This window comes from Salmo salar, chromosome 13, assembly GCF_965601325.2.
Source record: "Salmo salar chromosome 13, fSalSal1, whole genome shotgun sequence".
NCBI classification, from domain to species: domain Eukaryota; kingdom Metazoa; phylum Chordata; class Actinopteri; order Salmoniformes; family Salmonidae; genus Salmo; species Salmo salar.
In genome coordinates, this window is record NC_138303.1 from 38081278 (window position 1) to 38152510 (window position 71233).

General features: G+C 43.0%; 4 protein-coding genes and 1 non-coding gene across 9 annotated transcripts in view; 3 read left to right on the forward strand and 2 right to left on the reverse strand.

The window, feature by feature from the left end:
- Window positions 1–6443: 6443 nt before the first annotated feature.
- On the forward strand, window positions 6444–14485 carry LOC106567344 (dnaJ homolog subfamily C member 5). 4 transcript variants are annotated; one of them, XM_082960052.1, is made up of 6 exons: window positions 6446–6586; window positions 8150–8217; window positions 8412–8549; window positions 10093–10306; window positions 10507–10699; window positions 10939–14485. In XM_082960052.1, coding segments are annotated over exons 3-6 (525 nt in total). In that variant the 5' UTR covers window positions 6446–6586; window positions 8150–8217; window positions 8412–8433; the 3' UTR covers window positions 10941–14485. The 4 variants fall into 4 exon arrangements, with proteins under 4 accessions (XP_013991955.1, XP_082816178.1, XP_013991953.1 ...); XM_014136478.3 differs by having other exon boundaries at window positions 10507–10678; XM_014136479.3 differs by having other exon boundaries at window positions 8150–8206; window positions 10507–10678.
- Window positions 14486–14889: 404 nt separating this feature from the next.
- Window positions 14890–34162, forward strand: LOC106567218 (tumor protein D54). 2 transcript variants are annotated; one of them, XR_001320018.3, is made up of 10 exons: window positions 14890–15204; window positions 16463–16581; window positions 16806–16954; window positions 25114–25161; window positions 25785–25886; window positions 31920–31946; window positions 33247–33291; window positions 33402–33470; window positions 33575–33624; window positions 33739–34162. XR_001320018.3 is itself a non-coding variant. In XM_014136245.3 (9 exons), exons 1-8 carry the CDS (start codon window positions 15177–15179, stop codon window positions 33600–33602), a joined length of 546 nt encoding a protein of 181 aa, XP_013991720.2. In that variant the 5' UTR covers window positions 14890–15176; the 3' UTR covers window positions 33603–33624; window positions 33739–34162. The 2 variants fall into 2 exon arrangements, 1 of the variants encoding a protein (XP_013991720.2); XM_014136245.3 differs by lacking the exon at window positions 33402–33470.
- A 324-nt stretch (window positions 34163–34486) lies between these two features.
- trnae-cuc (transfer RNA glutamic acid (anticodon CUC)) lies at window positions 34487–34558 on the reverse strand. The gene has a single exon. It is a non-coding gene; the product is annotated as a tRNA-Glu (tRNA).
- Window positions 34559–35666: 1108 nt separating this feature from the next.
- On the forward strand, window positions 35667–38076 carry ppdpf (c20orf149 protein). Its single transcript, NM_001139699.1, has 4 exons — window positions 35667–35797; window positions 37244–37406; window positions 37501–37594; window positions 37749–38076. Exons 2-4 carry the CDS (start codon window positions 37274–37276, stop codon window positions 37885–37887), a joined length of 366 nt encoding a protein of 121 aa, NP_001133171.1. The 5' UTR covers window positions 35667–35797; window positions 37244–37273; the 3' UTR covers window positions 37888–38076.
- A 4481-nt stretch (window positions 38077–42557) lies between these two features.
- Window positions 42558–71233, reverse strand: part of LOC106567217 (nucleolar protein 4-like) — a 29386-nt gene continuing 710 nt past the window's right edge. The window contains exons 1-11 of the mRNA XM_045693222.2: window positions 71005–71233; window positions 59484–59639; window positions 56691–56802; window positions 55786–55895; window positions 52061–52202; window positions 50403–50698; window positions 50077–50262; window positions 49236–49424; window positions 48924–49043; window positions 47914–48121; window positions 42558–47686 (exon numbers count right to left, since the gene is read on the reverse strand). The exon at window positions 71005–71233 is cut by the window's right edge and continues 710 nt beyond it. Of these exons, the coding sequence (XP_045549178.2) occupies window positions 47463–47686; window positions 47914–48121; window positions 48924–49043; window positions 49236–49424; window positions 50077–50262; window positions 50403–50698; window positions 52061–52202; window positions 55786–55895; window positions 56691–56802; window positions 59484–59639; window positions 71005–71233 (1972 nt within the window). The 3' untranslated portion in view covers window positions 42558–47462. The remainder of the gene's footprint in view (window positions 47687–47913; window positions 48122–48923; window positions 49044–49235; window positions 49425–50076; window positions 50263–50402; window positions 50699–52060; window positions 52203–55785; window positions 55896–56690; window positions 56803–59483; window positions 59640–71004) is intronic.

Here is a 71233-nt window from a genome sequence, read left to right on the forward strand (position 1 = left end):
TTTTGTAGAACAGATGTTCCGTCTTGTAGAATTGGGCTGCAAGGTTGTAAAAGTTTCACCTCATTGAATATTTAAGTGATAATGCTCTCGAAGCCGGTGTTAGAAGGATATATGGCATGGGTGTTGTTCATTTAGGGATTAGACCCACTCGTTGGCAAACCGTGCCAATATATCCTCCAAGCACCGGCTTCGAGGGCAAAAAGTGCAGCCAGAATAACAGCAAAGTAACTGCATTTCCATTTGTTTAAACTGTGTTCTAGTGACATTTATTTGGACACATCCATAACAATAAGCTGAAGAAGCGCGATTTCGCTTGGCATAGAAAATGTGCTCACTCGTCAGGACACTGTTGTTCCGAGGAGCTAGGCAATAACACAGCTACAGTAACACAATCACTTCAAACTGAAGCTGGAAAGACTGCAAATTAGCTGCGTTTCGATTTGCCTTTTTCAATTGACATTGTTTTGTATATATCCATAAAAATGATGCCAGATGAATCATGATTTCGACTGGCTGAGAAACGCTGCCTGCCTGTATATGAACTTTGGGACAGCAGGAGATCGAATTTGAATATTGAAACAATGTCGGAGAGACAGACAGCAAGGTTTATACAAATCTTGTTCATTCAGGATTAGACCCACCAGTTGTATAAAAGTGTTTATAACTGAATGCCGATTGGTTAAAACTGCATTCCAGCCGTGTCTATTCCACAAGTTGCCACCGGCTAAATCTAATGCCTATTTACACTGTTCCATCTGACTGCGCAATCCACTGTCTCATCAGCCCAGCCAAGCAATTTATAAACGGGATCTCCACTATAAAAAGCAACTAGACATTATCTCACATTTCTTTTAGACTAACATTTAGTTTTCAACAGTGGAGATTTAAGACCCCTGACAAAATATCTTCCAAACACCAGCTTCTCTGGCATTATCATTTAAGTGTAACTCAAAAGTCTATTCTGTGGATTAAGGCAAAGTGAAAATTACATAAAGTAATGTATTGGGTTTTAGGGTTTACCCCTCTTTTGAGTAATGTAGAAATAATCATGCCTTTTTGAAAATAAAATTACACATTTTAATGCCGGTGTTAAACATTTATGTTGTCTTTGCTGATGTAATTTTCAATTTGATAGTTTTATCCCTCCTTTTCCAGTGACCCTCTAGAGGAAAACTCTCTGAGGAGGTCTCTGGTTGAGAATCACATAGGCTGTATTACTTACTACACTGAACAAAAATATAAATACAACATGCAACAATTTTAAAGATTTTAATGAGTTACAGTTCATATAAGGAAATCAGTTAATTGAAATAAATTCATTAGGCCCTAATCTATGGATTTCACATGACTGGGAATACAGATATGAATCTGTTGGTTACAGACACCTGTAGAGGCGTGGATCAGAAAACCAGTCAGTATCTGGTGTGACCACCATTTGGCTCATGCAGCGCAACACATATCCTTCACTTAGAGTTAATCAGGCTGTTGATTGTGGCCTGTGGAATGTTCTCACACTCCTCTTCAATGCCGGTGCAAAATTGCTGGACATTTGTGGGAACTGGAACACACCAGTGGCGATTTTAGCATGTAAATCTTGGTGGGATTTTTTTTTTTTTTAAGTGGGATGCATGCCAGCAAAGCCACTACACGACACACCACTAAACAATATATGAATTGCACTATAATAGTGACAAATGGTGCCCACAAACTGTTAGGGCCTACATAAAGCTGTCCCAACAGTAGTCCCAACATCTTACCATGAATACACCTGGCTATCAGCGGAGCCTTGTCTGGCAGCGAAACTGTTCATTCAGCCTCATTTACTGCCTTTAAAAAAAACATTGCTGTTATGGCTGACTTGCTTAAAAAAATGTGGTTTCTAATGACAATTGAGATGTACAAACTATGGCATAAGGGGATGACAAGCAGATAAGAGGCAATCCATAATTTCGATTAAGACATTAATGAGCGAGCTAGGACGGATGTAGTCAATATAACTACTTGTATAGCACTTTTGAAATGTACAGCAACAGAATTCAGAACATGGGCCGTTCCTACAGTGTTCTCCTTGTACACCAAGTCAGAACCGTAGGATAAATTAAGAGGGCATATAAGCAGACAATGAAAGCTCTTACAATATTCAATGATTGTTCTGACTTGGTGGTGCAATGTGCAAAATTAAGAGGGGTAAATAGACCAAATTATTAGGGTGAGGCACATGGGCTACTAACATCTTACTACACAACATGCACTTAGTATTACTTTCTTAGCTACAGTATACATATCTCCCTGGCATACTACATAATTTATGCAGCATACAATACATCTTTAAACTCACCTTGTTGTGCTGTGCTCACTTGAACAGGAAGGTGGCGTGACGGTCCTTGATGGGTAAATTTGATCATCAAAGTCTGGCTTTCTCTGGATATATGATGCTTTTAAAACAACTGGGAACTCTGAAATAAATACAGTCGAATCATGATGACGTCATTGATCTTCAGGTCTAGCTCTAGAAAGCGGCCAGATTTACAATTCCGAGTTGGATGAGCGTTCAAAAAGTATTTTCCCAGTCAAAGCTTGTTTATTCCCGACTTCCCAGTTGTCTTGAGCTCACTGAAGTCTAGTTTTCGCAGTTCCGAGTTAACAGTTGTTTTGAGCACGGCACAAATCATGCTTGATTTGGCCAATGTTGAATGTTTATCATTTTAAACTTGGAAAAGAGCCCCTTAATCCCAGATTTGGGACCACACAGCCACTCCACCTAATAGCAGGCTAGTGATTGCTTTGCAATGCTTGCAGTTAGCCACTGTCACTGATTTCTTCCAACTTGTGTAATGTTTATGTCCAATGGCCAATGGCCAATGAGCACCGATACATTTTATCTATAATTTATCTTCCTTATTTCTCTTCATATGACAAGGATTAAAAAGGATTTACCAGTATATTGTCGGCTTGATTCATGATGATGACTGCTAGTTAAGATTTTGAAAGTATGATGTTGACATGATTAGTCCAATCAAAGCTACTGAACATATAATGCGATTTGACATCATTTTATCTGTGGCCAATCACCTTGAGCCTTCTTGGATGGGCACTTCTAATGTAACTCTATGGCAGTAGCCAAGGGGCTAGAATTTTCTAGCTCTACCCTTAGACTTGGCGGTGATGTAGTGTCCCCATGAGTGACAGAACACTGAGCCAATCACAGTGCAATGCTCCTTATTTTCTGCTGGCTTGCCCCACCACCACAGAAAGCACTGAGCTAGGCTGAAACACCTGCATTTTGGAGCTACCTTACTCAAGAAACAAAAAAGAGGCCACGTTTGTATGTGGCTTTATTAACTCTAACTTATTTTACATTGTTTTCAAACTGATATGTGACACGTACTAATGCCAAAATAATATCCAAAACAGGCAAAAAATGTGGGCCCCACCTTCCCTGAATGACAGGTCACCACTGGAACACACTGTCGTACATGTCGGTCCAGAACATCCCAACAAGCTTGATGGGTGACATGTCTGGTGAGTATGCAGGCCATGGAAGAACTGGGACATTTTCATCTTCCAGAAATTGTGTACAGATCCTTGTGACATAGAGCCGTGCATTATCATGCTGAAACATAAGGTGATGGCGGTGGATGAATGGCACGACAATGCGCCTCAGGATCTCGTCACAGTATCTCTGTGTATTCAAATGGCCATCGATCAAATGCAATTGAGTTCATTGTCCATAGCTTATGCCGGCACATACCATAACCCCATCGCCACCATGGGGAGCTTTGTTCACAACATTGAAATCAGCAAATCTCTCACCCACACGACGCCATACATACTGTCTGTACAGTTCAAACCGAGATTAATCCGTGAAGAGCACAGTTCTCCAGTGTGCCAGTGGCCTTCGAAGGTGAGCATTTGCCCACTGAAGTCGGTTACGACGCCGAAATGCAGTCAGGTCAAGACACTGGTGAGAACAACGAGCACGCAGATGAGCTTCCCTGAGATGGTTTCTGACAGTTTATGCAGACATTCTTCGGTTGTGCAAACCCACACTTTCATCAGCTGTCTGGTTGGCTGATCTCAGACGATCCTGCAAGTGACGAAGCCGGATGTAGTTACACGTGGTCTGCAGTTATTCTTATTTATTTATTTCACCTTTATTTAACCAGGTAGGCAAATAGAGAACAAGTTCTCATTTACAATTGCGACCTGGCCAAGATAAAGCAAAGCAGTTCGACAACATACAACAACACAGAGTTACACATGGAGTAAAACAAACATACAGTCAATAATACAGTAGAAAAATAAGTCTATATACAATGTGAGCAAATGAGGTGAGATAAGGGAGGTAAATGCAAAAAAGGCCATGGTGGCAAAGTAAATACAATATAGCAAGTAAAACACTGGAATGGTAGATTTGTAGTAGAGGAAAGTGCAAAGTAGAAATAAATAATGGGGTGCAAAGGAGCAAAATAAATAAAATAAATAAATACAGTAGGGGACGAGGTAGTTGTTTGGGCTAAATTACAGATGGGCTATGTACAGGTGCAGTGATCTGTGAGCTGCTCTGACAGCTGGTGCTTAAAGCTAGTGAGGGAGATAAGTGTTTCCAGTTTCAGAGATTTTTGTAGTTCGTTCCAGTCATTGGCAGCAGAGAACTGGAAGGAGAGACGGCCAAAGGAGGAATTGGCTTTGGGGGTGACTAGAGAGATATATCTGCTGGAGCGCGTGCTACAGGTGGGTGCTGCTATGGTGACCAGTGAGCGGAGATAAGGGGGGACTTTACCTAGCAAGGTCTTGTAGATGACCTGGAGCCAGTGGGTTTGGCGACGATTATGAAGCGAAGGCCAGCCAACGAGAGCGTACAGGTCGCAGTGGTGGGTAGTATATGGGGCTTTGGTGACAAAACGGATGGCACTGTGATAGACTGCATCCAGTTTGTTGAGTAGGGTATTGAAGGATATTTTGTAAATGACATCGCCGAAGTCGAGGATCGGTAGGATGGTCAGTTTTACGAGGGTATGTTTGTCAGCATGAGTGAAGGATGCTTTGTTGCGAAATAGGAAGCCAATTCTAGATTTAACTTTGGATTGGAGATGTTTAATGTGAGTCTGGAAGGAGAGTTTACAGTCTAACCAGACACCTAGGTATTTGTAGTTGTCCACATATTCTAAGTCAGAACCGTCCAGAGTAGTGATGCTGGACAGGCGGGCAGGTGCAGGCAGCGATCGGTTGAAGAGCATGCACTTAGTTTTACTTGTATTTAGGAGCAGTTGGAGGCCACGGAAGGAGAGTTGTATGGCATTGAAGCTCGTCTGGAGGTTTGTTAACACAGTGTCCAAAGAAGGGCCAGAAGTATACAGAATGGTGTCGTCTGCGTAGAGGTGGATCAGAGACTCACCAGCAGCAAGAGCGACATCATTGATGTATACAGAGAAAAGAGTTGGCCCAAGAATTGAACCCTGTGGCACCCCCATAGAGACTGCCAGAGGTACGGACAACAGGCCCTCCGATTTGACACACTGAACTCTATCAGAGAAGTAGTTGGTGAACCAGGCGATGCAATCATTTGAGAAACCAAGGCTATTGAGTCTGCCGATGAGAATGTGGTGATTGACAGAGTCGAAAGCTTTGGCCAGGTCAATGAATATGGCAGCACAGTATTGTTTCTTCTCGATGGCGGTTACAATATTGTTTAGGACCTTGAGCGTGGCTGATGTGCAGTTATGAGGCCGGTTTGACATACTGCCAAATTCTTTTAAATGATTTTGGAGGCGACTTATGGTCGAGAAATTAACATTCAATTCTCTAGCAACAGCTCTGGTGGACATTCCTGCAGTCAGCATGCCAGTTGCCCGCTCCCTCAAAACTTAAGACATCTGTGGCATTGTGTTGTGTGACAAAACTGCACATTTTCGAAATGCCTTTTATTGTCCCCAGCACAAGTTGCACCTGTGTAATGATCATGCTGTTTAATCATCTTCTTGATATGCCACACCTGACAGGTGGATGGATTATCTTGGCAAAGGAGAAATGCTCACAAACAGGGATGTAAACAAATTTGTGCAAAAATTTAGAGAAATACGTTTTTTGTGTTTATGGAACATTTCTGGTATATTTTATATCAGCTCATGAAACATGGGACCAACACTTTACATGTTCCGTTTATATTTTTCTTCAAAATGACTTCAAGATCAAAATACTTTTTCACGTTGTAGTTAGTTATGTTTATTTCCTATTACTGAACAGCAGGACGAGGGGCACCCAAATATGTCGTTCTGCCCCTGAACAAGGCAGTTAACACACTGTTGCTAGGCCGTCATTGTAAATAAGAATTTGTTCTTAACTGACTTGCCTAGTTAAATAAAGGTTAAATAAAAAAAATAAAAAAGACACTTCAGTCCCAATCAATGAGTATGCGCACGTCGATTGGGGGTTTGGTCGGGGGGCGGGGACAATATACTGCAGCTGTCCATGGTTGGGTTTGGTGGGTGCGCGCGGTTCTCTGGGATGCGACCATAATCACATACCGTTATTATATCTCTCTGGATCATTTCCCTATACAGTGCATCAAAACCAACGACAAGAGGTAAGCATTCTCATGGATGTGGATTGTTTATTTTTTTTGTACCCATTTTCCCTTTGCCCTTGAAAATTACTGCTGATTTGAGCGAGTTCAATCTTACATCTAGAGAAGGCCAGCAAGCAAACCAACATGGATGCTGCGCAGTCCTGCTGGTGATGCAGCTACAGAGATTAACTGCACCAAGCATCGCATTTACAGATTCAAAATAATCCTGAATATGTATTATATTCTTTCTTTGTCCTTATGGCAAACGGACATTCCATGAATGATGGTCATGTATTCAATTCATTTAACCAGCGTCAAAGCGTACGGGTTTTTACATTTTGCAAACGTCGATTTTTGTGAAAATGAGTCATTTGATCAGTCGTTGTGACATGGCCTATGAATGGTACCAGCTAGTTCGGCTGGAGGTTGAAGATACAGTAGTTTATTTCGGTTGAGGGTTGAAGATTATTTTACGACTAGTCCGCCATCTCAATAAATCTAGTCTATGTGCCGGCTGCTTCCTCAATAAACCTAGTCTATGTGGCCGTCTGCTTCCTCAATAAACCTAGTCTATGTGGCCGGCTGCTTCCTCAATAAACCTAGTCTATGTGGCCGGCTGCTTCCTCAATAAACCTAGTCTATGTGGCCGGCTGCTTCCTCAATAAACCTAGTCTATGTGGCCGGCTGCTTCCTCAATAAACCTAGTCTATGTGGCCGGCTGCTTCCTCAATAAACCTAGTCTATGTGGCCGGCTGCTTCCTCAATAAACCTAGTCTATGTGGCCGGCTGCTTCCTCAATAAACCTAGTCTATGTGGCCGGCTGCTTCCTCAATAAACCTAGTCTATGTGGCCGGCTGCTTCCTCAATAAACCTAGTCTATGTGGCCGGCTGCTTCCTCAATAAACCTAGTCTATGTGGCCGGCTGCATCCTTGGATGTAAATAATGATTCTCACTCCCCAGGACCACCTCACATTAAGTCTCAACATTTCCGATATTACTTTCAATTGAGCATCCGATTGAGTACATTATTTGAACTGACTTAGTTTTTTATTCAGGGATAGGCCTATGATGGAAAATGCTCAAGATGAAGCATTTTGGCCTTACCCTCAAGGGCCTTCTGCAGTGATGGTTTCTTAATGCTATAGGCCCTTGAGATCCTCTGGATACTATATGCCCTTGTGCTGTCTGAAGCTATTAGTATCTTCGTGTTTGAAACATCATGCTGTAGCTTCTGACTGCGCAAGGTGATTTGTTAACTTCTTACTGATTTCCTATTGCAACAATTGACAATGACAGAGTAGCTAGTTTGAAAAAAGACCCCTAGAGTACACATTGCAATTAAAGATAGTTATTTGCGTGAGACCTCAGCTCCAAATTTTACAACAGAGTGACTGAAAATGACAACAAGCGAATTTGTTATTGACTTAGTAATAGCTACAGGATTCTGGCATTTGTAGACCTATTCTAAATACAAACCCAAGTTAATTTAACAGTATGTGACTAAATTGTCTAATCTGTTGTTGGAGGGAGATGGCATCTAGTGTTACAGGCAGATTATTTACTCTGCTCTCCTTTTACAGGGTAGGCCTACTGGAGTCAGGGAAACCCTGCTGACAGTGCACCAATTTGGAGTGGCGGTAGGGATAAGGTGTCCAATAGATTCCTGGAGTGTGGGAGTATTTAGTGAATTTGGAGCAGAATTGCACATGCACTGTATTTGCGAGAATGGAAGAAAAAAACACTGCTTTAGTCAACACACAGGGTGCTATAGGCTGAATAATAGAATAGCCATGACTCATTTATAAATAAACAGGTGCATTGCTTCCTTTTCTCTGTTTTCAGATTGTGAAGGACGTGAGGCATCATGGCAGCTCATGAACAGGCAAGGCAGCGCTCACTCTCCACCTCTGGTGAATCACTCTACATTGTGCTTGGCATTGACAAGCTAGCCACTCCTGATGACATCAAGAAATCCTACAGGTCAGTCAGAGAGGCACAGACACTTACTGTAGTAGTCATACTAATACTCATAAGTAACAAAAAAAAGACAAATTAAATTTAGAGTTGTGCCACGTATAAATATAGCCTTACAGTATTCAGACCCCTTGACTTTTTCCAAATGTTCTTACATTACAGCCTTATTCTAAAATTGATTAAATTGTTCCCCCCTCATCAATCTACACCCAATACCGCATAATGACAAAGCAAAAGCAGGTTTTTAGAAATGTATGCACATTTATAAAAAACTGAAAAATCACATTTACGTAAGTATTCAGACCCTTTACTCTGTACATTGTTGAAGCACCTTTGGCGGCAATTACAGCCTAGAGTCTTCTTGGGTATGACGCTACAAGCTTGGCACACCTGTATTTGGGGAGTATCTACCGTTCTTCTCTGCAGATCCTCTCAAGCTCTGTCAGGTTGGATGGGGAGCATCGCTGCACAGCTATTTTCAGGTCTCTCCAGAGATGTTCTATCGGGTTCAAGTCTGGGCTCTGGCTGGGCCACTCGAGGACATTCAAATACTTGTCTTGAAGCCACTCCTGCGTTGTCTTGGCTGTGTGTTTAGGGCTGTTGTCCTGTTGGAAGGTGAACCTTCGCATCAGTCTAAGGTCCTGAGCGCTCTGGAGCAGGTTTTCTTCGGGGATCTCTCTGTACTTTGAATCTTGTTTCTCATGGTCAGAGTCCTTTAGGTTCCTCTTGGCAAACTCCAAGCGGGCTGTCGTGCCTTTTACTGAGGAGTGGCTTCCGTCTGGTCACTCTACCAGAAAGACCTGATTGGTGGAGTGCTGCAGAGATGGTTCCCCTTCTAGAAGGTTCTCCCATTTACACAGAGGAACTCTGGAGCTCTGTCAGAGTGACCATCGGGTTCTTGGTTACCTCCCTGACCAAGACCTTTTCCCCTGATTGCTCAGTTTGGCCGGGTGGTCTGTTCTAGGACGAGTCTTGGTGGTTCCAAGCTTCTTCCATTTAAGAATGATGGAGGCGCTGTGTTCTTGGGGACCTTCAATGCTGCATACATTTTTTTGGTACCCTTCCCTAGATCTGTGCCTCGACACAATCCTGTCTCGGAGTTCTATGGACAATTCCTTCAACCTCATGGCTTGGTTTTTGCTCTGACATGCACTGTCAACTGTGGGACCTTATATAGAGAGGTGTGTGCCTTTCCAAATCATGTCCAATCAATTGAATTTACCACAGGTGGAATCCAATCAAGTTGTAGAAACGATGATCAATGGAAACAGGATGCACTTGTGCTCAATTTCGAGTCTCATAGCAAAGGGTCTGAATACTTATGTAAATATGTTTTTGTTTTGCAAAAATTTATAAAAACATGTTTTTGCTTTGTCATTATGGGGTATTGTGTGTAGATTGATGAGGAAAATGTTTTATTTAATACATTTTAGAATAGGGCTTTGATGTAGCAAAATTTGGAAAAAGTCAAGAGGTCTGAATACTTTCCGAATGCACTGTATGTTGTCTTTATTGGTAGGTTTTAATTCTCACTCTTTTGTGTTCTTAGGAAACTTGCATTGAAATTCCACCCTGATAAGAACCCAGATAACCCAGAAGCTTCTGACAAGTTTAAGGAGATCAACAATGCCCATGCCATTCTGAACGACCCCACAAAGCGGAACATCTATGACAAGTACGGCTCCCTGGGACTGTACGTGGCTGAGCAGTTTGGCGAGGAGAATGTGAACACCTACTTTGTTCTGTCCAGCTGGTGGGCTAAGGTGAGACTGTGAGGGGCCATGGGGAGGTGGGGACGTGAAGGGTCCACATGTAGAGTGGACTTAGGGTCAAATATAAAACACTATTTTATAACACAAACCCTATAAAAAGAAAGCCTCTCTAACACTGTTGGCTATTGTTATTGTTTTTTCTTCTTGATATCTCTGTCTCTCTCACACACCGCCTTGTTTTCCCTCTGCAGGCGCTGTTTGTGTTCTGTGGCCTGGCCACTGGCTGCTACTTCTGCTGTTGTCTGTGTTGTTGCTGTAACTGCTGCTGTGGGAAGTGTAAACCACGGCCCCCAGAGGGCCAGGAGCCCGACTTCTATGTGTCCCCTGAGGACCTGGAGGCCCAGATGCAGTCTGACGAGAGAGGTGAGATCGACTGCTTATTGTGTAAGAAACATGTTTCTGCATGAACACAAATCACATAACTTTACCAGAAGTTTGCAACCCTGTCACTAACACTTGATTTGTCTCAATTGCATTGTAATTTACTATGGAGTTCCATCATCACTGACCTTTTATATCTTACCCTGTGTGTGTGTTTGTGTTTGTGTGTGTGTGTGTGTGTGTGTGTGTGTGTGTGTGTGTGTGTGTGTGTGTGTGTGTGTGTAACGCTCTCTCTCTGACAGAGGGTGGCGGTGAAGCCATCTTGGTGCAGCCATCAGCGACAGAGACCACCCAGCTGACGTCAGATGGTCACCATTCCTCTTACCAGACCGACATGGGCTTCAACTAAACCCTGTCAGGCCTGTGGCCCTGCCTGCTACCCTGCTCCACCTTAAAAGGATGATAGGGGCAATCTGTTTCAACTTCACTAAGAGCGCCATGTCCTGGAGAGGAGATGGAGGAGCGAGCTTGGCCTACATACAAAACTCTTGAAGACCCCCCCCCCCCCCCCATTTCCACCCTCTCCAGAGTGGTCCACTCCCGCCTCTATGTAGGAAGAAAGAGAAAGAAATTGTTTGCTTCCTTCCCTTTTGTTCTTTTGTATTCTTTGGCCTTTGACCTCACAATCCTCCATCCCCACAGTCCCCTTTCCATATTCAGTGTGATGGTGTAGCATGCACTGATAAAAAAAAATCATTGTTTTCATTTGTTTTATTTTGTTGAATGTGACATTTGTTGTGCTTTCAGAATTCTATTGGTGCATAGGTATGTGCAATACGTGCAGTACCATTCTAAAGTTTGGACACACCTACTTATTCAAGGGTTTTTCTTTATTTTGACTATTCTCTGCATTGTGGGATAATAGTGAAGACATTAAAACTATGAAATAACACATATGGAATCATGTAGTAACCAAAAAGGTGTTAAACAAATCAAAATCAATTTTATATTTGAGATTCTTCAAAGTAGCCACCCTTTGCCTTTATGACAGCTTTGCACACTCTTGGCATTCTCTAAACTGTCACAGGAAAGGAAGACCCAGAGTTCCCTCTGCTGCAGAGGAGAAGTTCATTAGAGTAACTGCACCTCAGATTGCAGCCCAAAAGAATTCTTCACAGAGTTCAAGTAACAGACACATCTTAACATCAACTGTTTAGAGTGGACTGTGTGAATCAGGCTTTCGTGGTCCAATTGCTGCAAAGAAACTACTACTAAAGGACACCAATAATAATAAGAGACTTGCTTGGGCCAAGACACATGAGCAATGGACATTAGACCGGTGGAAATCTGTTCTTTGGTCTGATAAGTCCAAATTTTAGGTTTTTGTTCCAACCGCCGTGTCTTTTTGAGACGCAGGCAAGGTGAATGGATGATCTCGGCATGTGTGGTTCCCACCGTGAAGCATGGAGGAGGAGGTGTGGGGGTGCTTTTCTGGTGACACTGATTTATTTATAATTCAAGACATACTTAACCAGCATGGCTACCACAGCATCCTGCAGCGATATGCCATCCCATTTGGTTTGCGCTTAGTGGGACTATCATTTGTTTTTCAACAGGACAATGACCCAACACACCTACAGGCTGTGTAAGGGATATTTGACCAAGAAGGAGAGTGATGGAGTGCTGCATCAGATGACTTGTATCAGATGACCTGGCCTCCACAATCACCCGACCTCAACCCAGTTGAGATGGTCTGGGATGAGATGAACTGCAGAGTGAAGGAAAAGCAGCCAACAAGTGCTCGGCATATGTGGGAACTTCTTCAAGACTGTTGGAAAAGCATTAATCATGAAGCTGGTTGAGAGAATGCCAAGAGTATGCAAAGCTGTCATCAAGGCAAAGGGTGGCTACTTTGAAGAATCTCAAATATAACATATTTTGATTTGTTTAACACTTTTTTGGTTACTACATGATTCCATATGTGTTATTTCATAGTTTTGATGTCTTCACTATTATTCTACACTGTTGAAAATAGTAAAAATAAAAACCCTTGAATGAGTAGGTGTGTCCAAACTTTTGGCTAGTACTGTATTTGTGAGTGTGATTCCTTTGGGGTACAGTTTACTTGATGTTTTTTGCTCACTGATAAGAGGCTCGGCTCAGGGAGTTCTGGATAGTGAGGTGTTTTGCTGTTCATTGTCTTTGCTTCATGCTGGAGTAATCATTAAACATCCAAGGTTTGAGCTACACAGTGCTCAGTTTGGAATTGCCATCAGCTGATGCCAGCTATAAACATATAGCTCCTTTCCTTCATCCACTTTTAAACCCATCGATTTGGACTCCTGTTTACCTGTGTTTGTGCCCTTCCAATTGCATTGTGGTTATGTTGCCCTGAGACCTGTGCATGTAGAAGGGGGGTAGGGATTTACGACGGCAAGCAATATCATGAAATGCTGATGATGACGTCATTGTTTTCTTAACATTTGGTGGATCTTGGCTTTTCTGTTATCTGACTTGGCTTACTTTGGTCTCTTGTTTTGTGTAGGAAGTATTGTTTTGTCCTGCCCCTGAAACCTGAATTGAATGCTTGTAATCTTGCCTCTAACTTCCCTGCATTGAAGAACTGACTAACACCAGAAGATAAATATGATACATATAGGTTTGTTTACACGTATATATTTTGTGTAGTTTTACTTGCCACTGTGCCACCCACAGTCCCGTTGGATTGCTTGGACGCGTGCGTCCCAGACATCTCTGAGCAACACTTCTCTGCACATTTGAATGGATGTTCTCGATATCCAGTTATTTAACACGTTTTACCAGTGCTTTCTGTTCTTGTGGTTCCAAGTGGTACCCCACACTGTCTAAGCCAAGGACCTTGACCTGATCCATATTTAGAGTGCGATGTCCATTTTATTCCGAGCACTATTCATCTATGTTTAGATGTGACGAAAAAGATCATGTGTAGGAAAAACTTGTGAGCATTTGAAGAATATTATCATCATCGTGTTTTTATAGTTGTGTTGAAGGGAATTCTAAAGAGTTTTGTAATTGTCCAATGCTGTTAATTTGTGTTTACCATCATTGAATTCTGAGTGTCGATATTGAGTGGGCTAGCACTACTACAGGCAGCTCTTATCCTATAACCAGAATATACTAATGTTTTTAATAGAAATATATAGACCGGAAAATACGTCCAGTGTAACTAATACATAACTTGCCATAAACAGCCATTATCGTCATCGTTTTTTTTTCTTCATTAATGCCAATTATGTGTTTCAATGGTTTACAATGATGGGTTTCTGAGCTCCTCTTGCCTGCCCTCTGCTTTTGATGGTACGGTTATTTGACCTGTGTGATCCTTTTACAATGTTTGCTGTGCCCTCCTGAGAAAAAAATACCATAGATATACCTACATATTATCGCTTCTTCATTGACATGTTGGAAAATGCTAATTGTTAAATGAGTTGAACGCAATGTGTGTTAAAAATAACTAAAGACTACTGGATCAATGATCAGGAAATGGTGACATGACATGTTCTTGATACAGAGGACATATAGTGTAATGATAGTGATATAGTAATTTGATGCAATTTTATTTAAGGTATCATATTTTATCATGGTTTTGATGATGAGCGGCTATAGTTATAAATGGTATGTTGTTTTGATGTGGCCATTAAATTTTGCAACGCATGGTTTAATGGTTAAGGTCTCTTGTACATACACTTAAATATGTAGTATAAATCTTGACCTTTATGTTGTAGCATGGTAATACTTGTGTGTCTGAAAGAAAACAAAGTGGGTCATTGATCTGATTTGCTGTTGGTAAAATAAATGTTCTTGAACATTTACCTTTGTTTTGTTTATCATTTCAATTCTCATGCTATGCTGCAATTACGATATTCAAGTATCATTAAGTGTCGTGCTATTACAGTAGACTGAAAACATAATATTCTACATTCAATAGGCCTATGAAATACTGTAGGCGTACACTAGAATATGGGGTAGATGGAGACAGAGCCCGTGCTGTGGAATCCTGTCTTCAGCGCTCACTCATTTTACCACTTGATGGATATTTTACCAACGCTGAAAGATCCAGCACAGCCTGCACAGGTGGCTATTTGTATTTCCCGCAGCAGCAGCAACGTTCGTTCTAAATGAATTAGGATAGCCTATACTTTATAAAATAACATCGACGAACAATATGGACAATCTGTATAAAAATACATCGAATTTGTTTCCTCGACACGGGTACGCCCCATCATCTCACACACTCACGTGCGGGATTAACTCCCATTCTTAAAACACATAGGTGTTGAATAAACAACGCAAAATAACGTTATTATTCCAATAAGACTACCTTATGCTCTTGATTTCCTGTATATAGCTTTGGCATGTAAACCATAGCGTGATACTGAATGTGAGTATAGAGAAGCATTTGAGACATCTATTATTGAGCGGTAGGGATTGGACACCATTTAGCAAAAGCTAACGATAGCACGAACACGGAAAAGAAGTGCTGGGTGAAACGGAGTTGTTCATGCCTCTGCTGATCATGAATAGGCAAGGTAAGTTACTATGGCTAGATTGTTGAATTGTTCAATGACCGACTGACATCCTACTCTGTATCACACAGTGAGATAAAGAATAAAGAATACTTGCCTATATAGCCTTTCCTGCTATGCGTGATTAGCCACACGCAATGCTATTGCTAGCGCTACAGGTAGGCATGGAATTCAGCACCATGGACTGCGCACTGGGCGAAATTGAGAACAACAAATGGGAGTCCTCTTGACAGCGGAGATAAAAAAACATTATACGTTTTAGAGTTCAATTCTACATATTTTGCCATGGTTTGTAGAGAAAATGTTGCTGTTTAAAAATACGTTTGCTGCAGTTCTACACTATTTGCTATGGGACGGAGAGAAGATTTAGCAAATTTTTTACAAATTTCATGCAATTCTACTCATTTTGCCATTGTGTGGAGAGAAACATTAGCAGTTCTAGAGCTAATTTTCTGCAATTTTACAGATTTTGCCATAGGGACTAGAGAAATGTTTGCATTGCATGTTTAATATGATATAACAAAATCAATGGGTGCCCTCCGGTCTATACCCGTGATTACTACAAGTTTAGATAGCTGGCCGCTAGACTATCTTACCCATCGAAAAAAAGTGAGCTGACATGGGCTAGTTGAGTGACTGATATTACAAGACCAGGTTTGCTGTTTATTTGAGCAATATGAGATGGAAGGAAGTTCTATGCAATAAGGGCTCTGTGTAATACGGTACGCTTTCTTGAATTTGTTTTGGATTTTTGGACTGTGAAAAGACCCCTGGTGGCACGTCTGGTGGGATAAGTGTGTGTGTCAGAGCTGTGTGTAAGTTGACTATGCAAACAATTTGGGATTTTCAACACATTAATGTTACTTATTAAAAGAAGAATTGATGCAGTCAGTCTCTCCTCAACTCTTAGCCAAGAGAGACTGGCATGCATAGTATTTATATCAGCCCTCTGATTACAATCAAGAGCAAAGTGTGCCGCTCTGTTCTGGGCCAGCTGCAGCTTAACTAGGTCTTTCTTTGCAGCACTGGACCATACGACTGGAAAATAATCAAGATTAGACAAAACTAGAGCCTGCAGAACTTGCATTTTGGAGTGTGGTGTCAAAAAAGCAGATCATCTCTTTAGTTGAGACTAGACTAAAGGAAGGCGAACTGCCAGTAGAGCAGTAATTTATGTCAACAACTGATTGAACATTTATGAAGTCAGTTCGATCATTGATATGGGTATGCATTGTAGACAGTAACATCTATCTTTTCAAAGGTTACAGTGGGGAAAATGTTTCACCAAGGAACATTTCCATTGGAATATCAGGAATTGGAAGTCCGACTAACAGTCTATCAGAGGAGGATGAGTTGGATTTAAAGATGGAGCTGGCAAAGGTATTATTCTCTCAGTATCTGTCCAACTTTGCCCTTTTGTCCCAATCTTCATGTTGTCAAACATTGTCATATTCGTTTATGTTGAATGTGTCTCTTAGCATAATAGTTTGTTCAGATTTTGATTTGCACCAAAGTTAATGGAAAAAGACAAGTCATAGAAAATCCACAATTTATTATTTTTAGTCTGAACATTGTAAACTTTTCTGTCATTTTTTTCTGCTCAGACGGAGGATGAAATACAGACTTTGCGGCAGGTACTCTTGGCCAAAGAGAAATATGCAATGGACATCAAGAGGCAGCTGGGTATGGGCCCCTTCAGTGAGATTAAACAGAACCTGTTCAAAGGCTGGCAGGAAGTCCAGACCTCCAATGCGTAAGTACTTCCTCCTGTGAGATGACCTCATGATATCACACAACACTCCTGCTTCTTCAACCGCCTATACAACATCACCACCAGAAATGTATTAAAGTAACCAGAGGCATTATAAAGACTAAATTACCCATCTAAAAAAAGTTAGCTGACATGGGTTGATTGAATGACTGTCAGTGAATTACATAACAAGCTTGACCATAATACATCATAGTTAGTATCAGAATAGTAGTAGTAATAATAAAAAGAAGAATAGTAATAATAGTAATAATTTGGTGGGTACTGACAAAGACCATAGCCGGCAGGAGTACCGTTGAGGACAGTTGTGTCTCTCTATCACATGTGAAGGATCTTTTAAACAAACAAAAAGAGACCTACAAGCAGTTGTTACAACAACAAGAAAATAGCTTCAAGTGTTTTGTCCAAATACTCGTGGATTCTACTAATAAAATAATGGACGACCTGACCAGAGAGGTCCAGGACCTGAAGAACATTTTGCAGTTCTCCCAGGGTCAGCTCGATGAGTTGATGACAGCAATCTGTAAGTCATTGAGAGAGGACATCAGTTCAAGGCGGAATAACATGGTTGTAGACGGAATTGCAGAATCTCCACATGAGACCTGGACGGAGTCTGAGGACAAAGTGAGGGAAATGATCTCTGAGAACTTGAAGATGAACCACAGGAAGATTGAGGTGGAGCGCGCCCATGGGACTGGAAAACCCGGCCCAGGTGATAGGCCCAGGCCGATAGTGGTCAAGTTCCTGAGGTTCAAGGACAAGGTAGCTGTTCTGGAAAGAGCCAAGAACTTGAGAGGAATGTATATCTTCCTCAATGAGGACTATCCTGAAGCTGTGCACCAGAATAGGAATGAACTGATCCCAGCCATGAAAGCTGCCAGAGCGCGTGGGGACATTGCTTACATCCGCTATGACAGGCTCATTGTCCACCCTCCCTCCCTCCCTACCAGAAGCCTGGAAGGGATGAGAGAGCCGAGCCTATGGGTTCGTAGCTTCAACCCCACAACACACACTCACACCAATTGATTAATGGACTGCTGAATGTATATTTTGTTCTCTTGCTTTGTCTGCTCTTTTCAGTATTATGTCTATCTCTGATAAGCTACCCAGGAAAGGGCTGAAAATGGCCCATATTAATATATGTAGCCTTAGAAATAAGGTTCATGAAATCCATAACTTGCTGACATCAGATAACATTCATATATTAGCCATTTCCGAGACTCACTTAGATAATTAATTTAATGATACATCAGTAGCAATACAAGGATATAACATCTATAGAAGAGACAGAAATGCTTATGGGGGAGGTGTTGCTGTATATATTCAAAGCCATATCCCTGTCATGCTTAGAGAAGATCTTATGTCAAGTGTTATTGAAGTGTTGTGGTTGCAGGTTCATTTGGCACATCTAAAGCCTTTTCTTTTGGGGTGTTGCTATAGGCCACCAAGTGCTAACAGTCAGTATCTAAATAATATGTATGAAATGCTTGATAGTGTATGTGATGTAAACAGAGAGGTCTACTTTCTTGGGCACCTGAATATTGACTGGTTTTCATAAAGCTGTCTGCTCAAGAGGAAGCTTCTTACTGTAACCAGGGCCTGTAATCTGGTTCAGTTTATTAATCAACCTACCAGGGTGTTTACAAACACTACAGGAACAAGATCATCCACATGTATCGATCACATTTTTACTAATACTGTAGAACTTTGTTCGAAAGCTGTATCCGTGCCCATTGGATGCAGTGATCACAATATAGTGGCTATATCCAGGAAAGCCAAAGTTCCAACAGCTGGGCCTAAAATAGTGTATAAGAGATTATACAAAAGATTTTGCTGTGACTCTTATGTGGATGATGTTAAAAATATTTGTTGGTCTGATGTGATTAATGAGGAGCATCCAGACACTGCACTTGATGCATTTATGAAATTGCTTCTTCCAAATATTGATAAACATGCACCTGTTAAGAAACTGACTGTTAGAACTGTTAAGGCTCCATGGATTGATGAGGAATTGAAAAACTGTATGGTTGAAAGAGATGGGGCAAAAGGAGTGGCTAATAAATCTGGCTGCACATCTGACTGGCTTACTTACTGCAAATTGAGAAATTATGTGACTAAACTCAACAAAAAGAAGAAGAAACTCTATTATGAAGCCAAGATCAATAATATAACATTTACATCATTTAGCAGACACTCTTATCCAGAGCGACTTACAAATGTAAAAAATGTGGGAAAACAACTTTGGAGTACTTTAAATGAAATTATGGGCAGAAAGACAAATTCAGCTCCATCTCTCATTGAATCAGATGGCTTATTCATCACAAAACCATTTGATGTTGCCAATTATTTGTATTATTATTTAATTGGCGAAGTGGGCAAACTTAGGCAGGAAATGCCAACATCGAACAGTGAGCAATTGTATTCATGCATAAAAAAACAAATAATGAAAGAAAAGCATTGCACGTTTGAATTTTGTAAAGTTAGTGTGGGAGAGGTGGAAAAATGATTGCTATCGATCAATAATGACAAACCTTCTGGCATTGACAACTTAGATGGAAAGCTACTGAGGATGGCAGCTGACTCTGTAGCCACTCCTATCTGTCATACTTTTAATCTGAGCCTAGAGGAAAGTCTTTGTCCTCAGCCCTGGAGGGAAGCCAAGGTAAGTCCGCTACCAAAGAGTGGGTAAGCAGCCTTTACTGGTTCTAACAGCAGACCTAAAAGCATGCTGTTAGCATGCTTAGCAAACTGTTGGAAAAAATGGTGTTTGACTAAATACAATGCTATTTCTCTGTAAACAAATTAACAACAGACTTTCAGCATGCTTATAGAGAAGGGCACTCAACATGTACTGCACTGACACAAATGACTGAAGATTGGTTGAAATAAAATGATAATAATAAGATTGTGGGAGCTGTACTGTTAGATTTCAGTGCAACCTTTGATATTATTGACCCTAACCTGTTGTTGAAAAAAACGTATGTGTTATGGCTTTTTAACCTCAGCTCTGACTCCACGATATGGCAATCTATCTAATAGAACTCAGAGGGTTTTCTTCAATGGAAGCTTCTCTAATGTCAAACATGTAAGGTGTGGTGTACCGCAGGGCAGCTCTCTAGGCCCTCTACTCTTTTATATTTTTACCAATGACCTGCCACTGGCATTAAACAAAGCATGTGTGTCCATGTATGCTGATGATTCAACCTTATACGCATCACAGCTAATGAAGTCACTGAAACTCTTAACAAAGAGTTGCAGTCTGTTTTGGAATGGGTGGCCAGTAATAAACTGGTCCTGGACATCTCTACTTGTCACGTCCTGACCATAGAGAGCTCTTATTTTCTATGGTAGAGTAGGTCAGGGCGTGACTGGGGGGGGTTATCTAGTGTATTTAGTTCTATGTTGTTTGGTTCTAGTTTCTGTTTTTCTATGCTGGGGTTTTTGGATGATCCCCAATTAGAGGCAGCTGGTCATCGTCTCTAATTGGGGATCATATTTAAGTAGTTGTTTTTCCCACCTGTGTTTGTGGGAGATTATTTTTGAGTTAGTGCATGTTGCACCTCTGTCGTCACAGTTTGTGTTTTGTTTATAGTTTATTGTTTGTTTGGCTAAGTTTCACTATATCATAAAGATGTGGAACGATACGCACGCTGCGCCCTGGTCCGTTCCTACACACGGTCATGACAGAATCTCCCGCCACCAAAGGACCAAGCAGCGTGCCCAGGAGTGGACATGGGAGGACATCCTGGACGGCAAAGGATCCTGGACGTGGGAGGAGATCCAGGCTGGATGGGATTGCCTCCCATGGGAACAGGTGGAAGCAGTGAGGGAGGAACGGCGACGAGATCGGGAGTCACGGGAACAACAGAAGCCCGAGAGGCAGCTCCAAAACATTTTTTGGCAGGGGCACACGGGGAGATTGGCAGAGTCAGGGTTTAGACCTGAGCCAACTCCCCGTGCTTACCGTGGGGAGCGTGTGACCAGTCAGGCACCGTGTTATGCAGTGATGCGCACTGTATCTCCAGTGCGCATTCATAGCCCGGTGCGCACTGTGCCTGCGCCCCGCATTTGCCGGGCTAAAGTGAGCATTCAGCCAGGACGGGTTGTGCCGGCTCAGCGCTCCTGGTCTCCAGTACGCCTCCTCAGTCCAGGATATCCTGCGCCAGCTCTATGCACTGTGTCGCCAGTGCGCATTCACAGCCCAGTTAATCCTGTGCCAGCGCCCCGCACTTGTCGGGCTAAAGTGAGCGTTCAGCCAGGACGGGTTGTGCCAGCTCTATGCTCCAGACCTCCAGTGCACATCTACGGTCCAGTATATCCTGCACCGGTTCTACTCACCAGGTCTCCAGTGCGCCTCCATAGCCCAGTGCGTCCTGTGCCTCCTCCTTGCACTCTCCCTGAAGTGCATATCACCAGTCTGGTGCCACCTGTCCCGGCTCCATGCACTAGGCCTCCAGTGCACCTGCCCAGTCCGGTGCGTCCTGTGACTGCTCTCCGCACTCGCCCTGAGGTGCGTGTTACCAGTCCTGCGACCTGTGCCAGCCCCACGCATCAGGCCTCCAGTGCGCCTTCCCGTTCCAGAGCTTCCGGTGACAGTTCCCAGTCCACAGCTTCAGGCGACAGTTCCCAGTCCACAGCTTCCGGCGACAGTTCCCAGTCCACAGCTTCCGGCGACAGTTCCCAGCCCTCAGCTTCCGGCAACGTCACAGTCCGGAACCTCCTGAGACGGCCCACGGCCCGGAGCCTCCTGAGACGGCCCACGGCCCGGAGCCTCCAGCGACTGTCCCCGGCCCGGAGTCTCCAGCGATGGTCCCCGGCTCGGAGTCTCCAGCGACGGCCCCCGGTCCGGAGTCTCCAGCGACGGTCCCCGGTCCGGAGTCTCCAGCGACGGGACCCGGTCCGGAGTCTCCAGCGACGGTCCCCGGTCCGGAGTCTCCAGCGACGGTCCGGAGTCTCCAGCGACGGTCCCCGGTCCGGAGTCTCCAGCGACGGTCCGGAGTCTCCAGCGACGGTCCGGAGTCTCCAGCGACGGTCCGCGGTCTGGAGTCTCCAGCGATGGTCCGCGGTCCGGAGCCTCCACCGATGCTGGCGGGTTCGCAGGATGAGAAGGTTCTTCGTCCTGCACCAGAACCGCCACCAACACTAGACACCCCCCCAACCCTCCCTTTTGGTTTGAGGTTTTACGGCCAGAGTCCGCACCTTTGGGGGGGGGGGGGGTACTGACACGTCCTGACCATAGAGAGCTCTTATTTTCTATGGTAAAGTAGGTCAGGGCGTGACTGGGGGGGTTTATCAAGTGTATTTAGTTCTATGTTGTTTGGTTCTAGTTTCTGTTTTTCTATGTTGGGTTTTTTGGATGATCCCCAATTAGAGGCAGCTGGTCATCGTTGTCTCTAATTGGGGATCATATTTAAGTAGTTGTTTTTCCCACCTGTGTTTGTGGGAGATTATTTTTGAGTTAGTGCATGTTGCACCTCTGTCGTCACCTCGTCACCTCTTTAAGGAATACCTGGGATAGGATATAGGATATAGTAATCCTTCTAACCCCCCCCCCCCCAAAAAAAGATATAGATGTACTATTGTAAAGTGGTTGTTCCACTGGATATCTTAAGGTGAATGCACCAATTTGTAAGTCGCTCTGGATAAGAGCGTCTGCTAAATGACGTAAATGTAAATGTCACGGTTTGTGTTTTGTTTATAGTTTATTGTTTGTTTGGCTAAGTTTCACTATATATTAAAGATGTAGAACGATACGCACGCTGCGCCTTGGTCCGTTCCTACACACGGTCATGACACTACTAAGAGCAGTTTATTTGGTACAAATCATTCCTTGTGGCTGTTGAGGAGACTAAATTGCCTTAGATTGTAAACTGTCATGGTCAAAACATATAGCTTCAATGGTTGTGAAGATGGGGAGAGGTCTGTCCATAATAAAGAGATGCTCTGCTTTTTTGACACCACACTCCACAAAGCAAGTTCTGCAGGCCCTAGTTTTGTCTAATCTTGATTATTGTCCAGTCGTATGGTCCAGTGCTACAAGGAAAGACCTAGTTAAGCTGCAGCTGGCCCAGAACAGAGTGGCACATTTTTCTCTTGATTGTAATCAGAGGGCTGATATAAATACTATGCATGCCAGTCTCTCTTGGCTAAGAGTTGAGGAGAGACTGACTGCATCACTTCTTCTTTTTATAAGAAACATTAATGTGTTGAAAATCCCAAATTGTTTGCATAGTCAACTTACACACAGCTCTGACACACACACACTTATCCCACCAGACATGCCACCAGGGGTCTTTTCACAGTCCCCAAATCCAGAACAAATTAAGAAAGCGTACTGTATTATATAGAGCCCTTATTGCATGGAACTTCCTTCCATCTCATATTGCTCAAATAAACAGCAAACCTAGTTTCAAAAAACAGATAAAGCAACATCTCGCAGCACAACGCCTCTCCCCTATTTGACCTAGATTGCATACATACAAACTATGTGTGCCTTTTTTTTTATTATGTAGTTCTGTCCTTGAGCTGTTCTTGTCGATTGATGTTCTGTATTATGTCATTCTGTATTATGTCATTCTGTATTATGTTTCATGTTTTGTGTGGAGCCCAGGAAGAGTAGTTGATGCTTTTGCAACAGCTAATGGGGATCCTAATCAAATACCAAATATACACTGCAAAAAAAGAAATCTGACATTTTAAATACATTCATTAGGCCCTAATCTATAGATTTCATATGCCTGGGAATACAGATATGCATATGTTGGTCACAGATACCTTTTAAACAAATTAGAGCCGTGGATCAGAAAACCAGTCAGTATCTGATGTGACCACTATTTGCCTCATGGAGTGCGACAGACACAGCTTCTTCGCATAGAGTTGATAAGTCTGTTGATTGTGGCCTGTGAAATGTTGTCCCACTCTTCTTCAAGGGCTGTGCGAAGTTGCTGGATATTGGTGGGCACTGGAACACACTGTCGTACATGTCGATCCAGAGCATCCCAAACAGGCTCAATGGGTGACATGTCTGGTGAGTGTGCAGGCCATGGAAGAACTCGGACATTTTCAGTTTCCAGGAATTCTGTACAGATCCTTGCGACATGGGGTTGTGCATTATCATGCTGAAACATGAGGTGGCACGACAATGGGCCTCAAATTGCCATTGATAAAATGCAGTTGTGTTAGTTGTCCATAGCTTATGCTTGCTCATACCATAACCACACCGCCACCATGGGGCACTCTGTTCATGATGTTGGCATCAGCAAACCATTCGCCCACACGACGCTATACACGCTGTCTGCCATCTGCCCGGTACAGTTAAAACCAGGATTTATCCGTGAAGAGCACACTTCTCCAGCGTGCCAGTGGCCATCGAAGGTGAGAATTTGCCCACTGAAGTCGAACTGCAGTCAGGTCAAGATCCTGGTGAGGATGACAAGCACCCAGATGTGCTTCCCTAAGACGGCTTATGGTAGAGAAATGAACATTCAACATTTAAGAGAAATAAGCTTTTTGTGCGTATGGAACATTTCTGGGATCTTTTATTTCAGCTCGTGAAACATTGGACCAACACTTCACATATTGCGTTTCTATTTTTGTTCAGTATATTTGTCGTATTTCACACATGTACTTGTGTATAATTGTGTATTATATGAATTTGTGAATTGGAAATTGGAAAGTTTTATCCCAACTCCCCCTGAGACACTATCAGATTTGAAGGCATTCCAAAACTGTGGATAGACTTCAAACTAATGGAGAGCCTTTGCAAATGAACCAGGGCAGATTTGACTCCGACTTAATGTGAGTAAAAGTTGGGCAAAGGTGAACCAAGCCTGCCAAAGCAGTGTTAATGGTGGATGTAGCTGGTGGAAAACAAGACAAAACAAATGGAAAATGAAAGGTGGAGCGGCGATGGCTAGAAGACCGGTACCGTCGACTGCCGAATGCCGCCCGAACAAGGAGACAAGCAGCTATTGCATCTATTATTATTTCTGTCAGAACGCTGTAGAAAAGCAAACAATGTCAGCACCCTGTTTTAGCCTGGCATAATACCTACAGTATGTAATCCGGAAATGCATGCTCATCTTCAGTACTTAATGCTTTCTCTAAGTTGGATCCCTGATGATAATGTACCTCTGTATTTACAGATATCTGACAGCCTCAGCTACTCTGGAGGACATCAGCCAATCTAACGTGTGAGTGGTCACTATCCATTATATATGTGAATTTAACCAAGACGGCATTTGCTAAAAGTGTTCTTGTTCTATGTTGTTCTAAGCTCTATGTTGGAACAGCTGATGGGATTTTAAGGTCAGCTGGATCAGAAGCCTGTTAATAGCCTGTCCAATAGCCTTTCTTAACACTGGCAGCAGCATTAACAACAGGCTGTGGCTGGCCTGGCCGGGAGGGAGCACTTCACTTGGTGAAAACAGAGGGGGTGGGGGGAATCTGCCTATCTGCACTAGGACAGGGTGACAACGAAGGTGCTGATGGCTCATGTTTTGGGGTTTCACCCATCGTGTTTCAACCAGTCCATCCATGCTCATAGCATGTGTCCTCCTGCTGATGCTGTGGTGGCACACAGCAAGCTCGTCACTGTGAAAAAGAGGATCCAAGAAAGTGGAATATGTGGATGGGCCAATATGCAAATGAAGTCCTTGTGTAGGGTGTACTTTGAACAAACCTCAGTGACATAGGTTAAGTTTTGTCCTTTCCCCCTTGATATACTATAGTAGTCATGCCGACTGGTTGGCAGTCAAAATATAAACCTCCTGTCTTTTCTAGATCTCTGACTCTCTCTCTTGCTTTCTGTGACTAGGTATAAGAGGACCCAGGAGAGTATCTCTAATGCAGGACAGATGACCAGTGCTGCCCTGTCCACAGTGGGTGTGGCCATTTCAAGGAGACTTGGAGACATGAGGTACCCTCAGCTCATCCTCCTACACACCCTTCTATTCTTTCCATCTTCCTTCACCACCTCTATTACTCATCTGTCCACCAGCTGTGTCCACCCTTCATATCGTCACTTTGTCTTAATCCACTAAATCAATAATCTTTTTAATCCAGTTATATATATATATATATATATATATATACTGCTCAAAAAAATAAAGGGAACACTTAAACAACACATCCTAGATCTGAATGAAAGAAATAATCTTATTTAATACTTTTTTCTTTACATAGTTGAATGTGCTGACAACAAAATCACACAAAAATAATCAATGGAAATCCAATTTATCAACCCATGGAGGTCTGGATTTGGAGTCACACTCAAAATTAAAGTGGAAAACCACACTACAGGCTGATCCAACTTTGATGTAATGTCCTTAAAACAAGTCAAAATGAGGCTCAGTAGTGTGTGTGGCCTCCACGTGCCTGTATGACCTCCCTACAACGCCTGGGCATGCTCCTGATGAGGTGGCGGATGGTCTCCTGAGGGATCTCCTCCTAGACCTGGACTAAAGCATCCGCCAACTCCTGGTCAGTCTGTGGTGCAACGTGGCGTTGGTGGATGGAGCGAGACATGATGCCCCAGATGTGCTCAATTGGATTCAGATCTGGGGAACGGGCCGGCCAGTCCATAGCATCAATGCCTTCTTGCAGGAACTGCTGACACACTCCAGCCACATGAGGTCTAGCATTGTCTTGCATTAGGAGGAACCCAGGGCCAACCGCACCAGCGTAAGGTCTCACAAGGGGTCTAAGGATCTCATCTCGGTACCTAATGGCAGTCAGGCTACCTCTGGCGAGCACATGGAGGGCTATGCGGCCCCCCAAAGAAATGCCACCCCACACCATGACTAACCCACCGCCAAACCGGTCATGCTGGAGGATGTTGCAGGCAGCAGAACGTTCTCCACGGCGTCTCCAGACTCTGTCATGTCTGTCACGTGCTCAGTGTAAACCTGCTTTCATCTGTGAAGAGCACAGGGCGCCAGTGGCGAATTTGCCAATCTTGGTGTTCTCTGCCAAATACCAAACGTCCTGCACGGTGTTGGGCTGTAAGCACAACCCCCACCTGTGGTCGTCGGGCCCTCATACCACCCTCATGGAGTCTGTTTCTGACCGTTTGAGCAGACACATGCACATTTGTGACCTGCTTGAGGTCATTTTGCAGGGCTCTGGCAGTGCTTCTCCTGCTCCTCCTTGCACAAAGGTGAAGGTAGTGGTCCTGCTGCTGGGTTGTTGCCCTCCTATGGCCTCCTCCACGTCTCCTGATGTACTGGCCTGTCTCCTGGTAGCGCCTCCATGCTCTGGACACTACGCTGACAGACACAGCAAACCTTCTTGCCACAGCTCGCATTGATGTGCCATCCTGGATGAGCTGCACTACCTGAGCCACTTGTGTGGGTTGTAGACTCCGTCTCATGCTACCACTAGAGTGAAAGCACCGCCAGCATTCAAAAGTGACCAAAACATCAGCCAGGAAGCATAAGAACTGAGAAGTGGTCTGTGGTCACCACCTGCCGAACCACTCCTTTATTGGGGGTGTCTTGCTAATTCCCTATAATTTCCACCTGTTGTCTATTCCATTTGCACAACAGCATGTGGAATTTATTGTCAATCAGTGTTGCTTCCTAAGTGGACAGTTTGATTTCACAGAAGTGTGATTGACTTGGAGTTACATTGTGTTGTTTAAGTGTTCCCTTTATTTTTTGGAGCAGTATATATACATACACACACTGAGTGTACAAAACATTAGGAACACGTGCTCTTTCCATGACAGACTGACCAGGTGATTCAAGGTGAAAGCTATGATCCCTTATTGATGTCACCTGTTAATTCCTCTTCAATCAGTGTAGATAAAGGGGGGAGACAGGTTACAAAAATATTTTTAATCTTGAGACAATCGAGACATGGATTCTATATGTGTCCCATTCAGAGGATGAATGGGCAAGACAAAAGATTTAAGTGCCTTTGAACAGGGTATGGTAGTAGGTGCCAGGCACACCGGTTTGAGTGTGTCAAGAACTGCAACGCTGTTGGGTTTTTCACGCTCAACAGTATATATATATATATATAATACCAATCAAAAGTTTGGACACACCTACTCATTCCAGGGTTTTTCTTCATTTTTACTATTTTCTACATTGTGGAATAATAGTGAATAACTATGAAATAGCACAAATGGAATCATCTATTAACCAAAAAAAGTGTTGTGACAAAGTATGGGTGGTATACAAAAGATAGCCCTATTTGGTAAAAGACCAAGTCTGACGTGGCAGCGTGGTAGGCATAGCTTGTCGCATGAATTAATCACAAAAATTGAGGATTAGCTGATAACTACGAAACAAACATTCTGGATAATATAGAGAATCTGGAACTATTTATTCATCGCATTTTGATATGCTCGAAAAAGAAACGGATACATCGAAACGAACAAGAGAATGAATACCTTTCCTCGAGTGCTACAAGCGAAACTGATGGGAAGCCGCCGCCTAAAATTCCAAATGTAACATTGGGATGGGGACGATTTTATAACTGTCTCCAGAAGATAGAGCATTGCTTACAAGCATGAGCGAGCAGTTAAACAAATGGATCTATTGCCTGGGTTACTGGGGAAGTTTGAGGCCTTAAAAATAGGAATGGATTACAGTAATAAAATGACGGAAGAAATACGAGTGAAAAATAAAATATTGAAAACTGCCGTGCTCCCTAGAAGACACTACAGAGAGGCTACGGTATGCTAATAAAACAATGAAAGACAAATTACTTGATCTAAAGTGAAGAAGTATGAAAAATAATACTGTTATAATGGGAATTAAGGAGGATGAAAACGAAAACTATCAGTCAACGGAGGAAAAATCAAGGTGTTCAGGAAAAGTAATCTCAATATGACGGACGAACAGGTGGAAACAATTGATTTTCAAAGGGCTCACGGTTTCGGTGGCAGAGCCACGGGAAGGCCCCGTCCGATCGTAGCTATGCTGACCCACCTCAAAATGAAAATTGCTTTGTTACAACAGGGTCGGGAATTGAAGAACACCTCATTCTCTATTGATGAACAATTTCCCCATAAAATAGTGGAGAGACGACGCCTGTACCCCACTTTCAAAAGGCTCCGAGCAGTGAAGCAGAACGTTCGTCTAGTGGTCAATCAATTTAATGTAAACAACCAAATGTTCAAGGATTTGAAGATTACAACGTGGCTGTGAGTGACAGCTACCTCCTGTTGAAGTAGTCCCTGATAGATATTTGCACCGCGTTACACAGTACACATATGGATTAATTTATTTTATACAAAAACTTTTTTTTTGCGTGAACAACTTTTTTTATTCATGCTGTATTATTAAAGTTAACGGTAGAAATAACACAATAACTGACTTATGGAAGCACTTCTCTAAGCGAGAGAGAGGTATATTATATATTTCTGTATAAGCTATTTATGCTACCTTTTTATATTCTTGATCCTAATGATATAGGCCTAGGTGTAAAACAGCCAAGGTGATAGAGCAACGACCCTGGAATAAAAAAACGAAATGTGTATGGGTGGAGAGAGGGTTGGTTTTACAGGTTTACTCGCTCTGGATTGTCAGTACTGCATGTATTCTTGACTATCGTGCCATGGCTGTCAGTCGATTGTAAGTTAAACTTGGGTATTCCTTTATGGGCAGTGTGATGCCTAAGACACATTTTTACTTGCAGTCATTAGTAGCTGTTAGAATCTATGTTCCTTTCTCCTTCTTCATTTATTTGTCGGAATACAACAGGATATAATGAGGACTACAGGAAATATGTCTTGAATGTAATGGACATAAAAAAGGACTGGTCCTGCGATATATTTAGGTTGTTTTCTCTTCATTTCTTCATTTATTTTCCCGAACAATTGAATCCAATGAACTGAGTAGGCTGGGCTGACATGCTTATAGAGCCTTGCTAGGACTTTATAAATATGAGCATGCATTTATAATATTGTGCTGTTATTATTTATATTTAATATTATCTTTTTTTTAAAATCTGACTTTTCCATGTTATTTGGTTAGTTCTCTTAAGCATCTTCGTAGATATTTATGTTATCTTGGGACTGCCCATATTTCCCTCTGGCCAACGCCAAGGGTTTTCCTTAGGACGCAAAGGTGCGTCATGCGGACCTAGATCTGGGGGAGGTTTTAGTGGGTGGGATATTAGGACAATTGGAGGTTTACAAAGTTGCAGCTACGGTATGCTTAACAGTGAAAATTATTATGGTACAGCTATATGGACATTTAATCATCATGGTGATTTTAAATTGTACGTTTACACCGTTGGTTGTGATAAGTATAATTGAAACTTGGGTATCATTATGGTAAGTGGGGAAATAAGTATAGACAGTTATAATTGTGATGGCTTAGCAGATCATAAAAAAGACGATACATTGTTACATGGCTAAAAGAGAAATAATATAATATATATTGTTTACAGGAAACGCATTCTACAAATATAGAGGAGGCTGGGTGGAAAAAGGAATGGGAGGGAGAAATGTATTTTTGTCATGAGCAAAGAAACTCAGAAGGGTGATTATACTAATTAATATACATTTTGATCCGATTGTGCAAACTGTGCAAACAGATCCGCAAGGAAGATGGATTATTTTAAATATGCTATTGGACCAAAAACAGATCTGGCTAATTAATCTATATAGGCCAAATAATGATGATCCACACTTCTTCTAAAATATTTATAATAATCTATTGCGCTCACAAGCAACAAATGAATCTATTATTATGGTGGGAGATAATAATACGGTTTTAAGTACCTCAATGGATCGTAAAGGAAATCACTCCACAAACTATCACCCTCAAGCACTTAAGGAGATCACAAAGATCATGGATACATTAGAACTAGTAGATGTATTGAGGTTGAAAAACCCTGACCTAGTGAGATATACATGGAGGAGGCTTAATCATGCTAGCCGTCTTGATTACTTCCTGGTCTCGTTCTTGCTGGCATCAAAAGTATAAAAAAGTATTAATAGGAGACCGAATTGGAAATTTAATCAAAGCCTATTGGATGAAAATTTGTTCTTAACTAAGACAAAAAAAATCATAATTGACTTTTTTTTGCACAACATATACTACAGTTCAAAAGTTTGGGGTCACTTAGAAATGCCCTTGTTTTTGAAAAAAAAGCCCCCCAAAAAATCTGTTAAAATGACATCAAATTGATCAGAAATACAGTGTAGACATTGTTAATGTGGTAAATGACTATTGTAGCTGAAAGGCTGTTGTTTTTTTATGGAATACCTACATAGGGGTACAGAGGCCCATTATCAGCAACCATCACTCCTGTGTTCCAATGGCACGTTGTGTTAGCTAATCCAAGTTTATCTTAAAAGGTTAATTGATCACTAGAAAACCCTTTTGAAATTATGTTAGCACAGCTGAAAACTGTTGTTCTGATTTAAAGAAGCAATACAACTGACATTCAAAATGTAACAAGTACTTTTGGGTGTCACCGCAAATGTATGGAGTAAAAAGGTTATAATTTTCTTTAGGAATGTAGTGAAGTAAAAGTTGTCAAATATAAATAGTTAAGTACAGATACCCCAAAAAACATCTTAAGTAGTACATTCAAGTATTTTTACTTAAGTACTTTACACCACTGCCCTTCACAGGACACATTGTTGAGGACAAAGGTTGCTTCTTGTGCACTTGTTTACGCAATCACAGGGAGAAATTCAACAGCCTTAATCTAATCAGACCAGTCGGTCTTAATTGGCAACATTATTGCTTTATCTACTTTACTGTTCCTTCAAAGCCTTTAAATTGAGCCTGCGTAAAGGATAGCTGTCGCTGTGTTGCATTTTTGCTTGCCATTAATGGTTTAAGTATTTTTTTTATATATATACACACTCTCTCACTCATACAGCGCACTGTCAATATTTACACCTCCATGTGGCCTCTTGATTACTGTATCTGACCATCTCTCTTTCCCCATCTCTTTCCTGGAACACTGCCCACTGACCGGACAGGGCACTGCCTTTGCCAAGCCCACCTCGGTAAGGATAGTAGGAGTTCCCTGGCCTTGTGATAATGAAAAACCTTGATTTCGATATGATATATTCTGACTGTTGTATTAGCTTTAGCCAAGGGGGTCCAGGTTCCTCAGCCCTGCAAGACTATACTACCTTAAATCTGAGTGAACTACTTACCGTAACTAACTACTGAGTGAACTGTTGCATTAGTTTAGACCTGAGTAAACTACCCAAGCTGATAGGTCAAGTTACTGTTGCTGACCTTGGCTTGCTGACCTTTCAACCTTCACCTGATTAAGCTGCTACTGATCTTATCTGTTTTTCTTGCTCATATGCACTCCTATTGTCACGTCCTGGCCAGTATAAGGGTTAATTGGTATTGTAGTTTGGTCAGGACGTGGCAGAGGCTATTTGTTTTATGTGGTTCAGGGTGGTGTTTTTGTAGTAAGGGCATTTGATTTAGTATTCCGGGGTTTTTGGGCACTGTTTGAGATTCACGTATTTCTATGTTAATCTAGTTAGTTGTATGTCTATGTTTGGTTAATTGGGGTGGACTTCCAATTGAAGGCAGCTGTGTGGTGTTGCCTTTGATTGGAAGTCCTATATTAGTTGGGTGTGTTTGTCTGTTTATTGTGGGAGATTGTTCGGAGTTTAGCCTTGTGCCTTGCCAGACTGTTAGTTTGTCGTAGTGTTTCAGTGTACGTGTTTGTTGTTTTCCTTCTTTATTTAATAAAGAAGATGAGTACACTTACTTCTGCTGCATTTTGGTCCTCCTTAACCGACGACAACCGTGACACCTATACTACATGATGCACTCTTACACTACATACTGTACTACTACTGTATACTAAATGATGCACTCCTATACTAAATGATGCACTCCTATAATACATGATGCACTCATACTACATACTGTACTACTACTGTATACTACATGATGCACTCCTATACTAAATGATGCACTCCTATAATACATGATGCACTCATACTACATACTGTACTACTACTGTATACTACATGATGCACTCCTATACTAAATGATGCACTCTTATACTACATACTGTACTACTACTGTATACTACATGATGCACTCCTATAATACATGATGCACTACTACTGTATACTAAATTATGTACTACTATACTACTACTTTATACTACATGCTGTACCACTATACTACATGATGTACTGCTATACTACATGATGTATTGCTATATTACATGCTATACTACTACTTTATACTACATGTTGTACTGCTAAACTACATGATGCACTGCTCTTACTAATCTCTCTTTGTCTCTCTTTCTGCTCTCGGACGCACCAGCCCCTCCTTGGGCCACTCCATCAGTGTGCCTGCTATGTCAATGAGGTAAAACACTGGGCACACCTGACATCACTGAAATTCTGCACTACTACTACTTTCTGCAGTACCTCCATAGGCGGTGAATGATGTTTGAACGATATTAACTTCGTCTCCAGGCTAATTGCGAACAGTGCTTGGGGAGGAAGAGTCTGGTGAATGACATTAGAATGACATTAATGCTGCAAGTAAATAAAGTTACATTCAAAGCTGAAAAACTTACTTTAACCTGAAATGATACCTCAAAGTGATTTCCATTGTTTAAGAGATATGTCTTTCTGCCTCCTTGTAGACATTCCAATACATTCAAGTCCTTTTGAAGACATGGTGGGAAGCGTGAAGGTAAGTGTCTGTGAGAACAATCACAAACATAAAGAACAGAAAATACTGTCTTCTCATCTTTAATATTACAACTAATTCCTCATGTCTCTACTGTCTTCTGTCTCTCCCACACAGAACAAGGTGTCCAGGATTCTAGGGATTGACGGAGATATCTCTGGGTTTGGAAGAAGCCCATCTCAGAACAGCGGTTCCTTCTAACATAATCAATTTTTCTCTCAACCATCTGTAATCTCACTACTCCCTTCATCACTTTAACCTGATGTCATTGTCCACACTACCCCTTCAAAGAGTAAACATTATGCAGGAGGTTGATAACTTGGGTATGGCTTTGACAGTGTTGGTTCCAACCTTTCATTCATTCTAAATATGGAGTAGTGTTTCCAATATGTAGTTATGTATATTGTCCTACTGTTTGAAGGAAAATGTAATTGTCATATTCTACTATTGCATTCTAAGAACATAACAATCACAAATATACAGTCATGTATTTTTGTACTTTAAGAGAATTTACAATTAAAACAAAAGTGGTCTGTTCTGATTTTGGATGCTATACCTTTCGGGAAAAATAAAGAGAGAAATAAAAGTGAGTATTGTTACAGTTCACAGCTATAACCATGATACGGTAGTATAATAGACTCTGGTAGAATGGTGATTGTCATGTTGTTTAAAAAATATCAAACTTGATGTTCCCTGACTGGGAATCAAACCCCGGCCACGGCGGTGAGAGAGCACCGAATCCTAAATCACTACACCACCAGGGAAGACTGAAGTGTTCAGAAAATGTTAAATACTCTTCAAGAAATGATATTGTTAACGGACTTCGGAAGTAAAGTTACGTTGTTTAAAATTTAAAAAAAATGTATTCCCTGACCGGGAATCGAACCCGGGCCGCGGCGGTGAGAGCGCCGAATCCTAACCACTAGACCACCAGGGAAGGCTGAAGTTATAAGAAAAGAATGAATACTCTTCAAAACATTATATTGTTAACTTTGCAAAACTACTATTGTGTTTTTCTTCTTCATGATGATATTATTGAGGAAATTACATTTGATAATTTATAGGATTTGTTACAATAGTCTGATTCCAATCATCTTACAAACATTGACAAGAAAAAGCCAGATAATCACATGTTGACATTATGTTCTGCTTTCACAGTTGGGATTCATTCCTAAATGCGAAATTCCCCGCTGTAGAAGACCAAATTAAAACAGTGAATCAATCAGTAGGCTACTGGGTTAAAGTTCGGTTATTCGTGTTTGCGACAGCTGCGGATTCTGAATGACGTGTCTGTCAAGAGCATTGCAATTGATTGCGCTCATGTTTTGTGCTTGCCCAGCTTTTTAGACTAGACGTAACATGTTAAACGTACATCCGAAAAATGTGTTCGGTATGATTACATAGGGTATAGTTGGTCGGGGTGGACGGAAGGCGTGCGTGCATATAACGCGAAGTCTAGCAACCCAAAGGTTGTGTTTGACTCTCATCAAGGACAATTCTAACTAATTAGCAACTTTGCAACTACTTACAACTTTTAGCTTTTTTTCAAACAACTTAGCATGTTAGCTAACCCTACCCCAAAACTTAAACCCTTTGGCCTCCTAACCCCTAACCTTAATAACCCCTTAACCCTGACTTTAGCCCTAATCCTAACCATAACCTCTATCCTAGTTTACATTATCCATATAGGTAGCCACAACAAATTGGAACTCATGTCATACCTATACAAATTCGTAACATATTGTACACATTGCAATTCGTAACATATCATAAGAATTGTAATATGTAACATATCATACGAAATGGATGATGGATATCCACAAATTAGTACACACCATACGAAAAGTAATTGCTTTTTTCAGTATGTATTTACGTTTACTATGTTACGTCTACTCCTGAGTCCAGGTTGGCTTCCCTTGAAACGTAGGCCTAAACGTGCCCTAACCCCACCCATGAGCAGCTCGTCCAGGAAGCGTCACAGCGCCCACTGTATAAAGTTAGCTGCTTGACCCTATTTATCATTCTACACTGAGCACACCAGAAATACTTTGAAGGTTTCTATTCGAGAACATACCACAAATGGGCAAGAGTAGTAGTTTAGCTTAATTCACCGAGTATTGCCAAAAGACCCACCGCCTTTGGTGTTTTTCAACATCATCAAACGCCAAATAAAAAGGTAAGATTGCTTTTAGAAAAAGCAAAAAATATTCGCCTCTGACTATGCCAGCTTGAATGGCAATTGAATATGCTGGGCTACTTGCCCAGATAATGGACAATGTGTGTCCAATCATATTTTGACCTACACTAAATATATTTTATTTATTGTCCTGGCACAAATTTATTAAAAAATTGTAAAAAATATTCCATATTTCCTTTAACAATGTAGGCTAATAGCCTTGAAATAGTGAAATCAGAATGTGGGGGTTCTCTTTCTACCAGCTTTGTATCTGATTCTGATCATCAAAGAGGAACATCAAAGAGAATTCTCTAATTTGTTGAATAATTATTGCCTTGACTGCTGATATTGTACAGTCTCTTTGCATCTACATTTTGTCTAGATGGTCTGTTTTTTTTATCATACACTTGCCAGTGCTGGTCTCTTATTTTTCTGCACACGAGGTGTGATTGGCAATGCTGGCATGAATTTAATGTACAGTCACATCCAATAGTGCCTAACAGCAGTAAGTCTTTTTTTTCCCCACTGTGTAAAGGGGATTAGTTTATCCTTGATGTTTTGCGACTGCCTATGTAGCACAGACATGCATTACCCTGACAATCCCTAGCCAGTAACCATCTGGACTGAACTTCTGCCCTGACTGGACCTGATAAAACTGACACAGCATCAAATGGAATCAGGTTGCTTCTCAGTAAACCATTAGTTTGTGGCAATGTAGTTTGGTTGCGGAGTAAAACCATATGTTTAGCATGTTTCATTCCACGGCAGTGTTTGAGAAGAGTTTTGCATCCTGTGTAGTCCTGCTTTCTGGTATATCCTGCTTTTCGAGTGGCTTAGTCAGTACCTTTTTTAGAGGTCCTGTAGCGCCTAGCACCAAGTGTTGAGTCCTGTGACTCAACTAGCCTGTGCACTTTCCTGGATAGGTGCCTGGAAGTTGGAACATTATACCTGCATACCCTGGTCCCAGACAGCCCACTTATTTGCAGATCATGGTGTGGAAATCACTTTGCACAGCTGTTGGTCTCTATCACACCCCTTAGACTGGGGCCTAAGCCAACAGTATCAGAGGCTCAAGGGGTCAGGAGCATGGGAAGTGGAAACACACGTTTGCCTAAAATCGGCTAATGATAGGCTTCTGTGACTGGATGATGCTAGTAATCCAGAATTTGTCACTCAGGCATGTTTCTATCTCACTTTGGATGAAGTTGAATATAGGCCTGTTCTCTGAGGTGTCGCAATGCTGTGAATGGGTTGCAGGCTGCTTTAAATGGGTCTTACACTTTCCACAAAGACAAATCTGTACAAAAGCCTATGTTGAGACTGATGCGTTATGGCACATTTAATGACATCTAGCAGCATCCATAGCAATGTTATTTGGCTCATCCCAGCCTCTGCTTGCATGGTTCCTGTCTCCACACTCCTAATATCCCCTTCTCTCTTCCCTAGGTTTTCCATCTTTGAGCGGAGTTAAAGAGAATGGCATCAATTCCGTCCACTGGCTCTCTCATCGCCACCCATGATTACTATAGAAGGCGCATAGGCTCCACTTCTAGCAACAGCTCCTGTGGCAGTTCTGAGTACGCTGGCGAAGTCATTCCACACCCCCCAGGTACAGACCAGTTTCTCGCACTCTGACAAGTTTTACTTAAGAACATCATCTCTCACTCGGTTCCTAAAGTTTCCTTTTGTTTTCTCTTCCTCAGGTCTGCAGAGACAGGACTCTGGTCACTGGTGGTCTTCTTTCTTCTTCCCAAACAAACAGAACCAGCCTGGCGGCATGATTGGATCTGAACAGAAGTGAGTTCCCTGACCCAAGAGTCACACAAATGGATTAAAACCATGCATAGTTTAAATGTTGTGCTTAATTTGTCCTTTGTAAGATGTCTCACCTTAAGTAACCGGTTAATTGTTTTTCTGTACCTCTTTAGCTAAACAATATATCTTGTTGCAGGAGTGGAACGTACACAGTGACCAACGGGCAGGTGGCGTGTATCGCCAGGGAGATGGTGTTAAAGAAGCAGCTCAGTAGGCAACTCAGTGAAAGCAGTGACTCTGGGAAGGTGGAACAAGGGAGCCCACCACCCTCCTAATTCCATCTCTTCTCCAACACCCCACACATTGAGTTTAGTCGGAGATTGAGGCAGCAGATTTTAAAACTTTTTAGTGATTGAGGCTGCTTTTCCTCCCTCTGTGTTTATAAATATATTTTTTTATTAAAGACAAAAGGATTTCTCTATCATGCTTTTTGCTGTTGAATAAATCAAAATTCTTGCAATGAATACTTTGTCTTAATTGTATTCCCTATTCAAGTGACTAAGTCCCTAAATATTTGTTTGTCTAACTATAGACACTGTACCAGTCAAGTTTGGACACCTACTCAGCGCAAGAGGTGTCACTACAGTCCCTGGTTCGAATCCAGGCTGTATCACATCTGGCTGTGATTGGGAGGCCCATAGGGCGGTGCACAATTGGCCCAGGTTTGCCCTGGGTAGGCTGTCATTGTAAATAAGAATTGGTTCTTAACTAACTTGCCCAGTTAAAGGTTCAATTGAAAAAAAATCCAGGGTTTTCATTTTCTATACTGTAGAATAATAGTGACGACGCCAACTATGAAGTAACACATAGAAAGACTAAACCAAAAAAGTGTTAAACAAATTCTAATATTTGAGATTTTTCAAAGTGGCCACCCTTTGCCTTGACAGCTTTTCACGCTTGGCATTCTTAACCAGCTTCATGCCTTAAGTTGTGGACTTTCTTTCCTCAATGCGTTTGAGCCAATCAGTTGTGTTGACAAGGTATGGGTGGTATACAGAAGAGAGGCCTATTTGGGGTGGAAACCCGAGAACAGCTCAAATAAGCAAAGAGAAACAGTCCATTCTAAGACCTGGTTGGAAAATTTCAAGAACTTTGAAAGTTAAGTGCAGTCGCAAAAACTGTTCAGATGCGACTGCGTGAATCAGGCCTTAGTCAAATTGCTGCAAAGAAACCACTAAAGGACACCAAGAAGAGACTTGCTTGGGCCAAGAAACACGATCAATGGACATTAGACCGGTGGAAGTCTGTTCTTTGGTCTGAGTCCAAATTTGAGATTTTTGGTTCCAACTGCCATGTCTTTGAGACGCAGAGTAGGTGACTGGATGATCTCCACGTGTGCTTTGCTAGTGAACTTGAAGGTGATTTATTTAGAATTACTACTTAATTCCATATGTTTTATTTCATAGTTTTGATTTAACTATTCTACAATGTAGAAATAGTAAAATAAAGAAACCCTTGAGTAGGTGTGTCCAAACTTTTGACTGGTACTGTATATACTGTTAATCATAACTGTGTGTATATAGTTTACACACACAACTTAAAATGCAATCTTAACAAGATTAGGGTAGAAATTGCTGAGTAGTTATTTTACCTGATTTATTAAGTTAGTGATGAAAGTGTAGTTTATAATAACGTTTATAACGAGTCAATATTCTTAACCCATGGCCACTATACTGAACTTGTAAAGTGTGATAGGGGATAGATAGACAGATTTGAGAATGAACCATTCTGGTGTCCACAATCTGTAACCAGATAACAGAAATGATAATAATCCCCGAAAGTCCATTGTCAGTTTTGTTCATGACAATACTGATGAGTGTAGTGTCTGTTTTATAACATGCTGCCAGCCACTGTTAATGCAATTAAGCCGATTAGGCTACAATATGATTAGCAACAGCTAATTGGTAAAGACGATGGCTTACGTTTATATAATACAGTACACCTGTTCTGAAATATAGGTCAACCACCTGTGGAACATTCTGTGTTGCTGCAGAGTCATTCACATTGTTTTTCACAGCATAGGGGATAAAAGGGAATGTACACTATATTTTTATACAGACTTTCTATGATCTCAACACATTGGTGGAGTCAGCACCTGATAATATCAACAAGGACACAATAAAATACACTTTCAGGATTGTTAGTTATAGTATGGACCAAATGTGAATACTTCACTAGTTTTAAACTGACTGAAGTTGTCAACAACTTCAGCTGGCAGGTATATCCTTGTCCCATCGTGCACTAGTGACTTCTGTGGTGGACTGGGTGCAGTGCACGCTGACACGATCGCCAAGTGTACGGTATTTCCTCCAACACACTGGTGTGTCTGGTTTCCTCCAACACACTGGGGTGTCTGGTTTCCTCCAACACACTGGTGTGTCTGGTTTCCTCCAACACACTGGGGTGTCTGGTTTCCTCCAACACACTGGGGTGTCTGGTTTCCTCCAACACACTGGTGTGTCTGGTTTCCTCCAACACACTGGGGTGTCTGGTTTCCTCCAACACACTGGGGTGTCTGGTTTCCTCCAACACACTGGGGTGTCTGGTTTCCTCCAACACACTGGGGTGTCTGGTTTCCTCCAACACACTGGGGTGTCTGGTTTCCTCCAACACACTGGGGTGTCTGGTTTCCTCCAACACACTGGGGTGTCTGGTTTCCTCCAACACACTGGGGGTGTCTGGTTTCCTCCAACACACTGGGGTGTCTGGTTTCCTCCAACACACTGGGGTGTCTGGTTTCCAACACACTGGGGTGTCTGGTTTCCTCCAACACACTGGGGTGTCTGGTTTCCTCCAACACACTGGGGTGTCTGGTTTCCTCCAACACACTGGGGTGTCTGGTTTCCTCCAACACACTGGGGTGTCTGGTTTCCTCCAACACACTGGGGTGTCTGGTTTCCTCCAACACACTGGGGTGTCTGGGTTAAGTGGACATTGTGTCAAGAAGCAGTGTGGCTTGGTTGTGTTTCAGAGGACCCATGGTTCTCAACCTTTGCCTCTCCTGAGTTGTACAGTAGTTGCAGTGACAAGACTGTAACTACCAATTGGATACCATGAAATTGGGGAACTAAAAATGTTCCACTCTCTACAGACATGGGAATCGCTCATCCAGCATGCTCTCAAATGGTTGAAGTTAGACCTGAGGCTAGGGTTAGTGTTTAACCAGGATGTGGACATGAAGTTGAGGGTTAGGGTTGAACAGGGTTGTGGGTTAGGGTTGAACTGGGATGTGGACATAATGCTAGGGTTAGAATTAGTGTTGAAGCCAAAGCCAAGGTCAGGATGTTCCCTGTGTTTGTGTGGGGAGGGGAACACAGTGTTTGTGGCCAGAGCCACCAAGTTCAGTAGGCCAGGGTTAATGTGTTACTCTACCACTGGACTATTTCTGATCAGCAGCATGCAGGGAGAACGTGTACACACTAGGATCATGTTATTGAGTGTTTGCAGACTGTGCGCTGTGGTGCACATGCTCCAATAGGAACTTCCATGTTAACACAGTGTTCCCTGAAGTGTTCCTTTCCCATGATTGATAAGCTCAGTAATGTTTTGTGTCAACAACACCAGTTTCCTGGCAATAAAGTATCACTCAGGTCACCGCCACACGTTTCTGGTCAACACTGAAGCATAAAGATCAAAGGCATAAACTCTGGAGAATAAGATAGTTATAATACAAATAATACATTGAAAGAATAAGTTAGTTAATGTTATAGTACAGTTATAATGCAACCCCACTGAGCTTTAGAGGTCTGATAAATTGCCGCATGTGAAGCATGAGAGAGGGAAACCCAGCCTGTGCTTCTGGTACGGTACTCTCTTGGCAGGTCAAGGTAGGACTAAGTTCTCCCTCCAACTGGATGCTTATACATTTCTATACATGTGCCCAGATTGTGAAATAGCTTTTGCCTTTTGTTTCCAGCCAGAAACATGTAAACCTGCAACCAATCCTTCTTTAACTAAGCCATTGCTAAGGCCTGCATTCAAAACGAAGAGGCCACAATAAAGACTTGTCAAATTGAAATGGACTGCATTTAAGGAAAATAGCGTTGATATTATTTCTTCACATGATGCAGAACACTCTCAGTTCTTTGGAATGAGTGCACTATAATAACTTTACACTCACACGCTCACTTAGTCACAGATATTGTCCACTTGGACTGAGGTCATTCTCTCAAACACGCATGCTATTAGCAGCTAAGTACGGGCATAAACAACACTTTTAACATACATTAAGCCCATAGAAAATCCCACAGTTTTGCAGTCAGCTCTGTTACTGTCAGCTAGTCCTGGTCCTATGCTGCGCCCCTGTGAATGTTATTGGTTGATTGCTGAAGTTTAACTGGGTGGCTGCTTGCAATCGCCATGCTGCTGCTTTCTGGCTCGTTGCTGATCTCTTGTGGACTTAGGCTGTCACTGCAGTTTTTTACATATTGGTACACTGTCAGAAGACCCTTAAGAAAAGAGACTCCATCTACTCTGTTCCCTCGTTCTCAAGTGTTGTTTGATGGCTTGCATCTTATGACATCATCATTCTACTAGATGCTTGAGCCTGATGAACTGAAAATGCATTCTTCTCTCTGTGTCATCAGCACGACAGGCTGAGTACTGCACACTCTAAACATATTTGGGGCCTTGGAAGGAGACTTTGTATAGCGTACACTAGCTAATTGAAAAAAATCTATATAACTGTGTTGGACGCTGTGGATATAGACACATTTAGGAGGTGCAGCAGCTCAGATAGTGACATTGAACATGATTATGTACTACTGCATCCGTATCCTGGTCATTCTGTGAATATATATTGACACAAAGAGACTGAAGAGGCACCATGGCAACAGAGAAGAGCTTGTGGAGCACGTCTATCCACAAGGCTACTCCATCTCTTCATCTCTCCCATACATTCTCTGCTCTCCACCCCCAATCAAGGAAAGCAATTCAAGTAGCCAAGTTTCGGTTTGATAGCTCATCGCACTGTTTTATTCAGTTACTGACATCTCAGAAGAGAGCCTTGCAATGCTGCTGTTGGTAACCAACATTTTTTACCGTAGCGTTGACGTTACACTGAAAAAAAGCTCTATTTCAAAACAAACACAAGTCCCTCATCAATAGTGATATGTCAGAGGCAGAGAATATCCTGTCTGGGCGGCTTTGCATGAAACAAACGACAATATTTCTGCCTTTTCTTTTGTCTTTTTAGTCGCTTCACATATATCAATAAATATTTATACCTATAAACACTTTTCAAAAAAATCTAAATATTCAGTCACAGGTACTGGAAAAAGCTCCACTTTTAGATCACAATGATTAATGTACAAAACAATGACACACGTTTCATATAAATGTCATGGTAATAGGTAGAGAGACTTTACTGTCATCAGCAAAGATCATAATGGATAAAAAATAAACTCAGAGATTCAGCGTTTCCTGAGGTTCCTGTGTTCCCCCTTGAGGACCAGGAGAGGGGGAATGGCTTTTACATCACATCACTGAGGAGCTGTTACGAAAGGTCAAAGTGTTCCTTATAACAACCAGGGAATGTGATCATAATTGAATCATCATAAAATGATTGGCTGCCACTATGTTTCAACTACTGTACACATGTTCTATTATTAAATGTTTTGTGTTTCTCAGTAATTGAGTTAAATGCTAATGAATCAATTCCACACCAGATGCCATGAGCTGCTATCAGCATGTTAAAGAGGGCTATTCAGTAGGGGGAAAACTGGTGGGTTATCTGCAATCCTTCAGTGGGGGATCCGTGTATCATTATGCTACTGATAAATCTCAGACAGAGGTAGGCTATTCACGGTGCACTTTGAACTGGCGTGACGCTCCCTCTCACTCCAGAATCCCTATAGGGCTATCAGCCATCATCAGATATCAACCCCAACCTGGTTGTCTTAGTCTATCCTCACTTTGGCCATGTGAATGTCATCTGATCTGACCACCGTTCAAAGCAGTCACATCTGTCTGCATTTGATGCAATGCACTAAAGACATGTCTGAGTAAATAGAAACAGGCGGGGTAGGGTGAGAAAATAACATGGACGAAAAGTAAAAGTCTTTTGAAAAATCTGTACATGTAAACATCACACTTTCACTGAGTCCAAAAAACCAGAAGGAAAAAATACAAAGCGTCACATTGGTATACAGTAAATTACACCCCCGCACAGAACTGCAGTCTCTGACCAATGCAGGAGAAGTAACAAAGAAAGTAATATCAAGAACAATATACGTTTTACAAAGCACCACCAACTGATAACTTAAAACAGGCAAGGGTTGAAACGGCGTAGATTTTTCTGGAACAGTGCTGTACCCCACAGAAAAACGATTTAGAATTAAAATGTTTCTTTTACAGCCCTTTGAACAGTTATACAAACATCTGACCACATCAGCAATGCACAAGCTACTAGGGCTTTTACGCTCAGTTTTTTTTATCAAACATCTATACATTACATTGTCCTGCCTATGCAAAGAGGAATCCCACTGGCCACTAAAATGTGTCTACAAATGGTTGTGTTTTCATTGGTCACAGTAGCTGCAGCACACATAAAATGTAGCTCGTTAGTCTTAAGACAAATTAAGAAGAGAAAGTTATCTCTTCCTTTTTTTGAACACACAAAGCAAAGTGATGCATTAGTTAGACGTTGATGAATAGAATTAAGATCAACCCGGCATCAGTAAAATAACGAAGTGTAGATAGTAGTTTCCTGATGGCTGGTGGAAATGATGGCTGGACAAAAGTAGACAAGGGGCAAATGGAGGTGGAGGAGACACGGAAGACATTTAAGAGGAGCGGGACAGAGCCCCAGGTAGCGATCAAGTTGATTGATAAAGTCTATCCAAAGAAGTCTATCCAAATTAACCGTGTTGAAATGCGTGGACGCCTGAGCCTTCCTTGATTTTTCAAAATAACAGTTTGTAAAGCCTGACTAGTGTAGCTAAAATACAATTTCGGAAGTCTGATGTATGCAAAATATAATGAGCTTTTAAAGCAGTACTTTACTTGTGTTGCTAGTAAAAATTCCGATTGAAGTAATTTAGTTTTTAAGACAATGACATTGGATGAGTCTGGCTTGAGCCTTGCCATAAACTTTATAACCCAGTATTGTGCATTTTAAGAGTGCTTATGTGTTCCACATCAAATTATCCATACGATCAGGGGCGCAACTTTGGTTTTAGAAGTGGGTGGACATGTCTTTTTAAAAATGTTTTATCCAGTCGGATAAACACTCCAAACAGTCTACATCCTCATGGTCCTAAAGCACACCGTTGCCTCATTTTGTATCACATTCCAATGATAAAACTGGGGGGGAACAAAAATGCCATTTCAGAATGTGTCCCCACCCCGCATCCCTAGTGAAAGTTGCACCCCTGCATACAATTATCAGTTGAGTGGACAAAAATATCTACATTTAAATCAGTACAGACAACCAAAATGAAAAGCAAAACACACACTCATTTCAGCTCTCATCATATACCACCATCACCATCCCATTGTCAAGCACGTTTAGCTTAAATGTGTAAATTGAATTTATGAATCAAGTATGATGTTCTGTAACAACGTCCGGTTACAAAAATGTACCATGTTATTTTATCCTGAGCTGTAAAGTGCTTCCAAACTTGCAATAGATTATACATTTGAAATATAATAAAGCAGTCCAATTATGTCATGGATGGTGACCATGAATAAATGACAGATTATTTTGTGCATGTCACTTTAACATAGACTGACCGGTTCTTGGATTGATCATCCCAGCAGTTTAGTTAATATATGTGCTGCTGACTTCAATCATTTATGATAAATGACACTGAAATATATTCCTCTCTGGTATGAATTATCTGACAAATCTATAAGGTGCTGACCAGGTTGATTGCGTGAAGTAATTGTTTTCTTTGTTTTCGAATGTTAAGTTTACAGAGCAAACTTGTTTACAATGTCTCGTACAAAAGAGCGTTGAAACGGGCCACTCCACATCACTTCACACAACAAACAGAAATCAAAAACAACACACAGTAATGCTAACATTCAACAACAATAACAAAAGTAGATAAATAGAATTCTTACTACACATTTCTTAGTGCTGAGTGCTCCACTGACTGGCCTGTCTGTGTATCTGTTCAGAGAAAGGATGTGCTCTGCTTATGGCTACGGTACTCTGTGCTGCCCCCCACGTACAGCGCACACACCATAGCAAGAATTGTGAGAGTAAACTGTGATGCGATCACACATTTTCAAGATTGTCTTTTGCTACTTTTTTTTAAACAGTGTTGTGTTTGATAGCGCAATTTCTGTTGATGAGAAATGCAAAGACGGGTAAGAAAGAGGAGTTGAGGCAGAGAGGATATGGTGGGATATGGAGGGAAATCTTTTTCTATAGCAGGCCAACAGCTGTTACAAGGAGCGCAATGCATTCCTCATACAATTCCATGACACGACCACATGACGTTCATGAGACAAAGTCCATACGCAACCATGTGCTGTTCATATCTGACTGACTTAAACCAACACAAACTCTTACAAAACTCTTACGATTGGACTATGAAATATTCTCAAGTTTCAGATCATTCTGTGTCCTATTCACATTTGTCTGATTGGTGCCATTCAATGAAAGACTTCAGTTATATTAGAGACAAAGAAGAGCAACGTTCAAAACAAACAACAATGAAGCTACAGTGCTGCCATGGGATATTATTTCTTCCTTTCCCCCTTCCATTTATAGAGCATTCTGATTGACAACTAATGTTTCTGCTCCCAGTGGAGCCTCACAAAGTATGGGATGTTTGTTTTTCAGTTTAGCTCATCACACTGAGACTGAAAGCATGGGGAGGAGGTAGAGGTACCATAAGAAGACCTCCTTTTGCACAAAGTCTCGCAAAAAGCCATCATGACTATGTGGATATTGGCTTGACTTGCCAAATGGCATATCCACGCATGCACATTTACTGATTATCTTCCATATTGCACCTTGTTCCACACTTTTCCCAGAAGCAGTAACCTTTTGCCTACAATCCAAAGCCTTAAGGCTTGGAAACATTACAGTGCTTTACCCTACAGGTTTAACATCCCTGCTTGCATACCTAAATCTTCAAACTTTAAAAACTACTGTTGAGATGAACAGATCAGTGTCACGCCCTGACCATAGAGAGCCCTTGGTTCTCTATGGTGTAGTAGGTCAGGGCGTGGCTAGGGGGTGTTCTAGTTTAAAATTTCTATGTTGGTGTTTTGGTTTGGTTCCCAATTAGAGGTAGCTGGTAATCATTGCCTCTAATTGGGGATCATATTTAAGTAGCTATTTTTCCCACCTGTGTTTGTGGGATATTGTTTTGTGTTTGTGCATGTGCACCACGTAGTCACGTTTCGGTGTTCGTTTATTGTTTTTGCTTAAAGTTTCACTTTGTAATAAATATGTGGAACTCAACATCCGCTGTGCCTTGGTCCCGTTCTTACGACAATCAGTTACAGAAGGTCAAATCTGAAGCAGCAATACATGTTTGAAAATTACCTCCTCAGAGCTTAGAAAAGACTTCGGGGTGTTTCTGGGGGAATGGGTGAAGTGGGTAGGGTGTAGGTTTGTTATGGGAATAGCAGAAGTTAACTGGGCACTAAGATCAGTGTGAAATTATGGATTGTATTCTTCTTTTCATTGTTTCTGCTCCTGTGATATATAAACTGTGAATGTGTACCATATATCTACCATCTGCTGTATATGGCCCAATTGTGCAATGCAGTTTTACTCGTATTCTTTACTTTGACTCTTTATTCAGTTGAGTGTGTAGATGTCTCACTGAGGGTGATAGTGCAGATGGAGAGTCTGGGGAGACGGTTCGGCCCGGTCTGGCCTGGTTCTGTTTCAGTTATGCTGCAGGATTAGGCTTTCCAGCTCATCTGCGGAGCGGAGCAGGAAGGCGGCAGACTCTCGATACCCGGCGATGAGCTGCCGCACCGCTGTGACCTCAGGGGGGCTGAGCTGAGCCGAGGCTCCTCCCCCGCCTCCACCCTGACCACCGTGACTGTTAGAACTGGAGGAAGAGGAGGAGGTGGGAGCCACAGACTTCATACTGAGATCAGTGGGACCTGGAGAGAGAAATTATAGTTTACTGTAAATGTGATTACCCCATACATTAAAGAAAGCACAAGATTATTGATATACACAGGATCTATAGAAAATGTAACATTATTGATTTACATTATAGGCAATAATCACACTAATATAGATACAGGCACATACAAACACACATGGACAAACACATTCCCATTGACTTTAGGTGTAGGAATATAGGAATTGGGTTAAAGCTAATTACCATTGGTCTGTGTGGTGGCACCGGTGGTAGGCAGGTTGTTGCCGATTGCCCCGTAACTGTGGAAGCTGTAGTTGAGGCCTCCGTTGGTGCCGTTGGTGTAGACTGGGTCCTGGGACTGGGAGTAGGCTGAGGCAGCCAGGGAGAAGCCTGAGGGGGCCCCTGGGGCCGGGTCCCTGGAGCCGTTCTTATCAACAGTAGCAAGTTCCTCCTAGGGGAGTAGTTACAATAGTTATTACACTGTACTTACAGGAAGAAGAACATAGTAATAAGAACATGTAAAGTATTAGCAAGATATACAGTAAATTAATATACTGTAGCTACTTACAGATGTACTATCTTAATTTGTTCACTCTGTTGTCGCAGAGAATGTGCAAATTGTAGTGTACTCGAGGTTTAAAAAGACTTATAAAGTTTGTAATGTCCACTTTAAAATGTCAGATTTTATGTATTCTAACAACAAAAAATGATCAATCCCAACAAAAATGTCCATTAATTATAATCCAAATAATAATTCACATTTCCTGTTGCAGTATGATTATATTCCTGCTGTAAGAAACTGGTCAAGTTAAGATAGAACATCTGTACTGCACATACTGCTAGTGATGTTACCAACTTTTCTGTAAATTGTAATTATTTCGCCACTATGGCCTATTTATTGCCTTACCTCCCTAATCTTACTACATTTGCACACACTGTTGTGTTGACTGTACGTTCTATTGTATTGACTGTACGTTTGTTTATCCCATGTGTAACTCTGTGTTGTTTTTGTCGCACTGCTTTGCTTTATCTTGGCCAGGTCGCAGTTGTAAATGAGAACTTGTTCTCAACTGGCCTACCTGGTTAAATAAATGTAAAATATTTTATTTTAATTAAAATTTTAAAAAATCAGTCAAAATTCCAGAATAGCACACTCTTTATCTACTGTCATGGATAAACAAACACACAAATGAATACACTCCAAAATCACATGAATGAACGAATACACACATGCTGTGAACACACACACTCACAGGGCCTTGATAGACATCTAGTCGCATCCTCTTGGCAGCGTTGCGTGTCTCACTTTCACAAGCAGCGGCAAGAATGTTCTCTGCCATGGCAGAGGTGAGGTGGGGTGGTGTGGGCCGTGTCTGACAGCACAGACAAAACAGAGACAGTGTTAAGGGTGTGCATTATAACATTAATGTGCGAGTGAATTTAGTGAACATTTATGCATGTTCATGAAACGTGTACATTGGCAGATAAAAAAGCATCGCTTTCTACAAATCCTGGCCGTCCTAGTCTCTAAAAACAATCAGAATACAGAGGGGAACAGTGCCTACCTCAAAACCAACCTTCTTCAAACGGCGGCAGGACTTGAGGTAGGTGCGGATGCGCTTGCGGGAGCGCTCCTGGAACTCAGGGAACTGTCGGCTGCATGACTCAATGATGGCCTGGATCTTCTCCTTGGGCTGCTTGGAGATGGGCACCATGCGGTCCAGGTTCTCATCCACAAACAGACGAACAAACATCTGAGAAGGCAGAGATGGAGGGGGAAAGGAGGAGAGAGGGGAGGTTGGGATGTAGAGGGGAGGAGAGGGGGAAGAGAGAGTTTATAAGGGAGACAAGAGAGGATGGGGGTGTAGAGGGGAGGAGAGGGGGAAGAGGGAGTTTATAATGGAGATGAGAGGATGGGGGTGTAAAGGGTAGAGAGAAGATGGGGGGGTGTAAAAGGGACGAGAGAAGAGAAGTGGGTGTAGAGTAGGGGGAAGCAGGAGGGGGAGGTGTTAACAGGGGAAAAAATTGCCAAAGCAGAAAGGGGGAGCAGCCAGGGCAGTGGAGCATGAAATAGGGTGGAAAGAAAAGGAGAAGGGATAAAGAGGGGGGAGAGAGGAAAGAAGATATACTGAATACCAAAGATTTGAAGCATGTCATTTCACATTTTAACTCTGACATTCATATTCTTTAGAAAAAGAGCAAACATGACTTCTTTGTTGATATTTGGGTTGCATAAAGACCAAATGGGTTGCATAAAGACCCAATGGGTTGCATAAAGACCCAATGGGTTGCATAAAGACCCAATGGGTTGCATAAAGACCAAATGCGTTGCATAAAGGCCAATTGCTAAGTAATACAACCATTGAAGTCTATATTTACAAGTGACAGTTGTGATGGGACTCTTACATTGAAGGCTTTCAGCCTCTCTGGGTCCATTCCCTCTGCATCAGTGATCTTGTCACTGTCGTCATGGTCGTCGTGATCATCATCATCATCATCAATGATCTGAGCACGCCCAGAGGTCAAGTCCTCAGCGCTCATGCTCAGTTCAGTCTTCACTGAGTCATAGCTTCCGGAGCTGTACTGAGGAGACTAAACACAAACACACACACAGACAAACACACACACACATAGACGCACACACATCGCTATTAAAGCAACAGTTGAGGACACAAAGCAATGTTCAAGTTTCCAATCAAAAGGCCATATTCAAATACCTTTGCTATCCTTACCTTGTTGCCGTAGTCTGGATTCCCGGGGCACTTCCTGGTGGAGTCAGTTAGGTAGGGCGTCCCAACAGGGCTCCCCACAGGCAGCAATCCTTCGGTCAGATTGACTGGTTGCTGGTCCTCTGAGGAGGAAGAGGAGGAGGTGGTGGTGCTGAAGTCCAGGGGAGCACTCACCCCGTTCTCAGTCACCTCCCTGTACGGAGCCAATCCATCTGGAGGGACAGCGCCCACAACCATCACCTCCGGAGGGGTCAGGGCTGGCAGACCGTGGCCACTGACACACTCAGAGGAGTCATCATCTGTCAGAGAGAGCAGGAGAGAGAGAAAAGGTAAAGAGATGGAAACACTGATGGAAAATTCACTGATGGAAACACCACTGATGGAAACACCACTGATGGAAACACCACTGATGGATACACCACTGATGGAAACACCACTGATGGAAACACCACTGATGTAAAATCCACTGATGGAAACACCACTGATGGAAACACCACTGATGGAAACACCACTGATGGATACACCACTGCACCTATTCCCAGCAACACAAGGTAGTATAATGATTTACAGATTATGTTTAACTCAAATTAGTCTCAAGAAATCCAGAGATTACCATTCATGAAAAAAATCTCACAATTACACCATTTTTGAATGAAAATGCAAACAGACAAATCCTGCCAATAGAGTTTTTGCTAATGGTCCAAGCTAGGTTGGTGTGTTGAAAGGATGCACTGTGTGGCTGTTGTTTTTGATGGAGTAAATGTGTACATGTTTTTGTTTGCTCAATAATTTCTCTCCTTAGTTGAGGGAGGAGTCGACACGCTATATGTTGTGCTGTCAGAGTGTTTGTATAGGAAGAGGAGGGTATTGGGGTCAGCTGTCAAACTAATAGGGGGTGCTTTTGCAGTGGAGGCTTGAGTTATGATGGAGGTTTCAAACGGGGGAAGGACGGAGATGAGGAGGGAGGAAGGGAGGAGGGGGAGAACATGATGGGATGGTGGGGGAGGACGTGATGGGGAAGAGGTGAAGGGGGGGAAACAGACCCTCACAGGGCTGGCATGTGAAGTATGAGGGAACAGTATTGATGTGTGACAATAACACTGTTGGGGGTATGCTGTTAAACCACAAAGACAGCTGATTTCTACCACTCTAACCATCGCCTTTTCCCTAAGGCCATCAAAGTCTCCCTTTCCTCCATTGAAATCTAAAAGGGCCCACTCACAGGGATTTCCATTGTTGTGCTGAACCTGTGAGGCCTCATATGGCTTTTTCCTACTGTGTTGACTACTTAGAATCCAGCGAGTGAAAAATCTGTGACTTTTTCTTTGAATACACTATTCTGTAGAAAATTATAACTGGTTATCTATAGTGGATGTCCACTTTCCCTTCATGAGGTAGTCATGGATGGAGGTGGGGGTGGGTGGAGGCCCTTAGGCATTAGGGATTCAAGTTGGGTTGGGGTACTGAAACACTCCACATGAAGGGGGAGTTGGTTTGATTAGTACATTAATAACAGCACATGTTGCTGCCTATACTATGAGTATATGCCCCCCCACACACACACACCTGTTAATGTACACACCAACTCCAACTCATCCATTGTGTGTAAGCAGGAACATACTGCACACAAACACACAAACACAAAAAGGCCAGCAGTTTACCATCCTCCTCTTTGAGTGTGGTCTGTGGGCTTTGTACACTCTCTCCATTGGGGGGACTGAGCTCAGGGACAGGGGGACGCTCAGCAGAGACCCACGTGGGCTCAGTCATATCCATGTCCTCACTGCTCACCGAACTGTCATCCTGAGGAGAGCGAGAGACATAGAAATAGGAAGATTGAGACACTTATCAAGCAACGATTTCGTCCCTGAGGAGAAGTCTAGGAAAACTGAATAGGCTGCTGAAGAGAGCAGCAGACTGCACGAGGTAAATTACTCTCACTCAGGAGGACGAAGGCTGGACCAAAAAGCTTCCCCTTTGGCACTTTTCATTTGAGCTAGCAGTCAGGACATGTGTTAAACACACATAATAAGAGTACATTATCAAAAATGGAGATGGAAAGCACAGTCCACACTCAGTCCAAGTTTAGGCAATGCCATTTTCTCCTGAGAAAATCTCCTTATTAAATAATGTGTCTTGAAGCGCTGTTATTTTTAACTGTGGAAAGTAGAAACACCAAACGTGTTCACTCTAATGGAACACAGCCAGGAGTTGCCTAGCAGTTAAGAGGTTTGGGCCAATAACCGAAAGTTTGCTGGTTTGATTCTCCTAGCAGGCAAGGTGGAAAATTTTGCTGTCCTGCGCTGACTTTGGTAAATAATCTACCGTACTTACAAGGAAGCCTGGCCTATATGCACTGTAAACCCCAAGGCATTTTTAACTCAATACTTCTAGTAAGTTGTACTCAAAGTCAATGAAAAGTCATTATAACTTAAAATGTTTATGTGGTACTGACTCAAATCTAAATGAGAAGTCACACCAACTAAATTGTTTTAAGATATGATAACAAATGAACTTTTTCCCCAGCATGCTCTACTGCAGGTAGATTTTTTGGAATTGTTTTTAACATCTGTGTTTTTGCATGTCCATTGAGTGATTGATTGATTAAATGTTAGGCTACACAAAGATACATATTTTTTTATAATCTAATCCAATCATTGAATTTTTGCACCCGCTACTGAAATGGTTGTTCCAGTTTAAATGGCTTAGGTAGTTTCCTCCCACTGTTCTTAACCCTGCCAGTCATTATGAATGCAGGTTGTGGGTGAATACAAATTTCAAGTGTTGGATAGCCTAATGCTGGCTAGATTCCAATAGGAATTACACATCACTTTGCAAGCCAGCACAATTTGATTTACAGTTAGGGTTGCAAAATTCTGGTCTATTTCCCATGTTTTCCATAAATCCTGGTTGGAAGATTACTGGAATTTTTGGGGGGAATGTTATAGTATTTTGCAACCCTACTTGCAGGCCTGATGTGGCCTGTAAACTATGAGTTTCAGGCCACTGTATAAGGCCTTATTATATATGTAATGGCTCAATTATAATTATAATATTTGCCTAGGAACTCACTTCGTGAAGGCCACGGGACTGAAAATGAATGAATTTAACAACCATGTCTCTGTCACCAACAAATAGTCATGGGTGGTAACTCTACAATTCAATTGAAAATGAAAGGCACACTGGGAAATAATATGCGGCATGGCTTACTGGGGGGCCTTAAATGTATGTATACCTTACTCAAGAAAACTACATTTGTATGCATTTGAAGGTAGTACTGCTCACTTCAGCTATTTAAGTTTCTTAACTTCATTTTTTTTAGGTAATAGGTTTTCTCAAAATGTTTGAGTAGCCAGAACTTATCCGGTTTTACAGTGTGCATCACGAAATAACATCTACTGCCCTTGCCAGGCCAGGGGTGTTGCAGATGGGGTTAGCTTATTATGAATACACTGGCTAATACCTTGCATATATCATGAATGTATGAGAACACAGTTGGCCCCACAAACAGAACAGTACAGTATAATACAGTACAGTAAGAACCAAGAACTGATATCCTCCTGAGGAAACACAACACACTCCTCTGAGGGTTCTGTAGAGGGCTGAGGCACTTACTGAAGGCTCTATTAGGTACCAAGTGATGCATGGTGTAATAAAGAGAGAGAGAGAGAGAGAGAGAGAGAGAGAGAGAGAGAGAGGGGAGGAGAGAGAGGGGTGGAGAGGAGAGAGAAAGAGGGGAGGAGAGATAGAGAGGGGAGGAGAGATACAGAGGGGAGGAAAAATAGAGAGGGGAGAGAGATAAAGAGGGGAGGAGAGATAGAGAGGGGAGGAGAGATAGAGAGGGGAGGAAAGATAGATTGAGAGAGGGGGAGAGAGGGAGAGAGAGAGGGGAGAGAGAAGAGGAGAGAGGCAGAGACAGAGACAGCTAGAAAGGGTTGAGTTGGAGAGTGATAAAGGATGAGGGAGACCTGAAGCGGCAGGCAGAAACATAGGATGTAAATAAATAGAATACCCTATTCTGTTCTATGTTAACCACCCTCCCAAACTTCCAATAGTGTTTGGAACACAATGACAACCACATTAGAAGGGCCCTCTGCAAGAACTCTCCACCACTCTTTCTGTTGCTGTTTTTTTATTCTCTCGCTCTCATACACACGCACATGCATGTTTAATTCATTTAGGCATTTATGCATGAATAAACGACGTGCACAATCTCCGACATGAAAGCTGTGAAAAGTGACATCATTGATGACATAGGCTACCATGTCCTGCAGCCACAATGTCAACTGGGCAAGCAAAGGTGAGATTCATTCAAAAAGGAACTGACTGAGCTGTATCACGGCAATATCTTCAAAATACACTATATATACAAAGGTATGTGAACACCCCTTCAAATGAGTGGATTTGGCTATTTCAGCCCCAACCGTTGCTGACAGGTGTGTAAAATCAAGCACACATCCATGCAATCTCCATAGACAAACATTGGCAGTAGAAGGGCCTTAATGAAGAGCTCAGTGACTTACAACGTGGCACTGTCATAGGATGCCACCTTTCCAACAACTCAGTTCGTCAAATTTCTACCCTGCTAGAGCTGCCCCGGTCAACTGTAAGTGCTGTTATTGTGAAGTGTAAATGTCTAGGATCAACAACGGGGATTTCTCTAAAATCCTACCGCGCGGGTGTGCGTAAGAAGTCCAGTGTTGGAGTAGAATGAGGACCGGGTGTTGTCTCTGATGTCACTCTCACGATACAGTAAACTACAGTAGCCTACAGCAGCCTACAGCAGCCTACAGTGGCCTATAGCAGCCTACAGTAGCCTACAGCAGCCTACAGTGGCCTACAGCAGCCTACAGCAGCCTACAACAGTCTACAGCAGCCTACAGTGGCCTACAGCAGCCTACAGCAGCCTACAACAGTCTACAGCAGCCTACAGTGGCCTACAGCAGCCTACAGCAGCCTACAGTGGCATATAATCAAATCCTGTCAGTGTCTTTAGATTCTAATTGGTGAATCTGCTGCCTCCCTTGCTGTGTTTAGATAGTTGGTTGACCATAACATTGTCCTCACAACTCCATCTTTTTTTCATGGCACTTGATGTTATATTTCTAGTAGATCCTGCTAGGCCCTGTGCTAAATGCAAAGTTCTAGACAAAGAAGATAAACTGAGTCAATCTGGGCTTCATTTGTTTTTTTTGCAATGGATTGCAGTTGAGTGGGTCCTCGAGTTCCAGAGGATGTAAACCTATCGGTATCTACCCTACTCGCAAAGTCATAGAAAGGTGTGGATATGGAAACGTTACAAATGTCCCCCCCCCCCCCCATCACCGTTTATCCCCCCCACCCCACCCCCTCTCACACACACCCACCCACACACTGTTTGCCTTACCCGCTCATTGGCAGTCATGCACTGTAGTTTCATCTGTTTCAGGTAGGTGGCAGTCAGTGGCATGTTGTAGTCAATGAGGTCCGGAACCAAGGAGGTTGGTCGATCATTTTCTATACAGAGAATACAGTAACACTCATACAGTAAGATCATTTCCAAAACAAACAATCAGGTAAAGCAAACTACGCATGAAGAGCTTTTTGAGTACTCCCACATGCCATTTGGGCTCCGCAACACCCCTATACTGTCTATTGGTTTTCTTTGACCAGAATGTCCATTCATCTGATCTGGTTCCTCTGATCTTAATCAGAATCAATCTCTGATTCTGGCAATTATGATAACCATGGTGGCCCTTGAGATCTGGAGTCCTGAACTGCTGTTTTAATGCTGCAACCTAAACAATGGGAAGCCCTCTGTGTTCCCCACCATGACCACTAGAGGGACCCCATGCTCCTTCTATTGGAACATCGTATTCATTATTTAGGACCTCTTGGGTCTTTGTTCCATCATTTGGCTTAATGATGGCCTCCACCTTTGATTGCCCCTAAAAATGGCTTACGAAACATTCGCAGAGACCTACGACAATATATTTTAATGACAGATTGGACACTGCGTTGAGTGTGTGAAGCCCGATGAATATGGGGCTATAAATGTACTAGCAGTCAATTCAATGGGTCATTATGTATTATGTATAGTTGCATTGCAATTCATCATTTTGACAAAGGTATTAGGAAGGTGATATGCGTTATAACAATAACCCCTTATAAAGCTTTAGAAGGCATTGTTGCTATTCAGATAATGTCAAATTGAAAGGAGTCTTTCTTATCAAACAAGACTTTAATACCTGAATAAATATATACAGTCAATTAATAAACAGGAGCCAGTAGACTGACTTGGGAGTTAGTAACCTTTGAACTCTGCAGTGCTGGGATTGATGTGCATCCTCTTCTGACACTCTCCACAGTTCATTAGGAAGCGTGTCACTGCCTCCCTGGGCAGGAAGGCGTACGTCTCCGCTATCTGTGCCAGGGGAAAGGTCAGAAGGCACAGGTCAGGGCAGGAGTAGAGGAGGCACAAACTGTTATTAAAGCCTGGGATCAGTGATTATGTTAATGCTGTGTTATCTGGGGTTGGCATGGTAAGGAAGGAATCCTTCCTCAATGATCCAACAACCTCTCTCTCTCTCTCTCTCTCTCTCTCGCTCTCTCTCTCTCTCTCCCACACATCTGCTGCTGATATCCTGACTGTTTGAATTGACCATCTACTTATTTCTGCTTTGATATCCCATGCTGGAGCTGGGGCCTTTTCTTCACCTGCTCTCTCTCTCTCAGGTGCAGCTGACTCATATATATTCCCCTCTCGCTCCCTCTCTATCTGTTTATCTCTGCCTCTCTGCCCCCACTGGCGTTTCCCTGCTAAACAAGGCGACCTTCACGTGACCATGGCAAGGCAGCAGGGATGCCCAGCTCACCCCCCCTCTCCCCCTCCCCCAGGGCAGCATAGAGGGAAAGGCCGACCAGAGGAATCTGCACTTCCCAGAAGGCCAAGGTGACAGCTCCATATTATGCCCCTGCCCCAATGGCGCTCAGTGCCTTCTCAAAAGGGTACGTGCTATGAGATGTGACAGGACCTCTCTACAGGGCAGGGGCGAGAGGTAAGAGAGGGAAATGGCCCTGGTCCCCAGGGGGTTTAACAGCCATACTCCCTAAAAAACTGTCTCACACCACAGACAAAGACCCCCCAGCTGCAGACACAGACACTCACTAGATCCTAAATACACTGGGTGAATACAGTAGGACTGGGTGAATACAGTTGCAACATAGAACAATATAATCTAGGAATGCATACGCTGTTGATGATGTGGTTTATCTATGGGCTATACTTTCATTATTTCTAATCAAATTTTATTAGTCACATGCGCTGAATACAACAGGTGTAGATCTTACAGTGAAATGCTTACTTACAAGCCCTTAACCAACAAAGCAGTTTTACCAGAAATACCTAAAAAATAAGAAATAAAGTAACAAATAATTAAAGAGCAGCAGTGAAATAACAATAGCGAGGCTACATACAGGGGGTACCGGTACAATGTGCGGGGGCACCGGTTAGTCAAGGTAATTGAGGTAATATATACATGTGGGTAGAGTTATTAAAGTGACTTATGCATAGATAATAACAGAGAGTAGCAGCAGCGTAAAAGGGTGGGTAGCCATTTGATAGTCTGGGTACATTTACATTTACATTTAAGTCATTTAGCAGACGCTCTTATCCAGAGCGACTTACAAATTGGAGCCTGGGTAGTCTGGGTAGTCTGGGTAGCCATTTGATTAGATGGTCAGCGGTCTTATGGCTTGGGGGTAGAAGCTGTTTAGAAGCCTCTTGGACCTAGACTGGCGCTCCGGTACCACTTGCCGTGTGGTAGCAGAGAGAACAGTCTATGACTAGGGTGGCTGGAGTCTTTCACAATTTGTAGGGCCTTTCTCTGACACCACCTTGTATAGAGCTCCTGGATGACAGGAAGCTTGGCCCCAGTGATGTACTGGGCCGTACGTACTACCCTCTGTAGTGCCTTGCGGTCGGAGGCCAAGCAGTTGCCATACCAGGCGTCGATGCAACCAGTCGCCATACCAGGCGTAGATGCAACCAGTAAGGATGCTCTCAATGGTGCAGCAGTAGAACCTTTGGAGGATCTGAGGACCCATGCCAAATCTTTTCAGTCTCCCGAGGGGAATAGGTTTTGTCGTGCCCTCTTCACGACTGTTTTGGTGTGCTTGGACCATGTTAGTTTGTTGGTGATGTGGACATCAAGGAACTTGAAGCTCTCAACCTGCTCCACTACGGCCCAGTCGATGAGAATGGGGGCGTGCTCGGTCCTCCTTTTCCTGTAGTCCACTATCATCTCCTTTGTCTTGATCACGTTGAGGGAGAGGTTGTTGTCCTGCCACCACACAGCCAGGTCTCTGACCTCCTCCCTATTGGCTGTCTCATCGTTGTCGGTGATCAGGCCTACAACTGTTGTGTCATCGGCAAACTTAATGATGGTGTTGGAGTCGTGCCTGGCTGTGCATTCATGAGTGAACAGGGAGAACAGGAGGGCACTGAGCACGCACCCCTGAGGGGCCCCCGTGTTAAGGATCAGCGTGGTGGATGTGTTGTTACCTACCTTTACCACCTGGGGGCGGCCTGTCAGGAAGTCTAGGATCCAGTTGCAGAGGGAGGTGTTAAGTCCCAGGGTCCTGAGCTTAGTGATGAGCTTTGAGGGCACTATGGTGTTGAACGCTGAGCTGTAGTCAATGAATAGCATTCTCACATAGGTGTTCCTTTTGTCCAGGTGTGAAAGGGCAGTGTGGAGCGCAATAGAGATTGCATCATCTGTGGATCTGTTGGGGCGGTATGCAAATTGGAATGAGTCTAGGGTTTCTGGGATAATGGTGTTGATGTGAGCCATGACCAGCCTTTCAAAGAACTTCATGGCTACAGACGTGAGTGCTACAGGTCGGTAGACATTTATACTTTTGTCTCCTGTTGAGGATGCATGGTTGCCTTAGTAACTACTGATGCTATAAATAAGAAATAGCCAGTCTATAAAATGTTTATTTTATGTGGCAGTTTCTAAGAGAATAGGAAGATGCTTTAATACAGTCTATATAGGATGCCTATTGATGAACTGATTGTTTATGTTGGCTCGGTGCCAGTCTTACTGCTTTATAGGTCTTCTTCTGGCCAGCGTGTTTAGGTGCTCTACCAGGGTCGGCACCCATCTCCACATGCATGGCATAGATGATGTCGAAGAAGTCCTCCACCACTGCCACCCTCTTCAGGGATGAGCTGTCCTGGGCCGAGCCTGCATCTGCACACTGGAAGACAGAGAGGGAAACATTCAGTACCCTGCCTGAGAAGACTAAGGCCTGTGTGTGTGTGTGTGTGTGTGTGTGCGTGCGTGCTTGCGTGCTTGCGTGCTTGTGTGTGTGTGTTTCAGTTCTCTATGGAAAAAGATCTCCCGAAACATAACAGTCATGAAAATCTGAAAATATCTGAACCCCTGAGGCTATTGGCTGATACAGGGCTCGTAGTGTGAATGTTAACAAGATGGTTTTCTTATCCCAGCATTGAGAACAGTGATGATGATTCAGCAGAGCAATATGGATCAGCACACAGGAGGGACAAATATGGAGCAGCTCAGGCTGTCCAGGACAAATCACCACAGGGTCAGCTCTACTGAGATGTCCAGTGCTACTGTCTGTGTCTAAGTAGCTCCCTGCTCTACAGGCTAGCTGCCTGTCTGTGTCTAAGTAGCTCCCTGCTCTACAGGCTGGCTGCCTGTCTGTGTCTAAGTAGCTCCCTGCTCTACAGGCTGGCTGCCTGTCTGTGTCTAAGTAGCTCCCTGCTCTACAGGCTAGCTGCCTGTCTGTGTCTAAGTAGCTCCCTGCTCTACAGGCTAGCTGCCTGTCTGTGTCTAAGTAGCTCCCTGCTCTACAGGCTAGCTGCCTGTCTGTGTCTAAGTAGCTCCCTGCTCTACAGGCTGGCTGCCTGTCTGTGTCTAAGTAGCTCCCTGCTCTACAGGCTAGCTGCCTGTCTGTGTCTAAGTAGCTCCCTGCTCTACAGGCTGGCTGCCTGTCTGTGTCTAAGTAGCTCCCTGCTCTACAGGCTAGCTGCCTGTCTGTGTCTAAGTAGCTCCCTGCTCTACAGGCTAGCTGCCTGTCTGTGTCTAAGTAGCTCCCTGCTCTACAGGCTAGCTGCCTGTCTGTGTCTAAGTAGCTCCCTGCTCTACAGGCTGGCTGCCTGTCTGTGTCTAAGTAGCTCCCTGCTCTACAGGCTGGCTGCCTGTCTGTGTCTAAGTAGCTCCCTGCTCTACAGGCTAGCTGCCTGTCTGTGTCTAAGTAGCTCCCTGATCTACAGGCTGGCTGCCTGTCTGTGTCTAAGTACGTCCCTACTCTACAGGCTAGCTTGCCTGTCTGTGTCTAAGTAGCTCCCTACTCTACAGGCTAGCTGCCTGTCTGTGTCTAAGTAGCTCCCTGCTCTACAGGCTAGCTGCCTGTCTGTGTCTAAGTAGCTCCCTGCTCTACAGGCTGGCTGCCTGTCTGTGTCTAAGTAGCTCCCTGCTCTACAGGCTGGCTGCCTGTCTGTGTCTAAGTAGCTCCCTGCTCTACAGGCTAGCTGCCTGTCTGTGTCTAAGTAGCTCCCTGCTCTACAGGCTGGCTGCCTGTCTGTGTCTAAGTAGCTCCCTGCTCTACAGGCTGGCTGCCTGTCTGTGTCTGGGGCTAGCCTAACAGAGTGTTTCCTGACAGATGTCACTGGCTCAGGCTGCTGCTTCTGGCTCTGGGTATCATCACACACCCACTGGCCAGATCAGTTGGGGCTGGGGCTAGTGTACTGCAGTGGGCCTCAATCCATCTTGTGTTCAGAGAATTAGCTGCCAGATTAGCTTCCCCTCAGCAGAGCTTCTTCATCCCTGCAGAGTCAGTCTCTCTCTCTGTTACAGACTCTGAGATTGCTCCACTGCAGAGAGAGAGAGCGGGAGAGAGGGAGAGATAGCTGCGGCTTCATTCAATGTCCCCACCAGCACCACCTCATCCCTGCAGTCAGTGTTTAAAAATAACACCCCGTCCTGTACTGTACAATGCCGACAGCTCCTCCTACAGCCAACCACCAGCATCCACCCTGCTTCCAGTGCCGCTGACCCCGTCACCATAGAAACGGCCACAATCTCTCTCTTGGGCAGGTGTGCAGGGCAGAGGGTCATGTGACACTCAGTTGGAACTCATATCGCTACGACAACGGCCTTGTTGCTTAATAGCCTACTTACCACATGGGCTTTCTTTCTTCCACCGGGTCACCACTGGGCCTTCTCTCTCTTTCTCCCTCAAGTTCTTTCTTTTCCTTGTTACATTTGTCTCTATTCTGTATTTCTTTGTTTTTCCCTCTTGTGGTGGTGTTCATTTCATCTGGTGTATCACTTCCTCAAGAAATGACTTTTATGTAAATAAATATGTGAACTGAGGTTTATGTACATGATGTATAGCCCTGAATAGAAGCTGAGGTCAATGAAACAAAAGAACGGAATATTATATACATCTAGTTAAGTCCCTGGTACACAGTACAAATGTAGGTTCCAAAAGTTGTGAGATGTCAAGGGGATGTGTTCTAGGTGGGACTCAGCGTTTCTCGAGGAGGGTCCATATTTCAGAAAGTTATGCCCGGCATCACTGAGGAATCTCATTCTTTTTATTATACTGTATATTATTTTTCTCTCCTCTGACATTTCGAATCCTGCTCCTGCTATCTGACATTTATTTAGCTCTTCCTCCTCCGACTGTGTCCTTCTCTTCCTCTCTCCCTACCTCTGTCCCGTTCGTTCTTTCTTCCCCATTCTCCCTGCTCCTGCTCTCCCAAGTGCAAGGTAAGGACCGTTGCCATGGCAACTGAAACCAGCTCACAGAGCAGGTTTGTTTTAATCCGGCCCGTCTCCTCTCTCTCTCTGTAGCCACTCTCCCTCCCTGTCAGCATGTTCTTGATGTAATAACCTAATGATAATGAAATAATAATACTAACAATCCTAATCATCATCACTCCTGTAAGGTATCATTTTCCTGATGACATCATCATTATTCAGGACAAAAATAGTGAACAGGTCCATTATTTTCAGCATACTCAGAATAGGATCCAACCTGGGACACTTGTACTTGTACTGCACCTATCCAGACATCTACCTGTGTTAGATCTGCCATTGTCCTCTCTGACACTACAACATACTGTATATCTCACTAACCAAGATTTCTATTGCTATTATTGCCTCCTATGTCCTCTTTGTTTTTCAGTGAATTGTGGTACAGCAGACAAGACTCCATCACCCTTGGCAGGAATCAACCCAGACTCAATCCAGCCATTCATTTTCCAAAAGATTTAGCATCCCTTAGAACAGGGTTTTCCAAACTCGGTCCTGGGCCCAAGGTTTTGGTTTTTGCCCTAGCATTACACAGCTTGATGATGAGTTTGTAATTTGAATCAGCTGTGTAGTACTAGGGCAATAAAAACTAAACGTGCACCCAGGGTGGGCCCATGACCGAGATTGGGAAACACTGCCTTAGAAGGGTTGCAGATTGCCAGTGAAGATAAACAGATGAACTCTTCACTTGCAACATATGCGCTCAAGGGGTAGTTTAACCATTAATTCACACAATGTGTGTGTGTGTGTGTGTGTGTGTGTGTGTGTGTGTGTGTGTGTGTGTGTGTGTGTGTGTGTGTGTGTGAGTGTGTGTGTGTGTGTGTGTGTGTGTGTGTGTGTGTGTGTGTGTGTGTGTGTGTGTGTGTGTGTGTGTGTGTGTGTGTGTGTGTGTGTGTGTGTGTCTGTCTGTGTGTGCGGCACACTCATGTTTATGTGTTTAAATGTTCGATCTGTTTATTCAGCATAGTCCACAAGGTGTATGTTACGTGGCTGGAGAAGACCAGCTGTTGAATGGTAAATATGTGGTCTCATCAGCATCAGTGTTTTACAGGAGATAGACATGTCAGCAGCCCTAATAACCATCACCAGATAAACCTATCAACACTCAACTCCAACTGTCTCTCTTCCTGTTTCCTCTCTCTCTCTCCATCTTCCCCTTTCTCCTTTTCTCCATCTTTCTAATCCCATAGGACTGCTCTCCCGAGCCACAGCATACCCCCATCCCCTGCTCTCTCTCTCTCTCTCTCTCTCTCTCTCTCTCTCTCTCTCTCTCTCTCTCTCTCTCTCTCTCTCTCTCTCTCCCTGTCCCGCTCCAAACAGCTCTGTTGCTAGGAGACTGGAGGGGTTGATTCGGCCCGGCCACCCCCACCCCCCCTGGCAGTCACACACACTAGCAGAGAGAGAGTCGCTGAGGGGAAAGGAGAGAGCGGAGGAGAGGAGCGGTCCTGCACACAGACGGTTCGGGGGGGCTGGAGGCAGCTGGGTCACACAGACAGGCCAGTAGACAGAGGAAGGGAGAAAACCACAGCAAACATCTCAAATGGAAAGGGCAATTTATCCTCAATGGAGGAGGGAGAGCAAACACTGTAAACCTCCACAGCCATTAAAATATATACAGGATTTACAGTCGTATGTTTTCACCAATACTGCCGGTAGCAATACTACAGATACAGTATAGCTCTGTGTAAATAAAATAGAAAACATATTGTGTATGATAGACTACACTACACAAGAAGAGAGCTGTAATCATACGCAGTTGGTTATGGGTGGTGGTGGCAGATAGACGGAGCCCCAACAAAAGAGGGACAGTGGGAGAAAGAAAGAGGGACAGTGGGAGAACGAAAGAGGGACAGTGGGAGAACGAAAGAGGGAATGTGGGAGAACGAAAGAGGGACAGTGGGAGAACGAAAGAGGGAATGTGGGAGAACGAAAGAGGGAATGTGGGAGAACGAAAGAGGGAATGTGGGAGAACGAAAGAGGGAATGTGGGAGAACGAAAGAGGGAATGTGGGAGAACGAAAGAGGGAATGTGGGAGAACGAAAGAGGGAATGTGGGAGAACGAAAGAGGGACAGTGGGAGAACGAAAGAGGGAATGTGGGAGAACGAAAGAGGGAATGTGGGAGAACGAAAGAGGGAATGTGGGAGAACGAAAGAGGGACAGTGGGAGAACGAAAGAGGGAATGTGGGAGAACGAAAGAGGGAATGTGGGAGAACGAAAGAGGGACAGTGGGAGAACGAAAGCGGGAAAGTGGGAGAACGAAAGAGGGAATGTGGGAGAACGAAAGAGGGACAGTGGGAGAACGAAAGCGGGAAAGTGGGAGAACGAAAGAGGGACAGTGGGAGAAAGAAAGAGGGACAGTGGGAGAACGAAAGAGGGACAGTGGGAGAACGAAAGAGGGACAGTGGGAGAAAGAAAGAGGGACATTGGGGGTAAAGGATGGCTTCGTCAACAGCACTAATTACTCTGATTATCTCATTGCAGATGTAACAACAGGTCACCTTTTAAAGTCCCATCTCCCCCTTGTAAATCCATCAGCAAGATAATGGATGCATAAATGGGAAAGCCCTGGTGTCCTCATTAGGGAGGGGGGTAGGAGGGGGGTGCAGCAGTGAGAACATACAGATGTGTCCTGCAATGCAGTTTAAAAAGGCTTTTGAAGTTTGCAATTCCCACTTTGACATTTCAGACTTTTTCCCTTATAAAAAAAAATCAGCCCCAACAAAATGTCATTAATTATAATCCACATAATAATTCACATTTTCTGTTGCTACAGGATTATTTTCCTGCTGTAGCAAACTGGCTCAAATTAAGATCCTACATATGTATAAAACATAATCTCCTTGCCCCCCTTTTTAAAACCTCTCCTCTTTCTGCCGGCCTCCTTCTTTTATTACCCCCCTTTCTCTTTTCTTCTCCCCGTTCCTTTGCACACTCTCCCTCAGTTCATAAAACCCCTTCATTAAATCCACATTAGGTCTGCCATGCTCTCCCCCTATGTCCCGTTCCCTGCCTCCCCCCCTCTCTCTCTCTCTCCTTTTCTTTCTCTCTCTCCCGCTCTCTCTCTATCTTTCTCTGTCTTTCGCACTCCCATGATGATCATTAAATGATAGAGCGTGTGACAGTCCCAATAACTCATCCAGGCCCTGACAGACCCCACCCCTCTGTTGATGTTCCATTCACCACCCCCAAACAGAACATCCTGATGTACTACACATAGGTTCTGCAATCTGGGCCTTTCATCATCTTTGTGTTATTACTATGTAATTACTACATATTTTCTATTTCTGTTACAATGTTCGGGTTGTTAAATATTGGTCCTGCTACAGCATTCAAAAAATGATAATAGCAGAGTGTAGTAGTAAGATTTAACACCGAGGCGTAAGGCTGTGTGTGTGTGTGTGTGTGTGTGTGTGTGTGTGTGTGTGTGTGTGTGTGTGTGTGTGTGTGTGTGTGTGTGTGTGTGTGTGTGTGTGTGTGCTGAGATCTAGAGCAGAGCTCAGACTCTCCCACACAGGGGGAGCCCCCAGGCCAGTTAAAAATGGTGTTAATTTATCCTCCTATGGGAGCAAAGAACTGTCTCTCCATGGCAACAGAGAGGGTGCTGAGGGGAGGAAAAACAGAGCAGCACGATCAACGACCCCCTCTTTGTACGGACACACACACACACACACACACACACACACACACACACACACACACACACACACACAGTAACATACACATTTTCACTCTCTCACACAAAAACACACACTCGCATAAGGACACACTCCAATATCAAACTCTGTGCACAGCTTATTAGAGATTCATTACAAATATATTACCAAAAGGCTAGGAACACATTGGCTTCAAATATGTAGGTCTACCGAATCCTCTTGTCCTAGAAGAGGCCTCATTCACAAAAATAAGTGGTTGCATCATCTCTCTCTGTATGTAATGTGTCTATGTGTGTCATCTACATCCAAAGCAGAGGAGCCTTGCACATCATTTATTTGAAGGGGCACTGAGGGCCAGATGCAATAACTTTCATTCTCTGTAAAATAAACTGTATAGGGATGAAGTTGAGGAGGCACTGGAGACACTCCCATATGGCCAAAGCACTGAAATAACCACAGCACGCAGTCAATCCCCCCAAAAAGTTGGTGAATTAAAGGCTTGGTTTAAGAGAGGCCTTGTTGCTGAAAAACCAACATTAAAAGAGTACATTATATCCCGTTGTACTTTTTATATTAAGGTACATTCTCCCCAATCTTGCCAGGTTGAGAGTAAAGAGCAAATTTGTGGCTTTGGTTAAGATATTTAACATTTGTAGGCCTAATAACCTATGTACAGTCATAACAAACCAACACATAGAGACTGAATAGGAGGGACAGAAAGAAAGGCTAGATTATGCTGGAGTTGTGCCATGCAAAACTGTTAGCATTAATGCAAATGTTGTTTGAATGAAAGGAGCACTATTCTTTTGACTCCGTGCCCTCCTAACAGAGGGGAGTGCTCAGGAGAGTTGGAATAATTAATCAGATAATAATGATGACATTCCTGCTCCATTTTGATGGCAGAACACAAACGTTCCCTGTCTGTCTCAGACGGGACATACTGAACCACTCCCACACCTCTCACCTGTTTCTTTCTATTGTTTTTCATCAAGTTCCAATACTCCATCCACTGGGTTACAGTTCTCCCAGAGGAAAGGTCCATAGAGCATTGTAGATGTCAATTAACCCTTTATGCCCTTTTATGACAGCACTTCCTGCAGCATCTTACACATGGAGTCCCATACCTGAGGCTGTGCTGTGTGTGTGGTGAGAAAGTCCTACCAAATCCAGATTGTGAATGAGGGATAGAGATATGTAAAGGTTTCAGTTGGCATGGCAACAAAAAAGCAACCGCTCTCATCCGTTAATATTTTTCGGTGCCATATTTAGAGCAACAAGAGAGAGATGAACACAACATTCCACTTTGAAATGGAGGGCACACCTATAGCTCAATAAATGATTATGTGTGCAAACCAGACTGTATTATATATGGTGGCAGAGTATCCGTCGGTGTACAATAAATCTCTGCTATTAATAATGTAAAACAAAAAACAAACAGGCCGATATGAATCAATGAATCTAGTAATGGTAACGTGTGAATGTACCACTACACAGTGGCCATGTCTGCAGTAGTGTATGACTGCAGAACATCTCACCGTGCTGTGGTCTAGCAATTGTTATATTCTCCTCCTCCTCTCTGTCTGGGCTCTAATCAGGACATAATGAGAGCGAAAGCAGGTTGCATCCCCACACTGAGGCCTGCTGAATTTTCTAAGCACTGCTCAGGCTCTCAGACATACAGAAGGAGAGCGAGAGAAAGGACTCAGGGATATAGACAGAGAGAAAGCGAGTGTGAAAGGGAACGAGAGAGAGAAATTCCAAACAATCCCATCAGCTGTCTGAAATGTAGTTTGCACTAGGCCCGTGCTACAAAACTCTTTAAAACCACTATTCCCTTTAGTCAGTGTCTGTCTCTTTCCGTCCACTACTGGACTATCCTGTATAACTCTCTCTGTGTTTACACCAACTGAAAAAAGGTTCCTGTCTGCCCATCAACTACTAGCCATGCAATCCTTGCCCCCACCCCCAACCAACCTCCCCCTCATTTAGCCCCCCTGCCTGCGCCCTCAGTGAAACTTGGCACACTCCAGGAGCAGCTGCAGAGGGGCCGCCACACTCTGAAAACACGCCCCCCACCACACAGGAGGGGCACTGAGGGCGTTGGGCGTTGTGGTTTTGTACTCTCTCTCTCTCTGTGTGTGTGTGTGTGTGTGTGTGTGTGTGTGTGTGTGTGTGTGTGTGTGTGTGTGTGTGTGTGTGTGTGTGTGTGTTCATTAATTCAGATTACGGTAGCATTTACTTTTTTACAGTATAAAACAATCAATTTCACAGTATTGTACTGTGTCATTACACAGTACTTGCTTTGAAACCATATTTATATTACAGTAGGTGTAGTGTGATACAAAATACAGAATTTGACTTGCCACCGAGCTGCCTGTAAATGACTTTCAAATTCATGGTAACCCCTTTACAGTGTACCCAATCTCTGTATCTTGTACGCATTAATATTTGGGTGGCACAGTGGTATAGGCTTCAAGCGGACAGTGAGAGAATGAAGAAGAAGAGAGAGAGAGATCTGAGGACTGATACACTATCTACCACTCAGCAACGGAACAGTCAAAGACAACATACTGACAGACAAGAGAACACACACAAACCACCTCCACACTCACATTGATACACATTGACCGTTCTTGCATCTAATTGCACCTCTACTTCACTATTTGACTTTCCACTTCCCACTTTAATTAATGATGAAATGACTGCCTTGTGTTTGCTTTTGTTGTTCTGTTTGTTGTCTAGTTTTGCACAAGTGGGGGTTGGACATGGGGGAGTCCCCTGCTGTGTCCCATCAATGACTAGAGGTACATACTATTCAGGAATAGTTTCCTTCTATCTAGTAGAACTATAAATCACATATAGGCCTCTTTAACATCATTTGCATACTATTCTCAGGTATGCATGGTAGAAGTAGAAAACAGTGTCCTGCCCAGGCGCTAACCTTTTATTACCGTCCCTCACAGAGTGACATCAGCTATTTCTGGGTTTGTGCCTTGGACATAAATCTGTGTCAAAACAAAAGGCTTTTGCCCACAAGCAATGTAAAATGGATAAAGTGTCGAAAACTGAGACATTTCAGAACTATAATATGACATAATGAAAAGTAAAGCGTAGATTAATACCTGTGCGTAATAAATGTCGTAGTGAACACAAAAGGCTATTTATCGCTCCATCATCCAAGATACAAAAAATAAAGAAAAACTTAACTAAATCGCCAACTCTAGATGCACCTGCCAAGAGTCTTTATCATGAGAAACTATCTAACCTATTGGACCAGGTGCAGTTAGGTATTTCAGCCCAAAAAATAAAGGCTACACATTAACACAGGTAAAACACCTGAGAAAGGATCGATCAAATAATCCACACCTCAATCCAATAAACCACACCTCAGCGGTGCTGATATTCAAAACTGTTCTTGTAATTTGAGTCTGTTGTTCACACTAATCTTGAGGGTCCTTGGAGAGCTTGTCCCAACACCATGGTGGGGGTTGATGTGATTACCCTGAAGGCATCATAGAAAATGGTGTCCGTCTCAACTGGCAATGAACAAACACACACACAACCTCTATCCTGTGCCTATAAAGAGTGTTTTCTTCAACTTTGGTCAATCAGCCTAGATAATCAATGTATCAGATAGGATATTCATCCGTCTACATTTCCAACCCCAAGTAGCCTACGTAAATAAATCATTTACAATTTCACCTCAGATTAACACATGATTAACAGAATTGTAATACATTTAAGATATATGAACAAACACACACACAACCTCTATCCTGTGCCTATAAAGAGTGTTTTCTTCAACTTTGGTCAATCAGCCTAGATAATCAATGTATCAGATAGGATATTCATCCGTCTACATTTCCAACCCTAAGTAGCCTACGTAAATAAATCATTTACAATTTCACCTCAGATTAACACATGATTAACAGAATTGTAATACATTTAAGATATATTGCACGAGATTATCATATGGTGAAATCATTCAAATGTCAATTCTAAGCAGCAGTGGTTTTAACTTTGATAGAGGGAGGATGCCGCTTTATTCATCTGCCTTCTCTTTTGTTCCCACCGGAGACCCTCACAGGGATCAAATACGCACGGTGGTTTTACGTCCAACATAGTACAAATGCAATATATCCCTTTTATTTATTTATAAGCACACATCAAAATCGAACGTTTTATGAATGTGGATAAATGCACTAAGTCATAAAAAGACATGCAAGTGTAGGAACTATGCAGGTATGATTGGTTACCAGAGCAACGAGTGTCTGTGGAACGATCCGCATCTATCCTGCACTGGGCAATGTAAAGTTGCGGGGTGCACACATAACTACGCGGATTGACACCGTGGATAGTTTTGCTTTCATAGCATGTGCACGTAAGTTATTGTATTCTTGTCAATATAAATTACTGTTTGTCAGTTAGTACAAGACATTAGAACGAAAAAAGAATGTGTGGTGCTGCGCATTTAGCCATCCCTATGGATAGCCGGATGGATTTTGTGGATTTATGCTATAGGGCTATTATACGAGGTAAAGGGGAACATGATCAATTATTTTGTTCATCTATAAACCCTCACCTCCCCCTTCCATACAATGTCCTCCTCTAGGGGATACACCAAGCACCCCGGCATCCCCACAATTTGGGCACACCGCTCGCTGGCACCCAATGTATGCGCGCACACTCAATTGTCCTACATGTCAGGAGTCTGGACAAGACGTACTTTTTATCATTATGTTGTGAATGGGCTATTAACTCATAAATACTGCTTAGTAGCATAGCGTTCCGTTGACAGGACATTAAACGAATCATTTGCCAGACGACCACAGAATGATACCCCACACTGGCGATGTTGCTTCTATAGGCACCGGCGTTGCTATGGCAGCTGGGGATGGGAGTGTGACTGCTCTGTTGAAAGGATGAGAGTCGGTCAAACCGATCTTTCTGTGAATAGGGGGAAAGCCAAACGCTGAAAAGTTGTAATCAAATAGGTTATGACAGGTGCATGTGGTTGTGGTGAAATCGAATCGGTTTCATTGACGATAACGGGACGTCTCATGCGCGCGCGCGCGCAAACACACACACACACACACACACACACACACACACACACACTTTACCGTTGACTTGACTGGGACATATAGGACGGGCTTCCCTGACGCTCCTTTCTTGTGCTCTCCCAGAATGTTGCTCCCGACCTGAAACCCTTTCGACTTCACCCAGAATTTGAATTTGGCATTGATGTGGCTATTGTCGACATACATGCCGTCCGATTCTTCGTTTTGCAACAGTGTCTGCATGATTTTGTTGTATTTTCGCCGGGTGACGGTCTTTGTTTTACCCGAGTCC

Bases quoted from the DNA above. Each gene is read 5' to 3' on its own strand.
- ppdpf (NM_001139699.1), top strand. From the start codon at position 37,274: ATGGCATCAATTCCGTCCACTGGCTCTCTCATCGCCACCCATGATTAC. The intron at 37,407-37,500 runs GTACAGACCAGT...TCTCTTCCTCAG, and splicing joins AGTCATTCCACACCCCCCAG to GTCTGCAGAGACAGGACTCT. The intron at 37,595-37,748 runs GTGAGTTCCCTG...ATCTTGTTGCAG, and splicing joins ATGATTGGATCTGAACAGAA to GAGTGGAACGTACACAGTGA.
- LOC106567344 (XM_014136480.3), top strand. From the start codon at position 8,434: ATGGCAGCTCATGAACAGGCAAGGCAGCGCTCACTCTCCACCTCTGGT. The intron at 8,550-10,092 runs GTCAGTCAGAGA...TTGTGTTCTTAG, and splicing joins GACATCAAGAAATCCTACAG to GAAACTTGCATTGAAATTCC. The intron at 10,679-10,938 runs GTGAGATCGACT...TCTCTCTGACAG, and splicing joins GATGCAGTCTGACGAGAGAG to AGGGTGGCGGTGAAGCCATC.
- LOC106567218 (XM_014136245.3), top strand. From the start codon at position 15,177: ATGCCTCTGCTGATCATGAATAGGCAAG. The intron at 16,582-16,805 runs GTATTATTCTCT...TTTTCTGCTCAG, and splicing joins TAAAGATGGAGCTGGCAAAG to ACGGAGGATGAAATACAGAC. The intron at 25,162-25,784 runs GTGAGTGGTCAC...TTCTGTGACTAG, and splicing joins GACATCAGCCAATCTAACGT to GTATAAGAGGACCCAGGAGA.